This window comes from Leptosomus discolor, chromosome 9 (genome assembly GCF_034619465.1).
Source record: "Leptosomus discolor isolate bLepDis1 chromosome 9, bLepDis1.hap2, whole genome shotgun sequence".
Classification (NCBI taxonomy): Eukaryota; Metazoa; Chordata; class Aves; order Leptosomiformes; family Leptosomidae; genus Leptosomus; species Leptosomus discolor.
Window position 1 is genome coordinate 33,171,662 of NC_141399.1, and position 72,089 is coordinate 33,243,750.

The window sequence follows — 72,089 nt, forward strand, 5'->3', positions numbered from 1 at the left end:
GGCATCTGGCATCTGGACAGGGACAAACCACCACAGTATATTTGCTTCAATTGAAACTAGTAATAGGAAAGCAAATATTTCGTGGCTCTAATCAGAAGCATTAGGGCTCAAAGTCTGAACAACTGTTTACTATTCCACTATTTGATAAAACTTCAGTACCCTAAGGAAACTAATTTAAAAGAAGGACCTGAGATCTAGACAAGCTACTGCAAATCTAAAACTAGTCATCCGAAATGGAAACGAGAGAGAATTTCAGTTTACCTGATAAATCTCTACCTGAACGGTAGTCTTATGATTAATGAACAATCATTAATACAAGAACAAGATAACCACTTCAAATCCGTCAATTCATAACTCACTAGAAATGGAAGGAAAACAGGTTTCAGGGTAATTTTATGTTGTAATGTATGGTACACTGTAATGAAAAAGAAAGTATGCCTAACTACTTCAGCATTATTTAAAGGAAAAAGGGGGGAAAAAAGCAATGAAAGTTGCTAAACTGAGCTTTGATCTCTTTGACAAGCTTTAACTATAGTCTTCAGGGTGTTTGTGGGTAGTTTTATTCTTCATAATGGATACCTTAAATATCACTTAGACTGTTAGGAAGTTAAGTTATCAAGCCCAAATTCAGCACAATATTTAAGCCTCTAATTAAATCCTTCCCTATTCAGCAAAGAAATGTATATACATATTTATGTGCCTGACATTACACAGAATGTATAAAAAAAAGGAATTTTGAAAAAAATTACCTTTAAAGGCAATCAAATTAAATAACAAGAGGAAATAAACACATTTTACTATATTCAAACATGTTTCCATTTCATTAAAGATCTTAAAAATATTTTAGCATTCCCTACAGCTTATTGGACAGAATAAGGCATCCTGTTAAAAATGAAGTGATGATAAAACTTTGGTAGATTAAACATACACAGTAAGTCACCCAAAGAAGAATTCAAGAGGAATAAAAGCTAACAACCTTTTTCTCATATACATCGAAATGAAGAAATCTTTCAAAAAGTCTTTAAGGTCAACACGTATACCCCAAGAGAAGCATTCAGAGAAGCCAAATTCTTTGCATATGGTCCCTGTGGCAGAAAGAGGAGACTATTACACCAGAATCCTTCTCTGTGGAGGACTCAAAGGATCTGTCTGAAACTGAAGTGTCTATAGAAGAGATTCCAGGATATTTTAATGTTATGAATGATAACAAATCATATGGAATAAACGGTATTCATCTAAGACTTCTAAGGGAAGTCAAAAAGCCAAATTACTCATAGTGATGAATAACCATTCACTTAAAACCACCTTGGTATCTGAGCATTGGGGAGGGAAAAACATGGTACCAAATTTTAGAAGGATGCCAGGACAGATGTGAAAAATGACATGTTGGAAATCTGGCATCTGAAGAAACTGTAAGGAAAAAAACTAATGTACATCTTGAGAAAAATAATGTACTTCAAGAGAGTCAACCTGCCTTCTCTTAACAGAAATTGCCCCTTACAAACCTAAAAGAATTCTCCAAAAAGGTCACCTCTATGCAGTTAAAGTGATCCAGTTGATAAAAGTCTATATGTATTTCTAAAAGGATTTCAACAAATTTCTCCATCAAGGCTTTGAAAAAAACTAAGAAGCTATGGCATAAGAGGGAATGCCATGGCTAAATGATGGCTTAAAAGATAGGAAACAAAATGTAGGAATAAATGATCTGCCCTCATGAAGAAGGGAGGTCACTAATGGCATTCTGCAGGGATGTGTATTGTGACTGTTGAACAGTCACAAGATGGAAAAGGGATCAAGCAGTTAGGTAGTTAGGTGATGGAAGTTCAACAACACAAAGTCATTCAAAGGAGTAAGGACAAAGAGCAGCTGTAAAGAACTGCAGAAGGACTTTAAGTTAGAGTAGCTAGGCACTAAAGAGAGACACAACTCAATGAAGAAAAACATGAAGTGATGCATGCTGGATGAGCAGAGCAATCCTAATTTCATGTATAAAACAACAGGCTCTGAGGTGATTATTATTGTTCAGGACCAAGACATTGGGGGTTATTTTAAATAGTCCCATGAAAATATCAGCTCAGTAGCAGCCTGAAAGATAAAGCAAATGTTAATCATTGTGTAAGAAAACAAGATAAAGCACTACAAACAACCACAAGTAAACCATGATTTATTGATATCTTGCATATTGCATCCAGTTCTTATCCTCTAATCTCAAAGAATATACTAGACCTTGAAAAGGTTCAGAGAAGGGAAGCAAGCATGATCAAAGCTATGAAAAGGCTTCCTTATGAGTCATGCTCAAGTAAGCAAAGACTCCTCTGTATCCTTCAGATGCAACAGAAATCTGAGTGGCATGGAGGAGGTGGCGCTGGATCAACTTGTTGATCAGTCACCAGCCCTTCATGTATAAGAACCAGATGTCATGAAATAAACTACCAGGATGCAGGTTCCAACCTAAATTAGTCCACCATTAATGCAACTTCATTAGGATGTGAAACTCCTTGCCAAAGAACACAACTGATGCCAAAAGTTTACATGGGTTCAGTAAGAGTTTGGATGAGTCATGAAAGAGAAATCCTATATTAATTATGCATTACTAGCCACACAGAAACTACATCTGATTTAGTAAGCAATCAACCAAAAATAGTGGAAACCAGGGAAGCCATTAGGTGTCAAAATCAGCTGTCAGGGAAACCTGTCTTTCTCTTCTTCAAGCATCCATTTACAGCCACTCTGGGAGTCGAAATCCTGGGCTATATGAACTTTCGACACAATTCCGAACAATCAGTCTTATGTCGCAGCAAAACAGAGCTGATGAGATTGTCCTGAAATGGATTTGTCCTTAAAGGTGGACCTAGAAACACTTCTTTATCTCCAAGGATATATACCGAAGGACATACTGACAGCTTTTCAGATTGACTTTTGTGTTGACTGTACACCATCTTCTGGTGGCTACTGGACAGAAATCTACTGCATCTTAGTTATCTAATTACTTAGCCTGGAAGGCTGGGAATCAGGCTGGCAGAGCACACACCTGAAGGCACCTGTCTCTACCTATCCACACTGCCTTTGGCAGTGACTAATCCATAAGGGGAATCCCAAACAGAACCTTAGACCTGACACCAACACGAGAAGGTGTAGGAACAAATGAAACTGACACCTCACATTATCAGAGATGTTGTCATCGCCTTTTCGTTTACTAACCACGTCATAAAATGCATTATACTCTTACAATAGATATCTTTATTCTGTTCTTTTTCTATTACATACAGAGGTAGTCTGGGGACTAATGCAAGGTGAAGAAGAGAGAATTTTATAAGGCCTGATGGCAAAGACTAAAGAAAAAGACACATTGTAACAGCCACTTCTATTTTCTTTTAGTAACAATCCATTTGCAGAAAGGCTGGAAAAGAATGTTAGTAAATAAGTTAAACTGCCATAAGTTTTTAGCAACACCTGCATGGTGAGTGGGTAGCTTCTTCTGTGAGACTATTATTTACACTATTTCAGATTCTTTTCTCAGATATATATTGTATGAAATTCATCTCAGGGAAAATACATCCCAGAACACTCATACTGACCTGAGGCTATACTTCATCTTTCCAAAGCGCCTCCATTGAGTTATTTGGCAAAAGATCTTTCTCCTGCGATTTTGAGATTTTTATATGACACTGTTCAACCAAAGTGTTGAGGAAGCTCATAGAAGGAAGATACACAATTTGCAATAACTCTACTCCTAGAATATATATTATCTATTTATCATGTCAGCTGATCCATCAGAAACAATGCAGAATTGCAATGATGCACAACCCCAAGTATGCTGTTCTTGATACTCTTGTTTTCCTAGAAGATAACTAAGAAAGGGCACCAGAATGGTATTTCCTTTTTACCCATACCTTCTCTTCATTTTCCGAAGCTTAAAAGAGACATAGCAATGCAGGTTAAGCATTACAATTAGAACAGGACTATGGGAAGAGAGGAAAGAGCTCTTTTGGTTTTTTTTCAAAAAACTACAGGAGGATATTTTATATTTAAATAATAAAAAGCTAGGAGAGGGCAGGAAATCTGTGGCTACTAAGAAAAAACCTTTCAGAAAGTAGCCTGAAAAAGAAGGCATGGCAGCCTATACAGAGTAAGATTTTAGCTCTTAGCACAGCTGCACCCAGGGCACACTGTTAATTAATTTCCCACATTACTGGTTGGTTTACCTTTCCCTCTCCAGTCTAACATTTAATTTTTGTTGTCAAACAGTTAAAAAAGTCAGCCTTTAACAAACAAAAATTCTTAATCACTTTGGGTCATGTTTCTGTAGTTCTACAAATTATTCTTGCACTCTCTCCTGACCTCAAATACCAAAACAATCCTTCTCATTAGTCTCTTCTATTCATAATACGAATGTTGAACCCTGAAACGGATCATGAAGATAACAAAGAGTAAATTTTTAAAATGCCATTTGTAAACTTAAAATTTCAAGAGAAGTTTGGTTTTGGGATTTGGTTTGGGTTTTTTTCTGCCAGGAATGTTATTCAGAATTCTTGCAAGAAAGTATTTCAAGTTTCCTTTTCAGTAAGGGTAGTCATGATCAGGAAATACATGCAGAAAGAAATAAGGAAATGCTAAGTAGAATATTTAAATTTCACATAGACTATTTCTGTTAATACTTTTATTAAAATCTACTGCATGTGTAGTAATGAAGAGATGTATTAAAGGCTTACCAATAGGATCCACAGAATCATGGAATAATTTAGGTTGGAAGGGACCTCTGGAGCTCATCTAGTTTAGTCTGCCAGCTTGCAGCAGGGCAAAACAGATCAGATTGCTTGGAGTTGCCCAGCTGAATTTTGAGTGTCTCCAAGGACAGAGATTCCACAACCCCTGTGATCCCCTGTTCTAGAGACTGACCATTCACATGGTAAAAAATTTCTTGTGTCTAACTGGAATATCCCTTGCTTCAACTTTTAGCCATTCTGTCTAAGTCTATTCCCTGTACATTTCCAAAAAGAGTCCAGCTCTGCCTCCTCTAGAGCTTCCCATCAAGTAGCTGTAGACAGCAATACGATCACCGCTTCTTCTTCTCTTCCAGATGCTAAACAAACTGATTTCTTTGACTCTCCTGAAGACAGAAAAAAGAGGCCACAATGGCCAAAGAACAGTCCATAGTCAGTATTAAGTGTCACTCATTCAGGATGATCCTTCTGTTTCTACAGACTTAAATACTTAATAAGGCTTTGTAACAGAAAACCAGCTTAGCCCAGCTTGTAAGGAACAGAAAAAAGTTGAAATCAGAAAAAAAAGAACTCTCCCAAAGTTTCATATCTACTATGTTACTATAAGCAAACTTTGTGAGTGGAAGATGCATTCATACTGTCACACCAGAGTGTGAGATTTGGCTAGAGCATCCAACTCAGCTGAAGGAAGCTCTGTTCAAGTGTCCTGGGGGAGGCACTGGGTACTGCCTGTCACCTTGAAGGGGATGGCAGCTGCCAGCACTGAGAACTGAGCCTGCAGTGTGGCACCAGCACTGCAGAGCACTCCCACACCTTCCTGGACAGTTTCCAGCCTCCAGCCCCCAACCTGCCACAGACAGCCTTGTCAGCCAGCTGCACGTAGGCACCCACTTACCAACTAGGGAGCTGTTCCACCACAAGCAGCCAGCAGCCCAATCAGTCAACTGATCCTGCTTTTTTATTCAAGAATCAGCCAATCAGGAGTCAGCTAACAACATTGAACCTGCCAATCACAGTCCACAGAAGCTGTGGGCTGCAGAACCTTCTAGAATTTCCCAGAAGCAACTGAAAGCAGCAGTCTAGTGCTCAGAAGAAGAACATGCAACACAAACACAGAACCAGAAGCAGACAAGTAAGTAAATGAACAAGTTCTAATTAGATATAACTGAAAAATAATTCACAGGGAGGGTGGTCAGGTGCTGGAACAGGGGCTGAGCAAGGCAAGCCCCAAGCAACCTGACCTAACCTTAGCTCTGCCTTAGATGGTTGGATGGATCAGATGGCTACAAACCTCCCTTCTAACCAACTTATATATCATTCTCTGATTTATACCAGTGCGCGCGAACGCATACATTAACAATGTCATGTTAATTGGCGGTCCATATCTGAGCTCAATAACTTAACTGGATGGCTGTGAATAAGGAACATAAGAGAGGCTGTAGTGAATTCAAGCCAGAAGACTGACTTTCCCAGTGGAGGTATACCTTGAAGAGACTATAAGAAAATGCTAAAGCAGGTACAGCACTTCTTCCTGCTACTCTCTCAGGATCCAGCCATTTGTAGCTTCAGGATTTTCTGAACTGACAACTGTTGCTATACATTTAATAAATAACACAGAGGATTTCTCTGAGGATTTGCTATTTTTCCTCTTGAACCCAGTAAGCTCTAAGCAGTGACAGCATTTTGTGACCAGCAGTGCCAGATGTGAACTGCAACCACCTGAAAAGCCATCTCTTTTTGCATACTTTGAACTCTTGCTAGATTTGTTCTCGTTCTTTGATGGGCAATTAATTCCTCTTCACCTGTCAGACACCACTTATCATTTTCTAATTCACTTTTAATCACTCCACTTTTGAGTTTTTTGTCACTCTACACATGTCATTACAGAGTGACAGGACCAAATGAAACTGTGACTGCAGGGTAGATACAGGCCTTGAAAAGATTCAGGCTTAACTTCACAAACCTGTGCTGCAGCTAAGTCTGCTCATGAGGAAAGGTTCAAGTATTAGCTTTCCTGAAAGTCCCAAGACAACTCCTTCTCATCTGTGCACACACTCCAGTCATTCAAGGACCTGGATGGTACTCTTTGTTCCTGATAGATGAGCTGTATCGTCAGGTGTTGTTGGCTTTTGAGTCTGGAACATCTCTGCTGATCTGACAGATGTTGAATAAGATAGAGGACAGCATTAGTTCATGTGGGACCTGGCATATGAGAGCTTTCAGTATGAAAAATAGCTGTCCGTCTCAGACTTGTGAGATACAGCAGAAAAGAAATGCATGAAGACAGGATAATGTCATCCTAATGATTCATGCCATGTTGTGCAGCTGGACCAATTATACTTTATGAATGGCTGATAAGACAGGAAACTGAGATATTTTTCCCTAACATTGTCAATGCTTTGTGTTCTCTATAGTATATTTGGAAAGAAACGATTTTTTCAAATTATTTCTACTAGGTTTTGAATCCCTCCCAAAACTTTTACATAGTCAAGATACACCAAACTCATCCTGGAAAGTGGTCCTCTGGAAGGCAGCCATTCCTTCATCCAGACAGAGCTCCTTCTGTATAGCTCCCAAGTTCAGCCTATACTGGAGATTAGATCAACATTTACCAAATAACGATCTCAAAATCAAAGCATACCAAGATAACATACCACTTTAAAACACTTAGTACACTCGTAATTATTTGTCTAGATGTGTTCTTGTATAAAAATATACCTCAGGGAAAGAAATTGATTATTTTAATATTCAGCATAAGGTCTGAATATTCTGAAAGGAAAAAGGCGGCATGTAGGATACTAACAGCAGGGCAACTAACATACTCAAAATACAAAGGCAGGAAGAAAGAGGGCTAATCTTCAAATTAATATTAATATAAAAAAGGTTGTACTAACTAATACTAAATATGTTATCTTTTTGACAGGTAGTGAGAGATATATCAGGTCTCCCTAAAACAATTACAATTAAAAAAGATGTATTTTTCACTGTTATAAAAGAATCCTTATTCATTCAGTACATGATGAAGGTCCACCAAGAGCCGATGAAAATCATTTGCTCAGCTTCATTGGGTTTTGATTCTGATATGTCAGCTCCTGGAAGTTCCAGCACCCAGCAAAGCGTATGGATAAGGACTCAAGATTTAAATGGGATAATCTATATTTCACACCAAGATATCTTAAAAAAATAATCCGGATAAAGAATGTTCCTACCCTTTTATCTGTAGCATTTTGCCAACTCATTCGTTCTTGTGCCATATTTGAAACAGGGAGATGTTTTGTCAGATAACTCTCAAACTGCATCAGAAGTTTTATCACAGGTTTGAAATAGAAAGTAATGCTGCTGTTAGAATCTATTCTTGCTAACACATAAATCTACAGACATTATTGAGGTTTCCCTTTGCTAACACGTAAATCTATGGACATTATTGAGGTTTCCCTTGCAGTGCATTTCAGCATGTTTTACTAGATTTATGATGAATACATGTAGATGGAAAAACAGATGAGATGATTGAATAGAAGACGTGACAAATGCATTCTCTCTGGCTGCGCTTTGACCTGCTCACCCTATAATGAAAAAGCACTTTTCTCTCTCTATAGTTATAGATATATAGTATATCACTTACCATTCACTGAAAATAATTTTTACTAAAATCTCTGTATGCATGTAAACATGCTCAAAGTTGAGTAGAAAAATATATTAATATTAAAGTGTCTCTTTCTTACATTTCAATTAAATCGTACAGAAAGAGCTCAGTATGTACTTCATTTCATGTTTCTAGATTAATGTTAGATTCTAAAGGAAATTTGCATGTTCTCCAGGCAGAAGTCGTTTTTCTTCAAGATTATTGCAGATTTTTCAATGTTTTTGAAACACAAACGGATAAAATATTTTTATTCCAGAGACACAGCACATAAAGCTAATGGGAATATAGGCATTTGGAGACATTTTGATCCTTCAGGACTAAACAAAAGGGGTTCATAAATCCCATAGCTCCAGCTTATGGCTTTCCTCTAGGGAAAACACAGAGACAAAAAAATTCTCTTGCTCTTCACTCTTTTTGTCACAAAATACAAAGCACATTTGGTTTGAACAGATGGACACTGAATTCAGTGGAAACAATCCATTGATTTCAATAGGAATTGGATCAGGTTTGAGGTCTCAAACTTGCTACTTGAATTGAGCATTAATTTGATATCTCTGGTAACAGGATCACGGGTCAAGGTATGTCTGCCAAATCTCAGATTCCCAAATGGAAGCTGCAAGAAGTATACTGTTTGCAGGTTGCTGATGTAGTTTTAAAACAGCTGTATGATTTATATTGCAGCACACAGGTTAAATTCATATTAGAATGTACAAAATCTGCTCCTTCAGAATTAGCTTTCAGGTTTACATAAACAAAACACTCATATCATAAAGGCAGCTCTTTAACTTATCAGCCCCAACGATATGAAGTCAGTCACTGTAAGTGCATCCGAAGCAAGACACTATTACTTTTCAGATGTTGAGAACTAATATGTATGTCTTCTTGAAGACTTCTTCCTCCACTCCCACCTTCTCTCCCCCCTGAGAAAGTTTAATTGACAGGAAAATAATAAGAAGCCATGCATGTGTTGAGCAGGCAAAATGAAACCAAGAAGGAAGAATCGATTATCTCAAGATTCAAGACTTGATCACAAAAAGCAAGGAATAGAATCATGAACTCCATTCTCCTATAGCAGTTTGTTGCTTTACTTCTTTCTGATGACTATTGTTACTTTTATCAATTTGACATTCCTAATAGTTCCTGGGCAGGTCTGTTTGGAACCAGGAGAATCTATTAAAAAAAAACATCTAAATAAATCATCAATCTGAACAGGACATACTGTTGTACAGGAATCAGGAGGCTCCTATTTGCAAGAATAACATTCTGCAGATGCATTTACAAATGTGGCACAGCTGTTTGGTTTTTTGTTTTGTTTTGGTTTGTTTTTTTTTTTCCACAGAAAACTCCTACTGGAGAATGCAAATATCTTTGGGGAATATGGTATAAATACCACATTGTGAAAAACAGGGTGCTGTATTGAAAAATACTTGAAGCAGTGCCAGAAAATTCATTGACATAAATGGATTGTAATAGGGAAGAAACAAATTCTGGCTGCAGGAGCTGTTTTTAATTAAATGTCTAAGATCTCCTCATTCCCGTCTTGTCCTTGATGCTGTCACTCCCTGGTTCAAAATGCTGCCAACTCAGCAATGCTTGCTTTCTCACAACAAATTGTAGCATTTTTCACATGTTCTTTGCACAGTTGTTTAATGACTGCCAAACTGCAGCTCACCATTAACTAAGACATAATTCTGTTGCACATGAACAGAGTTTTACCTGCTTCATTTGGAGCATGGGGCACCTGCCCTAACAACTGTTTTTGTGGACATAAACATTACTTTAGAAGTCTGGTTAAAGGTAAAAAAGTGCAGAAACCTACCCTGGACCTTTTTGCCCTTGCAAGGTGGGTAAAGAATTTACACTGATTAAAAATAAGAATAAAAATATCATTTCCTGTTATGAAAATGGAGTAGTTAATATGAATAGAGATTCTTTTTCTTACATTGCAAATATTCTATTCACGATATTCAATTTGAGTACAAGTTGCACTATTTGAGGTTCTTTGAATAATTCAGATGCATTCCTTTACTCTTGATTAGTGGATCAGATTCTTCAAAAAGTGAGTATTTATTTTATTTTATGACATGTAGCATTAATAATGTATTACCTTTCTCACAAGGTGCTTTTTAAAGAAAGCAATAAAAATATGCAGGGAGACAAGACTTCTGAATAGATATTAAGGAACCATGGAGCCACTTAAGCTGTCATTTTGAAAACAGTCTATTATAACCGTTATTTCTCAGGGAGGAAAAATACAATCTTGGTAATGCAAAAGGGTGAGTAACCTGAGTTGAACAGATGATGCAACGCCAGAGAATTACAGTACTGCTTTCTGTACAATAAATGACAGCATGTGTTTGAAGAACAGCTTTGAGTATTTTTGTGAAGTAGTACGTGGAATTTCTCTGGACTATCAAACACTGTTTGAAAATTGCAGTGAGAAAAAGCCAAATAAAACTGCTAGGACCAGTAGTAATATTAGTTATGGCAAATGAAAAATAAATCACAGCTGCAAAGTCTGAGGGCTTTAAAGCTTGCATTCAAAGAAGAGGAAAAGTTTTTAAAAATATTTGCTTAATTAGAAACTCTTCTGAAGAGGGGCCATTTCTGCAGACATGTTAAAGAGGTGGCTCCTGGGAGCCACGATTAATCTCAGTGAGCTGTGAGCACTGTTCATTGTCCAGATGTCCTTGACAGCCTGCACAAGCACATGAGAAATGCCCTACTCAGTGAGACTGGAAGTGTGTCCAGCTCTGTTCTGGATCTGATAGGGGCAGCTGGGCATGCTGCTGAGAAGGAGCAAGTGAACTTAATCTATCTTCTGCTGTCCAGGCCTCCCACAATCCTCCAGCCATCACACTTTTTGTGTTAGCAGTGTTAGAAGCTGTACCCTTGTCCATCCCTTTCAGTATCTGCTTATAGATCTGTTCATAAATTTGTCTAATCCCTTATTGACCATGATGTTACTATTTCCCTGTACATCTTCCTGCGACAGATATGTAGGTAAGTATGTAGGTTGCAACTAAGTAAAATGTTGCTATCCCTTGTGAGTAAAATCTTCATGTGTGCTTTATTTTTTTGAAAGTAAGGTTTTCATTCTAGCCTAGAATACGAAGATGTGACATGGACAAGGTTAAAGCTAGTAATAGTAGAATAGCATTTGCATCCCTTTCAGGATTCAGAGAGCCCAAAGGGAAGCATCTGACAGTGTAGGAGGTTGACAGTAAAAGTTACCATGTTAATATAAATTTTAGTGCTAATTTCATTCCCTTACGGAATTCAATTCCTCAAACTTCATGATAGCTTTAGAAATCAGGATGTCCTTTGTTGACAATTTCCATATTGACTGCCTTCCTTGAAGACTCAGTTAGCATAACTGTTTTCTCTTAATTTCACTTGTTGATAATTATATTAAGACTGGGAAGGCTCAATTACTTTTGCTAGCTTAATTTCAAACATCACACTTAAATTACTATAGAACGCAAGCTCCCTTAAGCAGAAATTAAGAGGTAAATTTGTTTTCATTTTTGCTAAAATCTTTTTCTGTTGCTGAAATTGTGGTAGTTGTATGGAAAGACCTATAAAGGAACAAGTTGCCATAGTATCCAAAGATATTACCCAACATTTTCTTGTTCTCCAGCTTTTCTTAACTGTGTTGGTTAAGGATAGAAGTATGTGATGTAATACTGATTTGTACAAATCACCTTAGTCGTAGTTGCTTCAAGACATATCATTTTCCATATTAATAATACTACTATAAATTAACACTTTTCAGGACTAAAAAAGTAATATTTCTACACCATCTACTGTAATAAATACATGGTTTTCTTTTTTTTGTTTTTAACAATCAAGGTTTCAATAACCTTGATTAATCCAGCTTTTTTATTGACCTTTTTTATCAAGCTGGATATTTTACTGGAAAAACAGATTTTAGTATTTTCCCTGTTAGAAATGGCACTGTTAGATTTGTGTGACTGTACAATGTGGATGCTAGCATTCCAAGAGATCTCCAAGTAAAGGAGACTTGGCAATATCGCCTGGATCAGTCCAATATGACCTTCTCACTGAAGTGCTATTTCCCTGAATGTGACCTTCCTTCAGGTGATCAGCTGTTAAACGGAAGTTGAGGGAAAGCTCATATTGGTTTGTTGCAGCCACAGGTTGTTCAGATGTAAGCACTTAGCAATCAGGTAAACTCATAAAAATATGATGCTTCTTCCCAGTTCAGAAGAATTTTCTTTTTTCATGAAGAGACAAGAATATTTCCCAGGTTCTCTCCATTACGGCAGTGCTTCCTGCAGATTTCTTTTGCTCTTGATGTTTCTCCTGCACGAAGAGAAACATTATTTAATGTTTTCATTTGGTTCCTCTATGGTACAGGTGCACATGCCTAAGCACAGTTTGCTCTCTGTTAGCTTTCCGAAAGACTTGTCACAGAAAAGAAAGTGATGTGCCAGCGCAGCATTTAACAAGCGAGTGAAGAAAGGGAAGTGGAAACCCAGCAACTGTACTTACCTTCTTAAATAGATTCTGGTTTACACTATGCACGGCTGTGTTCTTGTGCTAGTTAAGCAAAACTTGTCACAGGAAATAAAAATATTTGCCAATTTGGCTTTAACGCAAAACCTATTTTTTTGTTCTTTTGCATCCATCAAATGTCAGCCCCTCTATACCCCTCTGACAGGAAGCTGGCATGAAAGACAAAACACAACCAGGTGCATCCTGGCAGGCAAACCATTCTGAAGAGGTTAGTAGTCATGCTTGGTGAGAGAAGAATGATTGGCCATGTTTTATTTGATATCCATCAATCACACTAATTTTCATACTCAAAATATAGAATATGATATTTTATGTAAATACTAGGTTTTGGATTCAATTGATTTTAGCCATCTAAAAGGCAGACATGTAATCTCAATTTTCTAGCTTTCCTCCGTTACCAACTGGGCATGTGCAGATTCTGAAATTTTAGAACTGAAGGAATAACTGCAGGTACCTTTTCCTCAATACCCAGCTTAAAGATGCTTTAGACAATTAACTTGGACAAAACACCTCCCTAAAATTAAGGGAGATGTATCTGTCATTGGCTATTGTGTCTAATTAGAAGTGCTCAGAAAGAATTTTTTTTTCCAATATGCAATAGGCAAATGTGCATATGTATTTCTGTGACTGTTTCTATGCAGCTTACTGTCTAGATTCACTTTCATTGTAATTAGATTCAGGTATTCACTTTACATCAGATGTTCCGAATATCACTTTACATCAGATGTTCTGAATAGAGAGAGCATTAACATTCCTGAATTTTTATTACATTTCATATATCCTATGAAACATTTATATGCAAATTCACTCAAATTTTACAGCATAAATCTTCAATTTTAGTGTTTTCTTGGTCCTTTCTGCGTATTTTAGTAGCATATTTTGAGGGAATTTCAGACAAAGCGTTTCCAAAACAGTAGTAGGTTTCAATAACTGCCTTTTGTAGACTGAAGTGACAGCTTTTGGGTTGGAAAATTTGATCTTCCCTTTAATATTCAGTAGTATTACCCTGAAAAAAAATACATTTATGATTCAATAGGCTGAAATCTGATACAAAGCATTTAAAAATCCAAGTAGATTGATTGTTTGTAATCATTGCAAGAGAATGAATTCAGGAACAAAAGGGCTTTCTTACCACGCTTCACTGAAAATTTTACTTTCATATGGATATAGCTGTGCAGTACATTATTTGCAGCATATAAGCTGCAAATATGACCCTTTAGATTATTTTTCTGCATTTAAAATACTTGTTTAGAATTTCAGAGACTTGTTTTCTTTGCCAATTTCCTCAGCATCGTTTTTATGAGCAAGTCAGCTCAGGCAGTCTAATCTTTTTAGATGTCAAGGCCTTGTATTATGTTTCCTATGTTAACAAGCAGGCACCGTGCTAAATGTCTCCACTGCAATTAAAACAAACAAACAGCAACTTGTTATCTGCCAAGACAGGCAGCTTTGACTCTGTGCACATCTACATAATATAATGAATATTTTTAGATTATGTATAGTAATTGGTGTGATGCTTAGTGATGACAGTTGTCTCTTGTACATAGATGAACTTTAAAACCAAATAAAATTAAACTGCAAGTGTGTATATTTATATGTAGACTGATTACATTTCTGTATGTTCTCATTGAACTTTAGTTTTTAAACCATTATGGTCCATTCTGATCTCTCTGGTTAGACTCACTGGAAAGCATTAGTTCTTGCACAGAAACAGCGAGTCCCTTTATATTTTCTAGAAATTAGCCTGTAGGCCTACCTGGTACAAGGACCTTTTTTAGTAGGCCTAAAAATATTCCAGGTGTGTCTTCTTTGCCGTTACAGATCTTGATTATGATGGTTTTAATAGATATTATTACAAAACCTGAAAATTTTACATATCTTCAAAATGTTAACTAATATAATCAGCATTGCACTGCAAGTCTACAGACAACCCAGTGTATCTTAGTATATCCACTAGCTGAAAAAGCTGCTCATTTTACCTGCTTGCCTGTGTCTTTATAGTATTTTTCCTAAAACATTCAAAGTATTCACTCCCCCCCCCCGCTTTAATCACTTCATTTTTCAGTCTGATTTTTAACTTGCCTCTGCTCAGTCAGTCTCCCGAGAACTACACACTGGCTTATTGTAGTTCCATATACCTGTAAATTGAAGCTTGATCTACACAGCAGAGAAGCAAAAATACATCTTTTATAGAACAGCTGACATTTGGAAAGCTTAGATAAGCTTTGGGTACAGTATTTTATCATCTCTGGTAACTAAAAACCAACTCTAAGTACAGGTTAAAAGCAATTTCTCTTAGTTTAATCTCATTATGTTAATCAACTCTTTTACTACATGTTACGTACAGCTGCAGTAGCAATGAATAACTTCAGTGCCTTAGAAAACATTTTTTTCTTTGCACATCCTACTCATCTGCTCTAGAACACATGACAGTTGCTGGCTTAAAGCTATGGGTTGAAGTCTAGTACAGTGCTTCCAGGCACTTCATTTATCTGTCTCTTTGATAGTGTACATACTAACTTTCTTCTTTATAAATAGAGACTTCTCATTCCTAGAGGAGAGAAGGTGTAAGAAGAGGTAGCATCAATTTCACAGTTAAAAGCTATTCAGAAAGCCTGGACCTACAGGTTTAAGTTCCTGCTTTGAATTAAATATGATGAAATAGCTTTCAGATCATAAATGGATTTACTGTTAGAACTTTAGTTTTAAACAGGAAATAAGCACTATCAAAAGACGTCTCAATATCTAAAATAATAAAAATTAAAATGGAAATATATCCTTAATCTCATTGTAGTTATCAGACATGATGTATTTTCATACTGGATCATTAATACAAGGACCAGAACAAAAAGATTACATCTTGGAAAAATACTTGTTATTTGCAAGGGAAGTCCATACGTATCTTCTTAAAACATGACTTTCACCACCACACGGTGGAGGAGAGTTGTCTCGTATTTGCTGTAGAAAGTACCTTCTTGCTCATTTCCTTCTCTGCCTGATACGTTAATACTTCTAAGAAGGAGCAGACTAGCTGCTGTCAATCAAACTACAGCACAGTTCTGAGGCCACACTGGAAGAAACCTAAAGAAAAGGCAAGAATGGTAAATGATCACATGGGCAGCATATCTCCAAAATTGCCTGCTATTGGTAAACACATGTTCTTCTTTAAATAAATCCATATGTATGTTGTAACAAGCAATTACCTCACCACAAATTACCTAGCAGGAGGTCTTGGAGTCCGTCTTACAGGTAAGAGATGTTTTTTGAACACTGCACCAGCCCTCCCTCAGGGGTGCGGCCTTTGGTGAAAATATTGTACTCTGCAGAGCTACACAGCAAATACCTGGGATTCAAGTATTTCCAACATGGACAGAGAAATGCTCCAGGTATTCCTTGTGCCCAAAGGGACGAAAGCAAAAAGAGGACTCCCAGGGAACCCTACTTTTGCAATCCCCTTCCAGTTTTGCACAGTGACACCAATGCTAAAATTATGCACATCTTTAGATACTACATATTTCTGCCTTGCTCTCTTATTCTGGTTTGTCAGAGCTCTGTGAAATTCCACAGCTTCATTGCCTCCTGAGGTTACACCTCAAAATATTACTGAGCCCAGCTTGAGAATTTACCATCCAAACCAGTGAAACCCTCCATCTCCAGACGTTTTTATCCATTTCTTCTTTTCTTAATTCGTAGGCTGAATACATTCTTTAGAATAACAACTAATGTCTCAACAGTTATTGCCAGTGAAGGAATATACTTGTGCGCAGTTTTGATATAAAAATAAATATGATTTTCATGCTTGAAACAGTCCTGCAGACAAGAAAGGTATGCTTGCAAAGCCATACCTGTGTAAAAGACTAAGACACTACTGCCTTAGTGTCAGGACAATTATTAAAAGAGTTGCTTTTTAAATATGGACTTAAGTAATATAGAAAAAAGCATAAAATGTTGCTTCATTAGTTCCTTGTTTGATGGTTATTTCATCGTATCACATTCATGGTGAAAGGATAATCCCTTTAGCTCAACAACAACTTATTAACTATGTTCTCTCAATTAGAAATAGCTTATTTTCTAACAAAACAATACCCATAAACACTCCTGCCTCCAGCTCATAATGATTTTCTCTAAGTGTGTCAGAGGCATAGCAGAAGGAGGGAGCTTGGTATGAAAAGAAGATATTTCTGATAATATAAAGCTAGATTGCTGTACACGTTGTGTGTGAATATTTCTACTGTTTACCAAAAGCCTGCTACGCAGTTGCATGAAGCAACTGCAAATGAAGTTAAATTTTCTTGACTTTCTGACAGTTTGGGGCTTCACAAAGGAATGAGATTTGGAAAGCTGGAAATGGAGAGAAGTGTAGCTGGAGAAATCCTTTAAAAACCATTATATTTCAGAAACACAAAGAAAACAGTGCAAAGGAGAAAACTGCTTTTGTAGATCTAGTTTATTAATAAGCGTTGTAATTAACAAGACAACATGCTGTACAGAAAACTGAAATAGAACTACTGAAAATTTACTGGACTTTAAATGCTGCTGGACTGTAGTATATGATGTCCAACTGCATGATTTGTAAAGTGTGGTTAGGGCTGTTTCAATACACAGACATACACTGCTCACTCTCAGATCCTGTAGTATGCCATAGAGCAGGGAGATTTCCCAGAAATACAAACTCAAATATTTACAAGAAATTGTCAATCTCTTTCTTCACTAGGGATAACATAAGTTATACACAATTTTCCTATGTATACCAAATAATATCTTTGCCTTCAACTTTGTGTCTGCACAATCCAATCCCTTCCTTTTAATTTACCCAGTTAAATAATGGTATTAAACTGCAGTGCAATCATTTAATTGACAATCATTCATTAAGGATTGGTCTTAAAGCTGCAAAAGCAAAACTTGAGCAAACAAATTCAAGTTTGAAAAACTCAGACTTCATAAGCCTGAATCAAACAACCTTGAGATAATCAACCATTACTGACTAGAAATTACCTAGGTCTACTGTCTTTGGCTTGACCATGCTGGAAGCAGGGTAATAATGGTAGCTTGGGACTGGTCAGGTTCCACACCGGATTACAGCTTGCTCAGAACACAGCAGAGCAAACTTTCACTTCTCTTACAAAGAAACCCATGCAGATCTATACACACTGGGGTCATAGATACAGAGTGGCTACTCTCCTCCAGCCCTATACCAAGCAAAAAGACCTGGCTGGATTCAGAACCACATAACTAATGTTATGTCAAGCTAGCTGTTATGCTAACATCCATAAGCCCTCAGGTCCTATTAGCATGGGCTCATTGCCATGATAATTAACTAAATGACCTGCATCCAGCCAGCTCACAGCCCAGAGAGAGCAGGTGCTCAGTAGTCTCTGTCTGGCCAAGCAGACATGCCTAATTATTCTTTCTTCGGCATCAAGTTACACTTCAGAATACAGCAAAGTTTAGGAAAACAAAGAAACAGCATATTTTCAAACAGTTCGACTTCAGTCCTTTTTTTTTAAGGTTTTTTTTGGGGGTGTTTTTGTTTGGTTTTTTTTTTTTTTTATAACTGACTGCTTTACAGTATGGAAAGAAGTACCTTTCTTTCTGCCACCACTACCCGTAACTTTGATGAAATACTGGGAAGTGCAACAAGCATTTATTGAGTTTGGCGGCAGGGGCGAGTAATCTAGGCTAGACTGTGTGACACGTTACTTTGAAGGCAAAGGTTTTCTTTTATTGTTACACTGTATGAAACAAATCTAATCATGTAACTACTGTATATTGTATATAGGATTGTTTCCTCCACAAATTCACACAAGAAAGATAAAATAAGTTAAATGACTAAAAAAAAATTACACAAAAATATACAGTCTATGTACTAGATAAATTACTTATATATATGACAAGATGTGTAAAGAGTCTCTAGTAACGTTATTCCTCTGGATACTGACGAGCCACTCAGAAAAATGTTGCCTCATATGCATAGTTTTATCTGTTAGATACGTAATATACAAAAATGAGGGAACCATTTCACTTCTGATACAATGTGTATTTGTAATTAATTGTTCTGTATCTTGTTGACAGAATTTTAGAATCTCACAACACAATTTCGTGGTTATAACAACACTTCCTATAATCAGATTTGTCTTTACATTGCTTTTTGTTTAAGCAATTTTTCGTTGTTGTTTGGTTTTGGTGTTCTGTTTGTTTTTTGTTTGTTTTCAAGAGAAAGGGGGTTGGTTAATTGCTTCTATACCCTAGGAGAAAAAAACAACGAAACAAACAAAACTCACACCAACCAAAACCCTAAACATTCAAATGTGAAGTTTGTTGTGGTTTTTTCCCTACCTATGAAAAAACACTAATTCTGGTTCCACCTTTTCCTATGAAAATCCTAAAATAGTAGAAATGAATTTTTTGCCAGGAAATTTCAGTTACGATTTTCATCCAGAAAGGAAATGTTGCAGGTAAAAAAAAAAAAAAAAAAAAAAAAAAAAAAAGTTTTCCAATGCTGCTGCCAATTCTGTAAACATTTAATATGTCAACCTTCTGTAACAAAAAATAAAGACCTCTGCTTGCAACAGAAAGCATTAGCTGTCAGCATTATTCTAAATTTGCACAATTAATATGTTTGGTAAATCTGTGTAAACTACAGATAAGCTTTTTTTGCGTATCCCTGAAAAGGACTGATGAATTTTCTCATTGTGATGTCTCCAAAGCAAGCAACAAAGGGCTTTGTATATATTAGGTATGAATTAATTTGTCAAATTTTCAGTTGTCCTGAAATTGGAAATGAGTTGTGTCAGCTATTGTGTGTCAGTACCCAAAGGATTATTATTTTTTTTCCAGGATTCACATGCAACTGGAAGCCAGTGTGCCACATCTTTTCTAAATGTTATTGAAAACTACATTTAAAGAAAAAAGAAAAGAAAAGAAGTACATCATTAGATATTCTGATGTCCATTAATTAAATCCTATCAGTAGGTTAAGAATGAAGCTTCTTGTATTTTGCACATAAAATCTAAATGTGATTTGAATAGATTTACAGTGGGGACAGCGATATATAAAGCTACTTATACCTGCTGGGCACATAAGAGAAGCTCTTTTAGCATTGATTGGAAACCCTCAACAACTTGAACTTCTGTAAATTTTACAAGCAGCTAATATTACAGCATTTTTACACACAATTTTGTTTATAAATTACAGATTTAAGTTACAATATGACATCCACATAGAATTCTATCCATAGGAAATATTCACACACTGTCTTTTTTCCCCTCCATACAAGTTCGATTGTCTTACTAAATGTAGCAATAAAACTAAACAAAGTTATGCAGTTTTTTAAAGAAAAAAATCCTTGGTATGTACATACTGTAAATGATGAAATGGCTAAACAGCAACAAAATACTAGAAGGAAAATGTGTTTTTTCATCTAAGAAAGGAACCTCCTTTTCATCCACTGTAGAAGTTACCAGGTTTTTTCTGCCCCTATTAAGAATACATCCTCCAGTAGAGAGAGAACACTGAAAAAAATCTCTTACCTTTAAAGAGAATCATCTTGAGAATTTATTAAAATAATATGACTGGGGTGTGTTTGTGATTACATTTATCCAGCTTTCTTTACCTAGATTCTTCTTTCTTTGCTGAGAACTGTCATTCTCTAATAAACTAAGACACAGTGACAAGTGCTCATTCATCCAATAGGTTTGTGGTGAAGTAACTAATATCGTAGCTAACTTTTTACTGATTACTTACAATAGGTGAATATAGCTGTTAAAAAAAGCCATATACATCACTATAATATTCTTTTTAAACATCAGTAGCTTGCAGCCGCAACATCACATCAGCCAAAAAACTACCCCATTTCCTACTGTTTTCAGCAGTGCCCATGTAATTTTCAACTAACAGGAACAGTAGCCAAAGCAAGTTCTGCAAGATGAAAAAAAATTTAAAAACATTAGAAATAGATTTACGGCTCGAAAAGCCTAATATGTATCATATTGTTTCTTGCATTATTTTAGAAAGGAAAATCTTGGAAATTAAAAAAAAGTTATTTATAATATTTTTTCCAGTTTTGATCTTGCATACTCTATCATTGTAGTGTTGTTTATTTCACCTCTTGCATTCTTTCAACGCATAAATACCTGTAGATTGAGCCAATAAAAACTAAAACCAAAAGCAGTTGTCACATCTTTAAGTAAATTTTCCTTCTTAATTATATAAAACATAAATTTTGGTGGAAAGATATACCATTCTTCTTAAGAATTAGATTTTAGGATCTTAATTGTTCTGTTACGCAAGGTATTCAAATAAGGTTGCGCACTTGATCTCTATTGCTAAGTAAAATGGAAGATGAAATCTATGAATATGCTATAAATTATAACAACAAAGAAAAATTTGAGTAAGCTATATTTAGACTGTAATATTCCCCAAACTGTACTAAGAAATTGTTTTCAACAGAGAGGCAGAACTGCTGGCAGATATTTGCATTATATGGCCCATATAAGAAAATTAACAGGATATTGTGGTTTTCTTTTGATTGTTTCTGGGTTGTGGGGTTTTTTCCTCATTTTGTGGATTTTACTGAGAATTATGGTAAATTTATTTTAAGTCCTAAGGATTTAGCTTTTCAATTTCAAATTTAGGAGTCTATATACATAAATATTCACAAGCCTAGTAAGTTCGTATAAGAACAGTGTTAGGCTGTGATAATATACAGTCACACTTAAAGCCTGAAATAACGGATTTGTCAGATATGCATTTATAGCTGGTGCTCATGTATAAACGTAGTGCTACTCCCAGACACCGGTGACTGGTGGGACGCAGCGAAGTTTGCCAGAGGAATGACTTTGACGGGATCTTTGCTGGCGCAATGTCTTTCACAGGTGTTGTAGAACTGGGGCCTGGCCCCACCCTGGCCTTTGTCAGAGTCATCCTTTGGAAGTGGCCTCCCAAGAGTGTGTCGTCCCTCAGGCCTGGCTCCTCGGCCCCAGCCTTGCTGGAAGCCAAACGATGGCAAAGGGGTGTTGGACTGCTGATACTGCGTCAAAGAAGGTGGCATCCAGCAGTTGTCAGAATGGCCCAGGATGAGACACTCCTGTGTGCAGGTTTCAGAGGCTTCGGCCAGGGCTTTCTGGAGATTTATTTCGATAGCTGGGAGGATAGAAAAAAAGACATTATCAGAGATCCGAAAACTGAGTGCACAGGGAATCAAGGTTAACAAAGCAATCCTGGTTCTACAGTAATGGCCACAGTTTGGAAAGAAAATACCTCCAGGTATACAACTTAAGCAAAGGTTTAGACATTTGCAAGTTTGGAGCTCACCATTGTCATTGGCTATCATCAAAAAAAAGTTCATGAACTTCCGTGAACAGATGATTCCATCATTACAGCTATGTAACTAAAGCCCTTATACATTCTTACAATGACCTTTTCACTTTTTGAACTTGTAATTTGTGTAATGAAGCTAAAAACTTTATAATAAGTTAATAACTTAATTCTATATATTTGCATAAAACTACTTGTTGGAAAAAATATAACTATTAAAATTAGGATTTTTTTTTTAATGTTCTCTTAAAAATGGATTTTTTTATTGTTTTGCTTTGCTTAAGGCAAATCAAAATTAATTTGGACACATAGCCAAAGACAGTACATTGGCTTCAAAGATGCACTCAAGAGCTTTAAGAATGAAAGACAGCATAACAGCTATTTTAAAGAGAATTGATTTCTCCATGCATTCGATACTGGAAACCTTGAAAAATCAAAGGGTAATGGCAAAAGAAGCTGTAACCTCTGTAGTTTACCAGTAATCGAACCAGATTTCTTCAGTAGATGCAAGGCTTGTGCCCTTGAAAAAGGATTATAGAAATTATAATTTGTTCAAAGGCAATGTAAACTGCAGTTTCATTTAAACTGTGGCTTTACCATGTTGTGTAAATTCAAACTCATAGAATTAAACTTCTACAAATCATTCCTTGAAATAGTTTTCATATTATATGTGTTAATTTTATATTCTCTTGCTGTCTGCATGGTTTAAACACATCAGGAGCAAAGAAGAGTATCTGATTAGGTATTTCACTATGTTGTCTTCACAAAACTTTCCAATGAAAGATACATACGTACTTTTAATATCTGTCTTCATGAAAATAACATTTAAAATTGAATTCTGGCTTATAACCACTGGAGAAGGTATGCCACTAGGAACTGCTTATAGCAATACAAGTTCTGAGTAGGAGCCTCTTGTCCTCTGAGCTTTGTGTTTAAACACATGCTGCATTTCTGTTTTAATATACTTTGCATGTTGAAAACTGTGTAAAGTTACAAAGCACAAAAACATATTTCCATGCTACATCTCAACACAAACGAATTAAGTTTTTCCTTCAGGCACTGAAATATATAATTCTGCTTTCCAAAATACAGGATACATCTTTTTTCAAATCTTTCAAATACAGGATACATCTTTTTTCAAATCTCAAACCACGTTTAAGTAGACAACTGGTTGCTTGTTGTATCATGAATGCTATGTTCTTGATTGGTTCTCCTTAAGCACATTGTATGAGTAACGTGTCAGTTAGAAAAATGATTGTTTATAAATGTTATTTTGCCCTATTACTGGCATTTCAACATGTCTTCAGTCATTTTGTCTTAGTATTTTTCAGTGTAATCCTGACAAAGCTTTGGCACCTTGCTGTTGAAATACTAATCCAGTTTTGATGGGCAGTAGAAGACATACATATGGAAATAATTCAGCAGAGAAAATAGTTCCTGCAAAAAAAAGTTACTACTGATAGATTAGTCTAATCTTCCTGTGTCCTACTATTTGCTATTAGAGACACAAATTCAAGTATATACAAGTCTTGTTAAGCTCTTTAGTTATCCAGGTTTCCTTCACTTCTGATCAAGATAATTCATTGAAATCAGGTACAACCTTGACAGAGTGTTGACTTATCCTTGTTTCATACAGAAACTGATCTTTTTTGTATTTATTTAAAGAACATTTTTGATGCCCAGTACCTCAGTGTTTTTATCTCAAGGCTTTCTAATAGGTCTTAAAATGATATTAATTCGGTTAAACTAAAAACCACACAATTACTTATTTGGAAATAACACACATTTCTAGCTCTTCACAGCAAGCGGTTACAATACTTATATTGCACTATTCCTCTCAAAATTCAGTAAGAGAGTAAACAAAGCTAAACCATCAAAAGAAGCATTTGGCAATAAAAACTTAACATTTAAGCTTTAGACAAGGCAACTGCAGAAATAAAAAGTCACTTATAAAACATTCTCTACACCATCTCGACAGATCAGTAGGACAGCAATTTTGTTGCATGTGTTGCCAGACTACCTGTAGACTTTGAACATGTTACCATGCTAAGAATAAGAACGTTGTCAGAATGACAATCTTGTTTATTCTGTTAATAAACAGACATTTTTATTGGAGTTTTAGTTTTATCAAAAACATTAACGAAAAAAAAAAACCCTCAACTTTCGAACAATCCTGGGCACAATCATAATTTATGAATACAAATTATTTTGGCTTTGAGTTGGTGGTTTTTTATGCAACAGTCTGCCAGTGCAGGATTGTTGAGAACATACACATTTTATAGCAGTCATAATCTTTCGTTCAATGTTGGTATTTGGTGCATGTAATCTTGATTGTCAGAATCTGGTTTTTGTAGCTGCTTATGATTAATAACATCTAAAATATACAGTTCTCCTTAACTTTGAAAAGACCCCTTTCTACTGAGCACCTTTGCAGTGTTGCAGAACAGGAAGTAAACAGTATTTAGAAAATACAAGTACCTTTCCGTATGATGTCTGACTCCAATTTTTTCCAAAAGTGACAGCCAAGTTTTGTTTTATAATATATTCATTAAAATAATGAAAATAAAATAAGAATTTAAAACGATCAGTGATAGCCTTAACCTCTATACTAACTTAAAAAGGAGTACAATTTTCTTTAAACACAGGGGTTTTTTTAACACAGTTTTCACAGAATCACAGAATGTTAGGGGTTGGAAGGGACCTCTGGAGATCATCTGCTAGAGCAGGACCACCTAGAGCACATCACACAAGAACACGTCCAGGCGGGTTTTGAATGTCGCCAGAGAAGGAGACTCCACAACCTCTCTGGGCAGCCTGTTCCAGGGCTCTGTCACCCTCCCAGTGAAAAAGTTTTTCCTTATGTTCATGTTGAACCTCCTTTGCTCCAGCTTGTACCCGTTGCCTCTTGTCCTATCATTGGCCATCACTGAGAAGAGCCCGGCTCCATCCTCCTGATACTCGCCCTTTATGTATTTACAAACATTAATGAGGTCACCCCTCAGTGTCCTCTTCTCCAAGCTAAAGAGACCCAGCTCCCTCAGCCTTTCATCATAAGGGAAATGCTCCACCCCCTTAATCATCTTTGTGGCTCTGTGCTGGACTCTTTCAAGCAGTTCCCTGTCCTTCTTGACCTGAGGGGCCCAGAACTGATTCCAGACTATTCCAGATGCGGTCTCAACTCAACAGTTTTGTGCTATTTTTAATCTGAATCACCTGTGTATAGGCCATAGCATTAGTGCAACCCTGAGGCAGTCTTTAAGAGATTGGGTATGCTGTATAAAACCAAATTAACTAAGGGTGTTACAATCAATAGAGTGTGAGGCAGGCAAGCTCCCCAATATCTGCATTTAAAGGAAACTTGGAAAAATCTCATTCACAGATGTGCTGCAGTAAATAGTACCAGCAAGCATAATTGGGATGCAAAACAGTTTCAGTTTGGTATAAATGAAAAATAAATAAAACCAGCAGTGTGAAATACTATGTTTTTAGCACAATGAAGTAAAAATTACTGTTGGAGCATAATTCATCTGTTTTTAAATGACCCTAGCACAAGATTTTCTGCATGAATATTCACTAGGCATTATCTTTTTTGCCTGCTCTTCCAGGCCGTGAAATGTAGCTTCTTTCTGCTAGTTCAATTCATCCTTTATTTTCCCAACATATCATAATTATCCTGCTTCTTTAGCACCTGAAATCCTTCTAAATAGCTACTTGGCACTGGCATTGCACTGTCTTCTAAACTATGCTTTACTTATCAAAAATACATTTTTAACAATTCCCTATTTTACCAGAGAGCTTTATGTCAGCAACGTATTATACTAATGGTGTCAACTTAGAATAGAATGCAGCTAATTTCAAGTATTCTGTTAGACTTAACATGCAAAAAGGTCATTGTAACTCGCACTGAGATGTTGTCCTCGGCACTCTGTCTGGCTTTCCCTCCAGCACTTGCTGCCTACATTAAACAAAGGATTCTCTGGCTGGCTCAGCGAAGCATCCCAAAGGACCATCTGAGGAGAAATTCAAGCCACGCAGCTGGGTGAGCGTGAAGTTCAGTGCTCAAGTGGCCATTTATCAGAGGCTGTGTAAATTGACCATGGCATTTCCTAGCTGCTACTCTTTAAGCTTCCTTCTATCTTGCAACTTTGCAAGTCATCGCTAAATGTGGGTGAAAACAAAATTTTCTGAGCCCTTCTCTCTCATTTGAAAGTGGTAATGTAGGCAATTATTCTGTATCACATCTGTGATATCTGCCTCTACCAATCAAGTAAAAGAAGGTTCCTGCTGTCTCTGAATATATTCAGAAGAAATGATGGTTTTCACTACTGAAATTCAGTGTCTAGTAACATCTCACATGAGATATGACAGGTTTATAAATGGAAACAGAAGTGTACATATCCCCCATGTATTATGAATAAACAATGCATTCCATCGAACTCTTACCAGTCTACCTAATTTCTTATTTCACTTGGTAAAAAAACCCTTAATTTTATATATTTTTTCATACTACATGGAGACTCTTCAACCATGACATACAAGTAATATGAAAGAGAATAGATCACACTCATGCACATGTGAGTTAACCACTTTGATTTGAACTCCAGGCTGTTTTAGGAATGAAACTATTTTTTAAATTGTCTGCCTCAGAACTACGAACATTTTTAAAGAACGCATCTGTCAGGTCTTATGAAATGTTTAGATCAGAACTGTCAAATATAACTAAAAGCACAATAGTTAAAAGACTTCCTTCATTGTTCCACATTCTTTACCATTTATAGGTCAAAGCAGTTTTCAGTAGGAATATTTACTTTCATTTAAGAAAACATGGAATTCCAACCTTGCCAGGTAGCTATCCTCCAGTCAAAACTATCGTAAAAATATACCTTTTTTTTTTCTCTTTTTTTTTTTTTTTTTTTTTTTGTTAAATACTTTGGTTATAAATATGTGTAAGGTTTTCTAGATAATAAATAAAAATGTTGGTTTTTATCTTTGCTTTTGGGCAGTTGAAGAACTTTACAATGCTACTCTCCCTCCCAGTCTACAAAATACGTGGCACAGTACTGCCTACTTTGGCATTTCCAGCTTAATATTATGTTCCAGTTTCCAGAATATTTCTCACAGAGAATTCTCAAAGGAAAACAGGCTGTTAGTACAACTGTGTAATCAGCAGTCTCAGAATGCTGAAAAGTAAAATCAGAGAATCATTTATGTTGGAAAAGGTCTTCAAGATCATTGAAGCATATACTTGGTGTACACATGACACACTTTCTTTTCTCCCCCTGTGCCCTTCCCTCCACCCCCAAAAGGGAGATGAACTACTAAGACAACATCAAGAGGGCTGGGGTTCCTTTCTCAGTCTGCCATATAAGTCATCACTCTCATCACAGAATGACAAAAAGACTTAGGCTAGAAGGGACTTTTGAAGAAGTCTGGTCTAAGCTTCTGCTCAAAGCAGGATATCTTGGTTAAAACAGAAAAGAACATTTTTTTTCCAAAAGTTTAGGCCAAACTTTCAGAATTGCACATATCACTTTAAAAAAAAAAAATCTGATTGAATCCTATTGTATGAGTCAAAAAGGAGATATACATTTCTAAGAGTTGAACAACCAAGAACATGAGCTCCTGGAGAAGCCTTAAAACACGTCCGCCTTTAACCATATTTGTAATAAAGACCAAAAGACATTTGTAAATGTATTCATTAGCAAAGTACTCAGGTTGATTAGAAGTTCAAAAACTGTCAGACTGCACTGGTCCAATGCAGGCTCAGGGGCTTATACATTGTGCAAAGAAAATGTAAAAAACAATTTAAAAACCCCAACCCCAACCCCCCAATTTAAAGCACAGAATACAGAGTGCTTGAATTTTAAAGCCATGTAGCTGAAGTTCTAATGAAAAGGCAGTATTGAATTTGACACATTTTGGATGCAAACCATCCAGTGTTACATTTAGAGCACTCTTGTTTCATAATAAAGCAAGCAACAATTAGCAAGCAGTTAAGCAAATTGCCCATAATTATGCCATTGCTGAGCTATTTTTCATATTTTCACAACACAGCACATATATGAATACATGGCTTGCAGTGCCAATGCTATTCTGTCAGCATCCAGAAGTGCCTCTCATTTGCTGAAGCGTTTCGTATTAAACAGCTCCCATCGCACTTTCAGTGCTCTCTGCTCAGCAGGAACCCACCAGAGTGATGAAGATGACAGCCTTATACTACTCATCTCAGCCAATAGCTCCTAAGGAATGGGTTGTGTCCCCCCCACTTTTTGCCCATGTGTATTTACTAAATGTGGTACTAAATCTAAGCAGGAATTCAAGCATAATATAGGGAAATTATAGTCCAGAATTACCCTGGTGACCAAAAGTGGCCGCTTGGGTAACATCATTTAGCAGTCTCCACTATATGAGGAGAACAGAAATGACATTAACAATAAAAAAAGGGAGGGGATAATAGTTGTTAGTGTAAACTGGGTTACTTTAATAAGGTCAGGAGGAAGCAGCTTGAATGTAAAAACCCTAAATAACTGCTGCTGTAATATACTCTACTTCTTTTGGTTTAATAATAAAATGCCTTTGGGAGAAGTTTCCTATGAATATTTTATTTCCTGTATATGTCTCAATAAATTAAAAACCTAAAAGAGTTACTTAAGTTCTAGCCTACTTCGTCAAAGAACAAGTAGGACACACCACTTCCTTTAGTCTTCAGCTGTATGTACAGAGCTTGCCTTGCCTGTGAGAAATTATACTTGGAGGAAGACTGATCCTCCAGATGTTCTAACTGAGGAATCAAGAGGCATCCAGGAAATCACACATTTTCATGTGCTACCTAGGCTTGCCAGATTGTAATGGATATCTTGCAAGAATAAGCTCTGCTTCCATTCCAGTAAACACAGTTTATATCCTAACAGCTATGGTTTTAATTTGAATTTAATCCTAGAAACTGCCATGCGTTAGGCTTATTAAAAAATCCCAATGGTATGAGGTGTGAGAATTTTGCACCTGGCTTCAATTAGTCAAGCAAACCTTATCGAAGATGGCTGGGGAAAGTTGATGAGGAAGAAGACAGGCAATGGAGAAAGTATCAGGGCAAAAGAGACAGTCTATGGTAATTCCTGTACAATTAACTACACTTGTGAAGCGAGGTGAATCTTTCCTTCACAAATAATAGCCATATAAATAAAGCACGTTAATCTTTCATTAAGTCATCTCTTAATGTTATTCTGACTAGAATTTCAATCTTGTATTAATCAAAACCAAGGAATGGTCTAAAAACAATGCTTCTGTAAAAAGTTCAGTTTCAGTAATTGCTGTTTTCCACAAGAGATTTCATTAAAAAAAAAAAAAAACAAAAACAAAAAAACCCCACACACTTCAAGCCCTCAAACCGCCCGCAACCTCTTCTATTTCAGCCTAATGAACACAGGCATGGCAGTGTTGTAGAATACACAGCACTGACCCTTATTGCTTCGACAGTCCAACTGCATTTATCCTTAATGTCCATGTTCTGTTGCTAATTATGGCAAAACAAATATGGTAATTTGCAAAGGACGCATGTTTCTTAGCCTATCAAGTGTACATTGAGCTATCAATGAGAATTTTAACCATAATGTGCAAAGTATAATGACCATCTAAAATGAATAGCCTAAAATCTAGTATATTGATTACAATACTGGGTAATACAATATGCTTTATTTAATATTTAATTAACCGCTTCACATTTGTACTGAAGCTTCTTAATTATTAATAACTGTTCATTATTTAACACAGAATATAAATTTAAATTCAAATCACTTAAACAAGGTGAATTACATAGTGAAAACCCATTTATACTCCAGCAATAACCTTCAACCTGGAAACATGGTAAAGAGTGAAATTTGCATTTCTTCCCCCATACCTGAGAAGACTATGCATTTTAGGTGATATATATTAAGCTCTTCTATTGATGTAAAGTTTCTGTAATAAACCAAACATCCTACAAAAATATGCTGGATGAAAAAGGGCTCGAGCTGTCACTTTTCAGCTGGTGCCTGAAAGAGGAAACATTTTCCATATGAGTTTTCGGTAGGGCACTGGTAACACAGTAAACTGTCTCTCTTGATGTGTAGAACTTAATTTTAAGCTTCTTAAGATACAACTCTTATTTGCAGTAAGGGAGACAAGAGTCTATCGAAAGTTGCAGATACCCAGCAGTTACCACCCTGGAACGACTGCTTCTTCAAATAACATCTGTATCTTAAAGTGGTGGGCTGAGCCCAGTCAGAAGCTCAGCACCACACAGCCGCTGGCTCACTCCCATCCCCTCAGCGGTACTGAGAGCACTGAAAACCTTTTCCCTTCTCTGGGAGATGAGCTGTGCTCATCAATGCTATCTGTCACAGTGACCAGGAAAACAGAGCATAGTAATGTTAGTGTATCTGCAAGGATCGTTAGGGAGTCTGAAGCAATAAGTACAATGCTACTTTCACTAATACTCTGACATGATGATGTTTCTAAAGCCTTATTGTTCACACATGTGTATACACATATAAAACCTAGTTCTACGCTTTCTTAAACATCCTTAAACATTATTTGAAGTAGAAGATGTTTCTCTTAAATGTGCAAGTGGAAGTCAGCCCTTAATGCTAGACAAGCTCTGCTCTGTTGCTTCTTTGTGAATTAACACTCTTTGGCTATCTCCACCTAAAAAGTTACTTTTACTGTCTAACTGTCCGTGCTAAACAATATTAGAATAAAGTTCAAAAATACCACAAAATACAATCAACAAGATAAAAACTGGAATAGAAACAACTGATTATATAGTTTCTCATTATCATAATAAAGGCATATTTTTAAAGTGATCTAGTCAAACATGTTAAAATAGAATGGGGGCTAATTGACAGAAAAATCACTTGTATTAACAAGCTAAGTATGTACACTCTGAAATACCATTTACATGCCCTTTTAGTCATTGTTATTCAAATACATCATTAGGAATGTATATGAGGATCGATTTCCACCAATTAAACAGATGTGTATTTGCTTAAATTAATTTATTTCTTTAATCCAGAGGCAGTTCAACATAGTACCTTTTTTAATTTAATTCAGCGTTGAGGATAATCTTTTGCACATGAGTTTACTGGGGAATTTAGGAGCGTATCAATACTATTTTAAGAGGCACTGAACATGTTGAAAGGATAAAATAAAGTGAGAAAATATATTACATCATGGAATATACAGCCACTACTATAGTTTCCCCACAAAACCAGGGAAAAATACAGTAAAAGAGCTCAAGGTTTTTCTGTACAGAAAGGCGGTTTTTCTGAAACTATAAAGTGAATAGTCTTCAAAATGCAGCTTTGTATAGCTAATCGTTAGAAAAATTAATTTAGCAGTTAATTTCTACTGATAATTCTTAACATCTGTTCACTCTCTTCTTCAAACCTAGCTAAAGAGGTTCTTGAGTTTCATTCACACCTCCATTTAAATATATACATATAGTTTTAAAAAGAAGAAAATTCTTGCAGACAATACCTACAGTGCAAGTATACAGAATATAATATTATATGCAGTTTTTAATGTTTAAGTTTTAAATAAAATTGTGTGTGTGTGAAGGAGAGGCAGTTTATTGATTTTACTCCAGATCACTAAGTACCTCGAAAGGGTGAAGATCCATAAAGAGAACTAAGAATCACTGAATCTACATAAACTCATTTGATGTGGAAACAGCAGAAAATACATTTCTTAAGATTAGGCTGTGGACATTGTATTCAAAAAATCAATTACGTTTTGTGGTTCTTTGGCTAGAGAACAAAGATCTGGGCTTGGAGACAGGAAAAAGGATAAACTTCAAAAAGATAAGAAAGAAACAGAATTTCTAGGTGGAATAACGTCAGTAGCATTTACTCTTGACAACAGACCTACATGAAAGTACTCGTATACTTTCATACTACTCTAATAATGAATTTTAACACTTCTGACAATAAGCAGATCAGGTGAGTCATCCGCAGCAGAATGCAGAGTACAGACAGGGTAATGAAGACGGGGACAAGCAGAACTTAATTATGTTTGAGTTACCTCACATAGGGCAACTCCTTCAAGGGATAGGTGTGGGATAAATGACCTACATTTCTGCCTCAAATATCTGTACCCTTTATTCACTTCAGTAAGAGTTTCTTGATGTATCTACATGCCAAACAGGGCTCTGTTTTCTTTTTATTGACTTTACAATAAAAATAAACAAAATTTTGATCTAAAGTAGAATACTAAGAAATTCTTTTAAATCAAGTACTTGAACAACTGTGGGCAATTGTTCATGATTCAGACACTTTAATGACATGTTAATTTTCAAAAGGAAACCATAAAAAACCCCAATGCTAAGTAAGCTGGTAAATATATCTTTCCTGTGATAACTTAAGAGCTAGACAATAAAAGATGTTTTGAAATTGTGTTTTCATCATATATACACAAACAAATTTAATGTCAAAGGCCACTACAGCAGCAAACAAAATAAATCTACAACAGCCTAAGAATATATAATGGCTTTTATGCTGTGACTCCAATTGCATTTCAAGAAAAAAAGGGCATTTTTCTTTTATTAGAATATAAACAAAAAAATGTTTTTTTTTGATGAATACCCTGACTTTATTTATTTTGCAAATGCTTCTGAACATATTTACAATATTCACCTATGCTAATATCTAAGTAATACACTATGCTTATTTGAGTGCTAGCAGGTATTACATTTGACTGGACCATCAACAATATTAAATCTAGTTATTCCGGTTGAATAGGTAAGCAAAGCTTGAAGGTTTTTTTGACAAAACAATTTTCCTTCAAAATATAGTTTCAAAGCTCAAGTGTTTTTTGACAGTGTGGATTCAAACGACATTTGGGGGTATAAAGTTCAGAAACTAACAGTTTCCATTTTCTCTATTAATTTTATCTTCATTTGGATTTTAAACATGAGGAATCTTAATATTACAACATTATGCAGAAGTTACGTTACTGAAAGGAAATGTTCTAATTTCTCCAAAGCTTTTCCTCAAATTTTCCATTTCAAAATAAATTTCAAGTTCAGATTATGATTCTGAAAAAGAACGCTGCTTACATTTCACAGCACCTACAACATGGTCTAACATAATTCACAACCATTTCCCTTTTCTAAAATCCCTGCAACTCCCTTACCATTACTGTGGAAGAACAAGCCTTGTGCTCCACCTAAAAACTTGAAAATCCAGAATTATGAGTAATTAGGAGAACTATTGCAGGGCCAAGAGTACACATTTAATTCCCCTAAAGTGTTCAGTAGCATGTCAATTCTAATTCTGTTGTGCTTATTAGATTCCTTAATGACAATCTACAACCTCGCGGAAGGATGGACTGGAGTAAAACATTGACATTTTGTATCTCCACAGGACAAAATGATTCCCCTCCTGCAGCTTTTGTTTTCCCAAGAGGATGTACTTCTCTATATGGCTGCAGCTCAGGTGGGTTTTCTCTTGGAAAACCCTCTGAACCACAGACTCCTTCATGACTAGACAACATTTTCTAACCAATTTTTCACAGCAGTTTTCTGTCATTACCAATTTGTCAATCTGCCACAGACTACCCTCAGTGGAACCACATAGCTACTCATCCCTTTGACAAAGACCCCTCAAAAGTGTGACTACATGGAAAGGGTCATGTTTGATTAACAACTTTGTGATTGCTGCAAAAATGAAATTTGAAAGGTAATAATTACATTTGTAATTACTCAGGTCTAAATCTCTTATGTTTCCTATTCCCTCTATTTCTGGGCAGCTGGAGCAATGACTCATTAATAATAATAAAGTCATTTAACCCTGCAGGCACATTACAAGGAGAAAGTTGTCATTTGTCACCAACGCAAATAGAACAATCACTGAAGGATACAGAAAGACCACTATTTCATATTTATTGCAAATGATAAAAGGGACATCTTACACTCTTTCTCACCATGACATCCCAATCTGCTTTTTAATTATCAGCAAACATAAGGGGACAGCATACAACATACGAGAGACTACTAATAATATATTGTCCTGCGGTGACATTTCCATAATCACCTTAAATCTACCCTATACATATGTACTAGTTAAAGCTTTCAGCTCATGAAATCATACCCCCTAGTAAGGAATGAATTATCCTTTGCAGATTGAGCACACAAAAGCAGCTCTTTCCCAGATTTTGAGGGTCTGATAGCTGACGTATATATTGCTATTACTTTAAGTGATAAGGTTTGGCATGCTGTTGCACTTACGGTTAAATACAGTATGACTTAAAAATAAGTACATTTGTACATTTACAGTCTTAGGCTAGGAACTTTACAGTTGTAATTCTCACCGGCAATAATTTAGCCATGGAGTTCTGTAAGTCACTTAATTTTCCAGAGCTATTCAGTATTGTTCTGTACTTTGCTACTACAAGAACTCTGTAAAGCACACTATATTAGATGAAACAAATACCCTTATTCATAGCGAACTCAAGTAAGTAACTCAAAATTTACTGGATTTTAAAAAAGAATTACTACTATAACTGTCTGTCTATGAAATAAACTTCTGAGGAAGAGAACAGACTATTATTTCCATAAATTATTTATTCAGGAGACATGAAACCTTGAGGAAAAAATACGGAGAGAAGTTTCTACTATGGTATTAGTATGAAAACAAATGAAAAGAAGTTTAATGTTGTGGTGGGTTGACCCTGGACAAAATACCAGGTGCCCATCAAAGCCACCCTATCACTCCCCCTCCTTAACTGGACAGGGGAGAGGAAAAAAAAAAAAATAACAACAGGCTTGTGGGGTTGAGATAAGGACAGGGAGATCACTCAGCATTTACCGTCACAGGCAAAACAGACTCGATTAAAGGAAAATGTAATTTATTACCAATTAACTCAGAGAGGAGTAATGAGAAATAAAACCAAATCTTAAAACACCTTCCCCCCACCCCTCCCTTCTTTCCTGGGCTTAACTTTGATTCTGATTTTCCTCCCTCCTCCCCCCCCAGAGGCACAAAGGGGAAAACAGGGAATGGGGGTTGGGGTCAGTTCACCACACTGTTGTTTTCTGCTGCTTCTTCCTCCTCAGGGGAGGGATTCCTCACACGTTTCCCCTGCTCCAATGTGGGGTCCCCCTCACGGGAGAAAGTCCTCCATGTCTTCTCCAGTGTGAGTCTTCCCACGGGTTCAATCCTTCATGAACTGCTCCAACGTGGGTCTCCTCCATGGTGTGCAGTCCTTCAGGAACCGACTGCTCCAGCGTGAGTCCCCCTTATGGGGTCTCTGGGAGCAAACCTGCTCCAGCGTGGGCTTCTCTCTCTCCACGGGCCACAGGTCCTGCCAGGAGCCTGCTCCAGTGCAGGCTTCCCACGGGGTCACAGCTTCCTTCAGGTATCCACCTACTCCAGCGTGGGGGCCCTCCACAGGGTGTAGGCAGTCATCTGCTCCACCGCCCATGGGCTGCAGGGGCACAGCCTGCCTCACCATGGTCTTCACCACAGGCCGCAGGGGAATCACTGCTCCGGCGCCTGGAGCATCTCCTCCCCCTCCTTCTTCACTGACCTCGGTGTCTGCAGGATGTTGCTCTCACACATTCTCACTCCTCTCACTCGCTGCAATTACTGCTGCACAACAACTTTTTCACTCTCTTAAATACGTTATCACAGAGGCAAAAAACGCTGTCGCTGATGGGCTCGGCCTTGGCCAGCGGCGGGTCCATCTCAAAGCCGGCTGGCATTGGCTGTATCCGACATAGGGGAAACTTCTAGCAACTTCATACAGAAGCCACCCCTGTAATCCCCTGCTACCAAAACCTTGCCACGCAGACCCGTTACAAACGTAAATAAAAGTCACTATAATCTGAGTACCAACTCTATCAAGCTAGAACTTCAAATTCTTCTTTCCTTTGCTTTATCATCAGCACTTATCTAACCATCAAATCTGGTAGAAAGACCAGAGAAAAATTTAACAATATGAAGTTATAAACTGTTATTGTGTGTGGTAGAAAGAAGGTAAGCCAACTTCCTTAAATCTGTTTATATTTTTCACATGTACCACAATAGACTACATAAAGACATGCTTTAAAAAAGTTAAATAAGTAGTGTTAAGAAATAAGACACATCAGGAAAGAGTAAAATGCACAGAGTAAAATGCATATTTTCACTCTTAAGATAGTGACAACATAGAAAAGCTTATACATGGAGTGAAATGTTTTGTCAAATTGAAAAATGGAAATAATACGAACACTACAATTTTCACATCAATTTGAGGTAAAATGTTTTGAATTACAGTCATTTTAATCTTGTTTTATAAAGAAAATTACTTCAAATGGGTGATAATTTAAACCAGCATAATCCAAACTTCATTGTGCTCCAGTCAGGCATAGAAGTGTGGCTCTGAGTGATTTGGAGCAATCTTTGTACATTAGCTCTGAGCCTCATTCAGAATAGACATTTGAAAGAAGAAAAAGGATGACTGACTAGAGTTTCCATCATTTACCTATGAGTTCAAAACTACTTACTGTGATGGCTATGACCTCATAATTGTGCCTTTATAGGCATTGCTAGCACCTTCAGAAATGTTGGCACCATTCTGATGAGGCAATACTTTCACCTTTATCATCTCTTTAAACATTCAGTTGTGACTGGTTTCTGTACTGGGAAGTTTTGCTGTTTGACTGGAATTGTCTTATATCACTTCACACAGGCCTTTTCCAACTATTAAAAAGTTTTTGGCATCAAGGAGTTTTGCTGACAGGATAGAAATATATATATATGTAATAAACTTTCCCCTTTTCCTTTGCCGAAAGAAAAAAAATTACCTCTCAGAAAATAGACTATTTAGTTTTAATTCTCAGTTTCCCTTGAACAAACTCCAACAGTGATTTTCAGATTTTCTTCAATATTCTTTTCTGTTCTCCTAAGTAATTTTCAGTTAAAATATAAAAATATTCTAATTTTAGCTAGTAGCATTAGTAAAATTGTAGTTTTCTTCTCTAAACCAGATGATCATCTCAGCACTGGGACAACTGACACATGATGGGAATAATTTAGGCCAGATCAACATTTGACACAAGTCTTTACAGAACAGGATTTCTTACAGCATACATCATTTTAAAAAGACAGTGTTAGGGAACAGTCGTAGTTATGATTATTCTGGAAGATTTTATGGTCAGCAATATCAGCCAAGAGAACAGGAGCGAGCAACTTCTGACAGTAATCTTCTCAGCCAGTTTCAATAGCTGTCAGGACAGGTTCTGTGTCTGCAACCATGAGGATTATGATGATGCTTGGAAACAGGGTAGTGCATGTCTTATTATTATTATTGTTCTATTATTATTATTATTATTAATATTATTATTATTAAATCATCATCTATTTTAAGAAATTATTTTGAGCACAACAAATATAAAACTGTGGGGTATAAAGTTAAACTTCATGAGGTATCCAACTGTTCAGGAAATTAAACTTCATTACTTCAAAGACAGAAATGTTTTAAAATAGGAATAAAAAAATTGGTTGATCTTTAAAGTATGCTTTTATAAACTTAATTACATAAATATCTTCTTATAACCACACACTGTCTATGTGTCTATATTGATGATTCTGAAGAGAGAGAGAGATTTGTGAGGAGCTTCAATTTCAGAGTAGGTGTTAAGTTTTGATTCAGTCCTATTTGAATAACAAGATGTCCTAGCATAAAACAATATTTTCTGGATTTATCCATGAGTATAAAACGAGTAGGCATGAGTATACCTAGATGAATAACAGCCTAATGTATATTACTAAATGAGGTTAAATACTACCATTCACATTTGTCAAGGAACTTATTACTTTCTTTAGTATGTAAGCCTCAATCAGCCATTTCTCTATTGCATACGACAGAGGGTCCCTTAGAAACAGATTTAAGAAACACTCCGTTCTTGTAAAGTCACTGAAGCTCAGCATCCAGCTCTTTTGAAAGTTGAAGTTTCAAACTAGTTTGGAAATCCTGGACATAGCAGGCTTACTTAAAGTTAACCAAATAAGACGAAATCACAACAGTTCTTGATAGGAATGGAAGTTCATATACTCCCCTAATCTCTAGTTTATAAGAGCAAATCCACAAAAGCCCATCATTTATATTTATTTTTTCATAAGCTCTACAGAAAGGATATTTTAAGTCTGGGGTAAGTGCTACTCTGGCAGATGCATAGAGAAAGCTCTTGCCATGTTTAGCACACAGATTTCTTTTTAGGAGTACAAACCTGAATTTCTGAGGCTGATGTTCCTTAAGCTTCAGTGGAGCACATTTGACAACCATCTTTTCTACAGCTAGTGTGGATGGCAAGAGGAGTTCATACTTGGTCTATATTCCAAAAGGCTGCTTTAAAATCTTTCTATGATTTTTAAATAACTACAGGAAATCAAAGGACCTAAATGAAAAGCTACCAGTCAATTGCTGACTAAGTGTTCACCAGCTTGTTATTGAACCTATTTTATCTATTTATTCCTTAATTCATGCATAGTCTCCTACAGATGTCATTAATATGCTCAAAGTTAATTTATTATCCTCTATTGCTTCTATTCAAGCTCATGTTAACAGAATAAATTCATCAAAAATGATCAGACTTGAAAAGGCAGATTTGGGCTCAGACAGAGAATAATTTATCATGTCTGGGAAAAAGCCTCCCACCAACAAGGCTGCTGGAATGCTGGGAGACAAAATTGTAATGACCACAAAACTTCTGCAGAAAAGGACATTAAAGTCTCAAGGGGAAAACAAACAAACAAAAAACCTCCAGAGTCTAACTCCAAAATTATATAGGTCCTTGACACTGACTCTTCTTTTATTTTCACACTCAGGTCCTTTCTCTCACCCTCTGCTGCCTTGAGGCAGAAGCAATCATTAAGGCTCTGCTCACCATCATTTACATACCACAGAGCCTAGAGCTATGGAGGGGCACCAGCACACAAGTACAGGGGGTGACAGTGACATTCAAAGATGTACAGAAAAGGTACTGATACTCAGAGGGCCACAAACTGTTAATCAACAGATCCATGTAGCAAAGAGTTTCACTGTAATGCTGCACAATGTTAACACTAATTTATTTTATTTACAATTTGTTGTAATTATCCCTTGTATAACAGTAATTAATAGATTTTGAGCAATCTAAGTATTATACCACATTTTCTATGTATCTACAAATTATCTGAATTCCAGGAACAGCTGGATATAACAGCATCTATAACACATTTCAGATGCTATTACAATGGGGAAATTTTTTTTTTTTTTTTTTTTTTTCCATTGTAAGTTCATTATACAGTAGAACTGGAAAGCATTGTGATACTGTCACGAATGTTGTACCACTGTAATTGTAATATGGGTTGTGGAGATTTATTTTGAAGCCTGGAGACACTTGATTAATCATCTCATTAATTTCCCCTCCCCTATACTAGAAGCTGGTGTATACTGGACATGTCCGCCTCCCTAAGGGACTGTTACTCTATTTATGCACTACTTCATATACTCATATTCTAATTCGGTACATACCAGTGCCATTCCCTGCTTGTAGTCTTATTACACTGAGTAATTATGCAACTTCAAGACTTGAGTAACTAAATTTCCCCAGGGAAGGGGGGGGGTGGGGGTGGGGTGGAAAGAAACCCAACACTGAGTACTCCAGACCCGCCCAAGAAATACAAAACTCACCAGGCTCTGCCTAGATATTTTACAAAGGATCTTAAATGTAAGTATAATCATAAACATCAGTGTTCAAATATGTGTAAATATGTAGGCTTATCTGGCTGACTCAATCAGAACATACATCCTGGCTCGCTTTCACTGCTTCCTTCTATCATATTCCAGAACTCAATAGAATTGTGATTCCAATTGCACTGCTTTCAACATTTGTTATTTCTGATTCAAGACCTATACTTACTTTATTATAATTAATGCCTTGAATCTAAGAAATTCAGTGAGGTGAATATGCCACATATTTCACACTGAAGAACCACTATATTAAAAAAGAGTTAACATTTCCCAGTGAAGCACTGAAAAGTTAGGAAGTGCAAATTCTGCAATATTAATTGAGGTCCCTTGTGTAAATGTGTTTTGATGCAAACTTTTAATTAAATTATCATATACTACTTTTCTCATAGGACCCTTGGGCCCAATTCAGAGAGTAAGTAGTTATTCAATACTTCTCTTTATCTACTCTAATCAGCATGTGGCCATACACCTTTTTAATTAATACTTTCAAAGCTGTGTGTTGAATGCAGATTTATTAATTTCCTTGTATTTTTGTTGCTTTTTTTTTTCCACAGCACAATCAAAAGCTTCATGACCATCAATAATATCCCAGTTGCATTATTTGCTTTATTGAAGCCATTTACATGTGGGAAACTGAGGCATAAAGGCATTAAGAAAAATTACGCAGTTTCCATTATTTCTAGGTGCCCAACTTGAGATAGCTTAAATCATATTATTGCACACTTGAGCATTTGATATTATACCAAGCTTTCAAAGCATATCTGTGGTAGTAGTGAACGATGCCTTTGGCACCCAAAGAAACCTGAGGGGCACAACATATTAGCAAAGATTCAGTTTTCTCCCTCCACCAAAATGTACAACAAAAAATAGACATATTAATGACTTACCTTGCACAGTCATTACTAAAGCTAACCAAAGACATAACCAAGACATATCTTAAAATTTATCATTAACTCTATTTTAATAAAATTTAATGATTTCATAAAATTTTACATGGTAAACCAATTTCTAGAAATTCCTCAAAGTGCTTCTCAGAAATAAACTTTAATTCATTTGTAAAATAGGTAGTTGCAGCTAGTCTCATTGTAAAATCTTTATGATTTTGCATGTAAATTAAATGTAGATTAGGACATATGTAATTAAAAATAGACACATACATCAGTATTTTCTCAGAACTACTGTGTTATTACCGCTATCTGATGAGTATTTTATTTTGAAGATTTTTTTCCTGTATGTTTCTGACATGGGTTGTAACACTTCCTTCCTAACCACTACAGCCAGGCTACAGTTTCTATGCAGTGAAGTTAAACACTTATTTCCTAAGGGAACAAGCCAAATACAAAGACAGCTAATGAAGAGAGGGAAGCAGAGTTATGCAGAAGAAAGTATAAAATACTTTTGATAGAAGAAAGTCTGCTCTTCCTTTCTAGTTCCAATACAATCATCATCTGTGGAAGAGTAAATCCTACAAATTGTTATCATATAGACAGCAGAAAGTTAGGGATTAATTCAGAAGGGCTATGTACAGCTACATACAGTAACACAGAGGTCTATTCTGCTGTCAGCACAATATGCTCAGCTCAGTTATACCCAAGTCAGCTCACGCACAACTACCATTAAGGCTACAGGAACGGGGAGCTCAGGGTAGCAACTGTGCAGGTTTTCTGTGACATGCATTTGAGCTATATCTATGCTACTGCAATGCAACACTCGAATTTTCTTGGATAAGCTTGCATTACTTTTTGCTAGAAAAACTATGTTGCAGATGCAGAGGAACTAAGAAGCATATAAAAATGGGTTAGAGCTTGCCATTTCATGTTAGTAAAGATTATATCAATATAATTATGTAACAGTGCGTAAATGGGCTGGAGGACAGCTACAAAGGAGGAGGGAGACAAAGGTGCATCTAACTCTTACCACATAACAAAAGAGATTCACATTTGGCCCCTATACTTATGCTAACTTGAAGAATCAAAGTTCTGAACAGTCATATTCTTGTAATCCAAAGAAAAGAAAAAAAAAAGGCAGATATGACTATCTCTCCTTCCATGAAAGAAAAAAGAAAAGTGAGGAAAGCAAGATGTACTCGTGTTCTGGTCTATCAGGTTTTAATGCCAGATTTTTTGTTACAAGGTTTCCTCTTCACAAGCAACAATTTGCTGGTCACCTCAGAAGTCTGCTCACAAAACTGTATTTTCTAATTAGAGCCTTAAGTGCCCACTAGAAAGGCCATGTGTCCAAAGAATTTTAGATACAACTGGGCTTCAGAAATTCCACAGGTTCACAGTAAGCATCATGAATGTAAGCTTCTCTCTTCCTCCAGCAAAAACCTGTTACAGAATCTTCACAACTTAAACATAGCTAAAGTTAGGGCTCATAATTTTTGCTGGTCCTGCCAAGTAGCCTGGAACAGGAATACACACATGTAGACACGCCAGAAAAAAAAGAAAATAAGTATTAAAAAAAAAAAAAAATGCCCAGAGGACATAATTTCAAGTATATATTCAAATCAAAGGTAACAGTTGCTGTATTCCAGTCAAATAACAGGATGTTACAAGAAACTCTTGAAAAAGAATGTAAGTATCTGATGCAACCTAAGAGTACAAGCAACTGTGAAATGATACATTAAAGGAAAAATTAGCTGTTCTAATAACTGCCTTTCAGTCTGTCCATTGACCCTGTATGATACCAGAATTTGACACATTCATATACTGCTAAACATATGATCCATTACTTTCTCCTCTGAAATATATACCATTTTATGTCACTCACCAGTCATGCATTGTTCATTATGGATCCAATTTTTCTGACTTATTTTATGCACAGCTCATCATATATTACCAAAAATGGATGAAGGGAAACATTTGGCTTGCTGAAGAGGAGGCACAGAAAAGTATTGCCTAAATTCAGATTTTAAAATGATCCTGAAAGCTTGAATGGGATTGTGTGAGCTGTTAAGAACATGTTACTTTCTGTAAATTATTGGCCTAGGGTTCTTCAGCTCCTGAAGAATCATCTTCTTTTATATTAGTTACTGCTTTAGCTTGCCCATCAAAAAGAAATAAAGAAAGGAACAAAAAAACCACAGGGCACCTAAAATGTATCTAGTATGAGGCAAAAAGTTGCATCAACCTCCTTTAAGCAAAGGCTTCGTCTTTTTATTGCTTCCACTTAATAACAAAGCTAAGTAATACACTGAGAAATCTTCATCATATTCTCAACAGACAAGCTTTTATGAACCTGATAATACTAAAGTATTACCTTACTAAATGGTACACCATTACCATAATACCACATCAAATCTATTACATTAGCATGTTATTTCCATGCTGAATGATCAACATAAAATCACTGATCATGCTAAATGGCTAGTGAAGTAGATCTTCTTAGAGAACATACTTGATTTTTTAACCAACTTTTCTAAAATTTGGTCTAAATCTCAGATTCTGAAACATATATGAATTCAAGTGCTTCTGCACATGAATCCCAGTGGCAGTTCATGCCAATCATTGTGAGGAACTTCTGTCATAAAACATTGTGAATAACTCACAAATTATGTTGGGAAAGAAAAAAAAGGTGAAAGAATCAAAAAATTCCTTGAAATCAGTGTTTTGAATTTGGCATGGGTTTTCTTTTAGTACAGACAGCTGAGATGATTAACACAAAGTTGGTTTAGATATGTACATCATGCTATAATTTTAAGATCTGTAAGGATCGCTGGAGATGCTGGTGACAAGATGCAAGAAGAATGCATAAAGGAATAAAAATAAACCCATGGGAAGTGATTGGGATGTTTCACCTAGCTACATTTTACTGATTTGTTATAGTGAGTAAGCCTGCAATATGCAAGTGAAAAACTGAGTAATCAGGAGTCTATTTAAAGTGAAGCCTTTACATAATACTTTTCACAAATCCAGCAGAATTGATAAATAATTATTTTAACTTCATTTTTATTACTAAGGAAGATGAAATGTTATTTTAAGAGGTTAATGATTATAGAATGTACAGCAATACAAAAAAGTTAAGTTGTACACAGAATGAAAATATTTCAGTTCACACAAGATTCAATATTTATCTAATTTATTGCTCATTTCTTCTTTCCCTTTCTTTCCCCTGCCTCCCTCCCTCCCAAATGCCCTATGCAGAACTGGGCCCTTCTGTTTAGTCAGTAGCAAATTACACCTTCTCAGAGGCAGTTTTTCATCCCAAGGCAATTTGGTAATCTTGCACTGATTAATTAAACTAGGGTCTCTAAACAAACTGTTAACAAACTCCTATATCCACAGCTTGCATATCTAATCCAGATAACAGGATAAGCAATGTGATTGTCAAAGTTCATGAAGAAATGAAAACAAGAACACTATGTATTCATTCTTCTTCGTAGAGCTCCAACAAAGAATAAGTTGTACTTCTAGGTAGAAAATCTAATCTGCATTTAAATAGAATTTCTCCGAATAATAAACAAAAGCCTGAAGCAACACTTTTACAGCAAGTCTTGCTGCTAGTTCACAGCCTAATCCTTCTATCTCTATCTGTAATCCCTTCTACCCTTGTATATTCATTTCCTTACCAGTTTATCAAGGCATCTTGGCAATTTGAGCTCACAGTAACAACAGTAACTTTGCACTTCGCTTGTTTCTTCAAAGCTGAGCCTAAAACTGTTAAAACTTCAGATGGTCAGCAACTCAGGGCAGTCAGATAGAATCACCTTTACTAAAACAAAGGGAAGTTATTAACCCAGAGTGAGAGGAACAACAGATTGAAGGGATGTGCTTTGCACATGAAACACTAAATATAACAGAATGGCTTCCAGGGTATGGCTCAGCTTTCACGAAAATCTCAGATACATTTGAAGTTGATCTAAACAGCTGCCCACGTAGATCCTATGGAGAAATACACATCTTCCATGTGATCCAAAATAACCAGAATGCCACAGCAGATGCCATTGAAGTCACCAAGCACATGGTGATTAACATGGTTAACAGCTAGCCAAATGGCTAGCAATGGTGGAAATCAGCCTTTTGGGAACCTGAGCATGAGCTACATTTTCATTCTCTTTTGCTGACCATGACTTTGCTTCTCTTTCAGGCTGTAAGGTAGCACCTGTGTCCACTTGAAGAAATCTAAACGAGTGGCAGCATAGAACTCCCCAAATGAGAGATTTAGGTTTAGAATAGGAGGATGCTAAATGCTAGAGATTAATTTTAAAAATGTTTTGAAATAGAGAGAAGTTCAATTTTCAGATTCTACCCTGCTACTCAAGCAGAGTACTTTATTTTTCTGTTTGAAGGCAACAAGATCTGATTCAACTGAAGGTACCCACCTTTTCTACTGCTTTCTCTCCAAAAGTAGTATTTACATGTTTCAGTGCAGAAAATAAAAGATAACCTGAAAAAAGAGGGCTCTGTCCCAAATGTAAAAACAATTAAGGAAGTCATTATTAAATGAAAGGTGCCTCAGAGGAAAGGACAGAAGGATAGAATTAGCATTCTAGATGAGATTTACCAAATTCTCAGATATAAAGAAAGCTATTACTACATGAGCAATAACAAATTTAATTCAGACAGCTCTACTTTCATAAAGGTCACCTCTAATTAGACAAAAGGCCGCTAGAGTTTGTCTACCTGATTCTCACTTTAGTCCTAATACTGATGGACCATCAGCACCCTATCCTTTACAATATTTTCTTATTTTACAGCCCAACAAATTTGACCTATAACTCTACTGCATTATTAGATGTTGTTCTAAGCTGATTTGCTCTTTAAAGGAGACTTGCCTGCCTTTGAACCAATATAGTTTGCAGGCACAGTGATCATCTTGTTTACAGGACTCAACAATATAGAATTTTTTTTTTTTGAAAACAAAGTTATTACTCACAATTTGTGAAAGACTTTTTTTTTGCATTTCAAGAAAGAGAGACAACTTAGGAACTGGTTCTTCTCCAGCCTGACTGTAGCATTCATTCACATTCAGGAAAGAAAACCAACAATACTAAGGAGTCTGTAAAAGGACTTGATAAGCTTCTTTGGTAAGCAGGAAAAAGCCCCAAACTATTACTCTTTCAAGGAAACATTCTCTTATGAAACAAAGCTGTGTGACAATAAATATTTCTTATATTTTAAGTAGAAGGCTCTTACTCTTCAAGGTAGGAGATAGCCACTGCATAAATTGGGTAAGTGTTAAACTAAAGGAGAAAAAGTTTCTAGGCGGGAAAGAAATGGAATAAAAGAAAAAAACCTTTCCACTTTACAACTAATGATAGAAAATTAAAGGAAGAAAACTACATATATAAATCATTCATTATTGATGGATTAATTATATTTATTAGAGACAAAATAATGCACTTTGCATCACTACAATGCCATGTATCCAGAAACTATAAACTGTTTTGCACAATATATAGGGAACATTATAGCTATAGTCACAGTCTTAAAGTTTCACCAGTCCACTGAAAGACATGTAGGCATCCAGAGGGAAAACAAAATCCCATGTAAAAGGCAATCAAATCAGAGCAAAAATAATTAAAACACTATTTTAGTTACATGTACAGTCAACTATGGAAATTATTATTGTAAGAACTATTTCAAAAGGTCAGGTTTCCTTGCCTAGCTGGTAGACATGGGGATACTATAGAGAACTTACTCAAACCTTTTTGTGCACCCAGTTTAAAAGCTAAGTACAGGACAAAGCTTGGCTTCCCTGATGGGCAAAAAAGCACAGTGAAATGAAAGAAACACTTTAGGTATTCCCTCATTTCTCATCTGGTGAGGGTTCTCCTAGTCAGAGAATTAGCAACTTATATCTCAAAGTCCTTAGAGAATAATAGGTAGGGTTAGCAGAAAAGGCTGACATTTTCTCTTCTTTCTTTTTTTTGCAGAAAGTGCATTTTTGCACTACATTTGCGATGTTGTGGCAACAAAGACATCCAATGACTCACAAGAACTGCCATGTCTCTTAAACCTAAGCAACCAGATGACTTTCAGAAAATCAAATTCAAAGATCAAGCATTTAGAGAACATTTTATAGAGCTGCATTCACCTGTACCTTTATGATTTTTGCATCTTCAAGTTTAATTTTTTGAAGCTTTTTAATCTCAATCCACACAGGCAGAAGCTTCTTTTCAAGAAGAAAGTCTTTCCGGATTCTCTGAAAGCTGAGATCCTGACCAAGTAGCATGAAAACAAAAGGGGGAAACTACTAAATAGAACAGAGAATCAGCAATTCGGAGAAGTTACGAAATTGTGAGTACAAAAGCTTTTGGCCTATATGTAAAAATATTTAAATTCTCCAAATTATAATCTCTTAGAAAACAAAATTACCCACATAATATTCTATTTGAACAATGTCTTCTGTAGGTATTTAGTTATTTTTACTGAAAAAAATTCACAATATTATCAGTTTCTCCTTAAGGAGTCATACAATACAAATGATGGCATTCATAAAGTCAATTAGAAGTCAAAAGTAAATAAGTGTTGAACTGAAGTAATTAAACTATGCAATATAAATGATTAATCCATTAGAGTTCACAGCAAAGGTAAGACGCTGATCTTGCATGTACAGTGCCCCTAATGGAGAGTAAGTCTAAAAATCCCTCTAATTAGGTAGAATTAAGTAGTTACCTCTCTTAATTGGAAGGAAAACAGAATTCAAACCTGAAGAGGAAAAGCTCATGTTTAATACAAGAACTTGGCTTTCCCTTCCCTCTGGCTGTGTCACTTCCATGTGCGGTCCCACGCACCTGCATTTGATCTCTTCCTGTTGCCACACGCCCGGCTGGCCCAGCCATGCTTTGTCCAGCAGAGAATGGCTCAATGCTCAGAGCTCTTACTGCTGCCTCTCCTCCAGCCAGAGGAATGGGTTATTGCTGTGGGTGTGGTACCAGCTCTTCCCATCCTTACTTCAAGGAACTGAACATGCTGATTTCTTACCAAGTTACTGACAGTTTAGCCAGAAGGCTGAGATGGAAATAAAAAGGTGTAATCTGTGACTACTGGGCCAGTGGCCACTCCAATAAAACAAGTATTTTGCTGTATTTCTTAGAATAGATATTAGCAAACCTGCATCTCCCCTTCATGCATTTTACCTTGCGTGACTGTGGTATTTGCTATAGAGTCAAAGATCAGGGGAGAGAACTCTGGACCCAGGTAACAGGAAAAAGAGCAGGCTGTAGAAAACAGTACTACCCCAGGACCCATGCCCAAATTATTAGCATTCCTCCATGTTAGCATTTTCCTAGTGGGGAAGGAGCAGGGGGTAATCAGAATTTTAGACTTACAGCAAAAGAAAGAGGTTCTCATTTTTGAGGAACACAGCTAAAAATTAGCAGTCACCTCTGATCACTTTTTTTTTATTATTTTAGTTTGTTGTTAACATAAATCACACTTCCCCTACAATCTTCCTGGTACACATGTGGATGCCATAGCAACTATCACAACGTACAAATCCTATGCTCATAAAACACACAACTGAGTGATGAAAGAATTGCTATCTGTAAATCCACAGATCTGCAATCACCCCTTAGCCATGGCTTAATAGTATAAGTAATTGTAGTATGGCTTTTTTTATATAGAAATCCAGCAATAACAACAACAGAAAATCAAATATTGCTTTTCCATTTGAGCTGTATCAAGATATCCAGCACTACAACTCTCTTAAGAAACTGAGTAATTAATTACATTACCTTCAATGTTAGTGAATAATTGTCAGGAAGCAGACTTAAAACTTGGATTGTGTTTTAATTTATGTTATTTAGGGGCAGAAGTGAGGCTTTCAGGTCACTTAATACAATATAAATTGGACTGTGAACGCTAAAAGAAAAGTAGATTTAATATAGAGGTAGTTTTAAGCGGAACAGATACTTACAAGAATTGATGGAAAACAATCTAACCAACCTGGCAATCAGAGTAAACATAAGAATGGGAGGAGGAACAAGGGGCAGAGGAGAGCAGGACTACTCTGAACCCTGGTAGCCCATAACCATATGCCTGAGTTACCTGGGATAAACCAGGGTCTAAGGTGCTAAAATACCTTTCTGTCCTAACTTTTGAGACCCATTTCATATCCTTTTGAACAGACTTGGTCACAAGAAGCACATACCTTAGAAGATTTTGTAATGAATATAAGCTCATTTTTAAAAACATGTACTTCCGGTTTAAGTCAGGTGAGAGAAAGTATATAGCAACAAGCTATATTCAGAACTATTCTTGTTTTGCCTGAATCGCCTTTTTTCCTCCATCCAAACTAATTAAAAAATGTTCAGAAGAATGAGATTTCCTCAGCTTTCTTACCATAGGCAGGGATTTGTTTCTGGGTTACAGGATTGCAGAGGTATTATTCAGATAATAAAAAAGAAGGCCAGAGATTTGTAAACAATGGAAAAACAGCTTAACCATTTGATCTGCGCTTCCTAGCGGTCACTATTACAGAGCTTATTTTGTATTCTATTCCTTTCTTCCAGAAATATCAGGAAAAAAAAAATAGTTCATCTTATCCTTGAAAAACATTTTAGTTCTTTTTAACAAAACTTAAAGAGTTTCTGACCATCTATATGCTTAGATCTGTATTCCATAGGACTCAACAATTCCCGAACAGCTGAAGACCTGAAGAAGCATCCCTTGGCCATATATTCCCTTTAATGATTCCCAGATGAGGTAGTTTACAATACTCCACCGAACTCCTGACTTTCATTTACAAAGCTTGGAAAAGAACTCATAGTCAATGCTATATGCGATTATGCTCGCAAAAGGATACCCATTTGATTGAGTCTAGTCCTTTATTCTCCAAATTTGAACAGAGTAGGAGCAGCTTTCCCTTCTCTTTCTTCTCAGTATTGCAGTTTTTTTTTGTTTTCAGTGCAAGTCATACACTATTTAGCTAGAAATTAACTAAAAGAAAAATATTGTCTTAGTAGTAGGAATGTAGGAATACATAGATTACATATAGAAGTAGGTGGAAAGGCACAGAATTAATTTTCAAAGGGCTGGTAAAATTGCATCTGAAATATCTCAAAGTACAGAACCTCTGTGCATTTAAATACCACTGTGATTAGTGCTTTCAGAAAACAGAAGAGCCCCTTAAACTTATCTTTTCCTGTTTGAAATTTTTTTGCGTGTGTTACAGGCTGACTTATTCAACTCAGCTTATATAAACACCAGTTGCTGCTTGCAAATGTGTATGTAAGGTACGCCAGCAGTAAATCTACTGTGCATTCACCTGTAAGCCATTGGCAATTACAGAAGCAATAACTAAAGTAACAGTATTTTATTATTGCAGGGCCAGAGTAATGAAAATTATCGAGAGTCTAATTAATGTTTTTGCTATCATGTGCATGACAACTGCCATTCATCAAAGTGTATCAACAGTAATATATAAGTACATGGTAGATCCCGAGTGATTACTGGTTTGAGATGAACCTGTCTGGACCTGAGCTGTTGCCAAACAGATCTGCCATGCCCTGGCACACTCCCCCTCCACCCAGAGTGGTCAACTGCATAGGGTACAGCAGCTACAATAAAACAGTCAGCCCTCCTGTTTGCTGCCCAGTCACACAAAAAATAGCATAAAGTACCAATACAGTGAACTGTGAGCAAACAAACCAGATAGCATCCATCATAAAGAGTTACCTGGCATGTCAGAGGGATGGTTACTGCATTAACCAGCAACTGCAGTGAGTCATGATCATCGTTGCACTAGGGTATCACAGCTGTGTTCTCATGTCGGTGTAGCACTCACAGCCATGGACTAAATTGAAATTGGTATTGGAAATGGTGACTTAGATGTATCTAGCATGAACTAGCCATACAAAAGCATAAATGGCTGTTGGTTTTTTTTCCACTTATGTGAGGGATAATGCCAAACCCATCTGTGTTCATTATCTTGAAAATTCTTCAGTCCTTCCATTTGGCCAAAGCAGAATATGACTTTGCAGCATTTGACTTGCTCTATATTTCTGGGTACCTTCATAAAAAAACCCAAACAAAACCAAACCAAACCTGCATGTACAATTGTAGCCCAAAGAGAATCAAATTATTTTAAGCAAAAATTTTTGAGAACTACCATTAACATGAGATGTTAAAATGTTAGTAACAAGTTCAAAAAGTACACACAAATGCACATGTACATATTCTTTTGTTATTGCGTAACTCGAATTTTCAGGGACCCTGAGAAATTCGGGAACCCTAGGGTAACAAGTCTGGATGACCAAGAATATATCAAGGCAATGTTGAACCATGCTTTGCAAAAGGTAAGACATGGTTCAAAATAATGGTAATCTGTTACTGAGGAAAAATACATCGTGATGGACAGTTCACAGATAACCAAGTCACGAGAAAATATATGGTCCACAAGATAAACAGGTTATCTAAGCAAATACAATTTGATGGATGTCCAGAGAATGGATACCTTAGCCAATTAAAAACAATGACAACAACAACAAAAAACCCCAAACAACAAAGCAAAACCCTTTTGTGTGCATTAAACCAAGTACAGGAATCACACAATGGAAAGGTGGAAAGTCAGAGTTGACCATAACTAATAGCGCAAGTGAAACCACATCTAAATTGCTTAAGTGATACTGCAACAAACCTTAATGAGCTGTACACATTCCCCTTTTCTTCAGAGTCGGGTGAAACAGAATTAATTATTCTGATAGCCTGTACTGCACTGTTTCTTTATATATAAACTATTGTCTTAATATCATTAAAAGGAACTGTATCTTAGGATCTTTTTAAGGTTACTTGTGTTGTATTTGATTGGTCTGGTTATTTTTGAGGACTGGCTGCTAAGGCTGGATGCAACACCACAAAATGAGAACACTAGTAAAAATATGAGCTGCTTTCATTGAAGTCATAATACCTTATTATATATGAAAATACATTCTGCTATGTCAGAGTTTGCCAAATGTAATAATTAGGTGCCATACCCCTATAAAAATATAAGCAATATGACAACCACTAACAAAGAAAGAATTGAAGACTAAGTGAAAAATAATGAATCAATGGAACAGAGATTCAACAGAGGAATCCCAAATTCTACTCTAAATACACCTCTGATGGAATTTGCCTAAGGTCTTAGATCACTCGTAGATGAGACTTTCCATTTTCTGAATGGTAAAGTTTGGACATTTTGAAAAGATCTGAGTTAGTTCTAATTAATACTATGACATGAACAGCAAATTCACATGTTTGGCCTGAACTTTAAGACACTCATTGCAATCTCCTTGAAGACATGACATTATGAGAACCCCTCACAAATTAGCTCACATAACAGAAAATAAAATTGAGTTTACCCTTAAGTAAGACAGAGTTCACGGTCTTCAGGTTCTGAATGTATAAATTGGAGCTGAAAAGAGGCCAAATTGCTTTAACATTTAACCAATTTGGATCAGATGGACTGAAGTCTACAGTCACAATGAAGCAAGTGAAATATACAGGAAACTTAATTCTCCCATTTTGTTCTACTGAAAAATGAGTTTCTGGTAAAGCAGAGTTAATCACAGTGAGGAAATGACACGTCACATTCACGGCACAGCTGTGCTGCTGCTAATTTATGAACTCCGTGACTCTCTTCTGCGTGTACCAAATCAAAGGCTGATGCCCAGAGTATTTCAGGTTTGTATATGATTTTGCTTTGATGGCCAGCTTGTACAGCATATCCTTATAAGTCAGATACCTATTATACTTACCATTTTGAAAGTTTGGGAACCAACATGTTAGGATAACTGAATTAGGTATTATTTCATGGCTAAAGTTCGGTGGGGATCCCTTTTGCCTTTTTTTTTTTTTTTTTTTTTGAGTGACTTCAAAAGTAATAAAAATTGCTCTTCCTAGCAAAAAGCACACCAAGAAATGCCATCTAGAGGACAAGAATAATTTTTGATCGATTCAGGACATGCTTTGCCTTAATAATGCTTTTATTTTACATTTGCTGTCTAGGAAGGTGCTTACTGAAGAATGGAAAGGGACACTGCTGAACAAAAAAGGTTCCTGAGAAGTTATTTCACACAGATGAATCTATGCAATGGAGGTCTATTTGCTACTTCATGTACTGGCTAATGAGAAAAGATGTTCCAACTCTTAAATCCAATTCCACTTCAGCTGACCTACAGTTCTACTCATACAGAGGTAGATGGGAAAAGGTAACAATTTCCACCTGACCCAAAGTTTCAAGACAGTAATAAATTTCAAAGCATTATTCTTCTGTAGGCTGAGTAATCAGAGTATATCTGAGAAATGGAACAATACATATATTTCTGCTGATCTGTCCACTCCAGTCTGATGAAAATAGGTGCAGAAATTCAGATTATCAAGAAATCTTGTGGCCTGGGAATGACAGTTACATGATCTAAAAGGCTAAATTTCATTTTTAATGAGAATCAGTAGGTAGCTTATTTTCCAAGCAGTACCATCCCAGTTTCTGCTTGAGGAAAACTAAAACCATTCTTCAACATGGTGGCAAACACTTTAAAAGAAATCATTTGAACACAAAAGGTGTAACAATAATCACATAAAATTACATCTGGCCTATAGTGGACATGCTGCGACTTAGATGGTACCTTAATAAGCAGGAGGAAGAATAATCATGTTTTTTTAAGATGTAAACTAATCTTGAAGAAACTGAAATTGTTGCCGCTGTACGTGGTGGGCTTAAACAGTATTTAAGTGGCTATTATTCTACTTTGGAAATCTGTTCTGCTATGTGTTCTACTGAATTAGATCAAGAATAAATTTGGATGAAGTTAAAGTTCCAGCTTTATCAGTGAGAGTGAAACAGAGATCACACTCAAGTCAGAGGAATAAAAAGAATGATTAAATGAGGTCTATGTGCTTTTTGTAACATGTACAGCTGGAGGCTCTTTTATGTGAATCAAGTTCCAAGCTACCTTGTAAGAATACATTAAATATAAAATAGCACCCAGAAAAGACATGAGGGCAGAATTTTTATCCTGAAAGTTTCTGCTTTTGTGGTAAATTACAGATAATGCTCATCAGCAGTACTTAAGCCCAATTCTCTTCCAAGAGCTTGACAGTGGCAGCCGGGAATGTGGTGACAGTCTGGCTTCTTCAAGTGGTAAAGAGGTAGCCTAGAAATACCCAAGTGACAGGAAGATAGTCTTAAAGGTACAATGACTGTAGGGACAAATCTCTATATGCAGAAGCCACCTACCACATGTAATGTAATAAAGACAACCCTCAACACAGAGAAGACACTAAATTGTACATTCTAATCTCAGACACTGACTTTACAGATTGATATTTGTAAATTTACATATACCAGTACCTGCTGTCACTGCATCCAACCTAATACTATGTGTGTGCACTGATGGAAGAGAAGGTATTCCACCTTTATTAGGGTGAATATATTTGGTAAGCAATCCTTATTTTTTTATTGGTGTCCAATTTTATCCTGATGCCTACGCACTTACGAAGCAAAAACCCCAGAGATGTAGTTAGGTTTTATACTTCTGATGGGAGTACTTGCCGATATTTTTCAGCCAATACGTCAAATATTTTTCAGCCAGATGTCTTTAACAGACATTTAATATTAATTTCATGACACTATACTTGCTACATAACAGAGCCATGAACCACCTGGATGTCTCAAATCTCTTCTCTCTCCCTCTTTCCACTAATTTGTTTTCTCACTACAGAGATATAATCTCTTCAAGGATGTAGCTGTAGCAAAGTTGCCAGTAAAGGCAACTTTGGGTGAGGGAGAGCCACCTCTTCTGCTCTTATTTCAGTGGGCTGTAGTAGCACAAGTATCCTCCTCCCCTACCCGTTCTTTTCTCAGCCTCCCATCCACCTTATCCATGGAGTTCCTCTGCTGTGTGCCCCACTGGTAGGAAGAGGAACATGCTTGAACCTAGGAAAAGGAAAGGGGACATGGCCACCCCCCGGTCTCATCCATTTTCCACTGACAGGTGAGTTGGGAGTTAGACCAGATTCTGCACTCTGGTGTAAAGGAGGCACAAAGATACTGCTGTTATGCCTGTGCCTACCACCTCTAGTACGGTTGAGCATTTTGAAAGTATCACATGCGTAAGAATAGCCAACAGAGGATGTTTAAAACTGTGATTAATATATTATTGTATTGATATATTATTGCCTACCATCATCAGATAGTAGAGACAAACTTCAGCCTACTGACTTCCAGATTGAAAATCTTGATTTGGCTAATAGCTGGGAAACTCATATCTCATAATGACTTCTGCTGAAGCAGTGAAGTAGAGAGTTTGCTGGTTGAACAGATGCATAATACCATGCATGTCCATACCCTTATTTTCAGGCAATTGTTAATATCTGCTGATAGACAGCCAACACAATATTAAATCCAAGAATTTTATACAAATATACACAATATATACTGGTTTATATTTTTAAGGGAAGAAAAATAATTTTAAAATCAGTTATACTTTTTCCATTTTTCACTGAGATACAGTATGTATTAGCAAACTGGTTAGAGTTGGGTTTATAGTGAAGAGGAAAATTTTCAGAAACAAAGCCCTGATGATGGGTGACAGATGGTTTCAAGAGCTACTGCATCTTACTTAGTATGTTTTACTGACAAATGTACAGTCTGAGTGCTTATAAGTTAAACTACTGTATCAACTAGCACAGTGACAACTTCATTCTTATTAACATGAAATTTGGGGAGTCTATTTATAATTCAGGTTAAAATGAATAAAAGATTCCATGTAATTGCAAAGTGGTCAAAACTATCATCATGGATCACAGCATTTAAAACTTTTGATGAACAACAAGTTATGATGTCTTTTCAGTGAAAATAAAACTCCTGTGTGTTATTACTTTACACAGATTTGGTGCTTTATTTAAAAAGGGAAGGTAAAGGGTTGTTAAAGCACTAGCAGCCTGAATTTTTATCATGACAATTGAGAATTTTCAGTGTCCAAGTCAATTCAAACGAAAAGCAAATTTACTTTCAAAAGGTATTATACAAGAGTAACTTTCAATTTGTAAGCCAGTGTGAACCCATTATTACTTACAAAGCATGACAGCATTTTCTTTAACCCTTCAGTGCACTAAAGAATTGGTAACTTTTAATACATTATCTGTCTCTGGATCTAAGGTAGGATGTTACCATGACTCCATTTTGGAGATCTAGACCTATGGAAACAGCATCCTACCTTACGTTGCTGGGTCCAGGAGTCACTTACCTAACGTTTTGCAGAGAAAGGGACAGTGATATCAAATGAGGATTGTTTTCCCATTTGCTGTGGACTGACAGCTCACATCACCAGCTGTGAAACTGGGCTACGAGCTTGATGAAATGAGGATGGAGAATTCTTTCCATATATAAAGCAAGAAGAAAGATGTACCACGTAGCACTTCCTGCCGATCCTAACTTCAGCCATGCTCCTTCCCAGCAGGAAAAAAAACGTAAGAGACTCCTCATTATTTCATGTTTTCCTTATCTTAATTCAATTTGTGAGAGACTGCACCTTTTTGCATAGAGGTGCAGCACTTCTTGAAATTTTTTGCCACCTCCTGATCTCCTACATATAACTACCTCAGTGCAAAAGACTCCCATGTATGGAAATTAAGCTTACGGTCTCCTTCTAGATCTTTTGATGCATTTTTGTGGCACCTAAATAAGACTGCATACAATATAAATACAGAAGATACACTCCAATATTAAGCTATTTACTTTTGAACAATAATAAAACATCAAATTATTCATCTGCTATGTTTTTAGATTACTTCACTATTACTTACAATTTATTACTAACTATGGATTGAGGGGGAGAGTAAAGTAGATGCTAAAAGGGGAGTACTTACAAAACAGTTCCATTTGTCACTTTTTTTAAACTTCATGAACTTGAAGGCAATTTCCAAAAGAATTTTCTCCCTTACAAGTTAAATCCTTTTTCTCCTCCTCCTGTTCCACTGCTGTTAACAAAAAGCAGCTCATAAATCAAACTTTAATCAAGCTGAAAATCCCAATTTTATTTCTTCACTTCCCTAGGGGGTCAGGGCATTTTGCAGAATCTTTTATTTTCTGAACTTCTCCACTTCAGAACTTTTGCTTGCTGCTTTCTTTCTCTCCTAATAAAATTACTTTCATTTAGGATTACCACCCTCTTCTCCTTCCTGACATTGCACTTGCTTCTTCAGCCTCCTGTGATTGAAAGTATTTAAAGCCCTGCAACTTAATTGGAAGAAACATGACTGTAAGGGATTAGCAACCTCTCAATTCAATATATAGAATTATGTTTACACAGCCAAGGAAAGATTAATCTGCTATTTTTCTGGTGTTTTCCTAGCTTTAGACTTCAAATCTTTATAAACTAACTCTAAGACTATAGTCAAGCAGGACAAATGACAGAAGCACAGGACATTGTGACTAACTACTCGTACTGTTAACAGTGATTACACTGAATTCACTCCCTAGAACATTCCTGTAATATATACAATTCTTCTTTCTTTAAAATTCCACGCTATACATTTGAAAAATGACAGCCTGATATAAAGTTTAGCTGATACAGCTGATTTCATGAATCTTGAACAATTCCTGGATTACTTTATCTTGGAATGAAACATGACTTTTCCTTTTTAATCCACAGTTAACAGACAACAAAACATTGATTTGGGACAGAGAGGTTCCGCTTTAAAATCTGGACTAAATTAGAAAATTTTTAATCCCCATTCTGTGTTATTATTTTAAAATATAGTTTACAATGTTAGATTTGAGGCACCTCAAAGCCTCTTTAAAGGTTATTTATGAATAGAACAAGGGCAAGAATGAATAAAACTGAGCAAGCTGTCTTTGGATAGCATGATACAAGAAACTCAATCAGAGTAAGCAAATGAAAGGAATGTTTTCTATGAGACTATCTCATGAGCTTTCCAGAATGACTAAGATTTTCTTTAAGATGATAAGCCAAGTTTTATACTGCAGTTTAGGGAATCACTTCCCAAGAACGAATAGAATTAAGCCTATGGCATTTAGTAAAAATCAATGTTGAAAGACAAGAAAGCCCCACAGCTAACACTTATAAAAATCTGCTGCTTTTTCTTCATTCTGTTACCTAGCTGTTTTCTTTTATTATATGATGGAGATAGCTCTGAGCTGCAAGACGTGAGTAAAAGAGAAAACTTCTTCAAACAGTGAAACTTCCCAATTCAATCTGTAGTAAACCCAGGCATTCCAGATACGGAATTTAATTTCTTTTAAACTTACTTCACTACTAAACAAAAAAGATAAAAGCCCTATAAGTGAGTAAAGAGAAAGTTTTACACAGGAGGCACCTTCCTTATTTCTTTTAAACAAGGAGCTATTTTCCTCCAAATAACAGTTCTGAGTAAAGCAATCAAACTGATATATCTGCAAAAAAATTTGCTGAATCAAAGTCCCATTCCAAGTACATATTGTAATAGCACAGAATCTGCGACACAAAGCTCAGGATTGGATTTCCTGTCACACAGGAGTGGAAACGTCTGGATCCTCAGGGCTACATGAAGGAATGAATACTTTTGGAATGGTTCGCTTTAAATGCTGTAACTGTATAGACTGCTTACATGAATATCAAAGTAGAATATAAGCAATTCATGTAAATCAGAGCTAAAATCTACTGAAGTGCTACTTGGACCATATGCATGGTTTTAGAAGTGATATATTGCGGACTGCCTGCTATTCTGTTTCTAAAAGTCTAAAGCCTCTCCAGGTAGCTGCTGTGTTCTGATGATGTGTATGATGAACAGTTTAATATTTTTGGATTTTGCTGACTATCACTTTTCTATTGACAATTTATAATACTGTGGGCGTTTTGAGCACTACAGTAAAAGTAATAAGCATTGATCGTCAAGAAATCTTCCAGCTCTTTTAAGCCCAGATCATCTTGCTAGTATAAGAAAAGGAAAAGCCTACAGCAAGGTCACAATCTACAGATGTTAACATACCACTAGATTGTGTCTCCAGAAATGTTTCTTCTGGTGTACAAAAGTCAGTGTAACCAATTTGCATGAAAAGTCTTTACATCTGATTTAAATAGACTAAATGATTTGGTTCAGTCAGTAAAATGAACAAAAACCACTGAACTCATTATTAATGCATTTTCATTTCTTTCTTTGGTTTTGGTCTCACTGTTCAAATAGACTTTCAATAAAGTAACTTCAACTGTGACAAATAATGGATTAATTCTTTGGAACTGCTATCAATTCAGCATTGAATGTCATGAGTTTACCCTTCTCCAGAAGTTTTAACTGCTTTTATAAAATTTTGTTATGCACTTAATGGGACTTCAGATAAAATTAATTCTCAAAGTAATTATCCATATTAAGAAGTTGACTACCGCTGCTGCAAATAAAAATGTTGAATACATCTGTGTGCTGCATTTTAGGTGTTATCTACCTATCCAGTCATCCTGTGAACAAGACTGCACACTTCAAATATGATTCAATGAACTGTGTAGATAGCACACTCCATCACTTTCAAAAGTACAGGTAGGAGAATAGGGATTTGCATGAATGTGCTGATGCTTTGGAGAAATGGGGGTTACTTTAATGTGTCCTTCACACAGCAGATGGTACGTGAAATCTGTTTCATGGTGGGTGAGCTTTGTAAAGGCTTGTTAAGATTTGTTGCCTACTGCTTTAGCCACAAAATAAAGATATATACCCACACCAAAGCACCAAAAAAATCAGTTGTAATAGTACCACCTCACAGAATAATCCAGGTTTTTTCTTAAATTAAAGAAATAGTTTCAGGTAAATCATGGGTTTTGACATGACAGTAAGAAAATTTTTCACTCAAAGAATGAAACTATGTTCATACTTCTCTGAAGCCACACTTTCCAATAAAAGAGAAAACATAAAAAGTAGGAATGAATTTACAATATTCAGTAGAATTTAAAACACACATTGTCACAATACTTTATTGGATGCACATGCACAAGAAGTTTGATACTTCTTTTTTAAGGTGTTTTTTTTTTTTACTGTAACAGAGTAGAACCTTGAGGCAACACTATTCTAAATTGTTTACTTACCCTTACCCAATTTTTAGTGTCTTATCAAGTTTCTAATCCAAAGCAATAATTTACCTGACAATTCATGACGACTTCTTTTATATTAATCTGTCAGAGACTTTAATCTTTTAATATTCCAAGGTATTAATCCAACAGGTTCTAGTGTATCTGTTATTCAATCAACAAACTGAGGAAAACCCAAAGAAGCAAGATGGGAAAATGCACAGAAAAAAAAAATCATAGAAAATCCCAGAAAAATCACAGAAGCTACGCCATCATAATTTAGTTTTTAGAATTCTTTTCACATCGATGGGAGGTTTTAGATCTTTTGAAACATTTTCTCAACAAGTTTTCTTATTTTGAAATGATCCCAGAATCTTTTCTAGTATTTTGTAAAAACTAGATACAGCAGCTGCTACCTTCTTTCCACCACTGTTTATTTAGATGCAAATTACAGACTTTTGTTAACGTGTTCCTTAAAAATTCATAGATCAATATAGTCTATGCTTGATGATTTTTTACACTTCTTTGACATGCTCTGGCACCTCCATTTTTGGCTCAGTTTCTAATGGCACTGAAAGAATGCAAGTAAATAATCCTGATTTTTCACCATCTCATGATTCTCAGTGATGCTTTCTGTATTCTGACAGACTTGCTGTTTCTTTTACAGTCTTCATATTTCTGATTGATCTAGTACATGACGTGTTTTCCATTGGCTGTTAATGCCCTGTCTAGTTGTTCCACACTTTCTTATTTGGCTTGTACATTTTTTTTTATTGACTTCATTAGATTAAATTACCATTTTCTGGCAGAAAGAAACTTATTTGAGACTCTACTATAGAGACCTCTGAGCTTATATAAAAATACACATTCTGATATATGACATTTCCTCTTTTCCAAGAAAGAAGATCTAAATACAACATACACATTTTACAGTACTATCTAATAATGGAAATAAACACACAGAATACTTCAGAAGGTACACTGAGGTATAAGTCCTTTTCTAGTTCATAGCTTGAAACTTCCAAATTAAATGGCTTGCAAAGACTCACGAAAGGAAAGCTGAAGGTAGTAGATAGGTTTTCACATTCCCTTCTGCTGTACACACTTGATCATTGTCTAAACTTCCCCAAGCTCACTGAAAAGACTCACTGAGCTACTGCTGCAGCTGACTGGAAGATAGAGGAAAAGGTAAAAGACCAGCTAATGATCGTAATGAAGTAGAGGAACAAAGCTGGCAGCCTTAACGGCTTCTAAATCTGCTCACTTATAATTTCAACCCCTTATTATGGTATTTCTAACTATTTCTATTCAGAGCAGTAGTTAATTAACAACTTGTTGTTTACAATACTATAAATATTTCAGAAAACTGTAATACCATGCAAGATCCTTGAAGCCTTAGCCATGATTTAAAGATGCTGACCATGCAAAATAATTTGTTTGTTGACTACAGCAGTTACGTTATGATTCAGCTAAGGCTTTAAAACTGGGTATCAATACTCTTATTATTACACATATAATATACAGATATGTATATATTAGTCACACAATAATTCTACTTTAAAAGTTCCACTTCTGAGAACATAAAACATTTTGAAAAAGTATTTTTATCTACTGGTCATACCATCACTACATATTATCAGCACTTTTCCAAAAACATCACAGAAAGTCTAAGTCAGATCATAGAAACCCCACAAAGTATTTCCATGTATAATAACATCTTTTCCATATCCTGACCCATACAAAAGCAATGATTACCAGACACAGCTACTAAAGAATCAAATACATTGATGAAATAATTCTGTAAAAGTTTACTTCAAATGAAAATGCTACAGAACCAGAGGCAGCAATATACAAAAGCCTGCATTCCTCATAATTTTCTCTGACAAGGAAAAAAAAAATAATCTGAAACCACATATTTTACTCATTTAAAATATGGAAGAAAAATAGTTTGTCTCTCATTAGTGACTTTTCTCCTCTTTGACCTTATTTTCCCAGTGAAGATATAGGATTTCTGTTTTAACCATCTCAGCTTTCATCATACAAGATTTCAAAGAGCTACACTTTGGAAATTTGGCTTGTGCATCATGGCAGGTCTGGCATGTGAGGAAATCAGCTACATGGTGGATTTCCCCCCCCCCCCCCATTCCTGTTCAAAAATACACAGCACAATTTCCATCCCATCATTTCAGCTAAGAAGAAAATCTGACAATTTATTACAGTCCTCCTGTGCCAGATAATAGTCCAATTGATGGTATGTGACAGAGCAGCTTAACTTCAAGAGCCAGCGCTTTTTCATATAACTGCTGTCACTTTTGCTTTTCTCAGCTTCACCTCAGTAACTGATTTTTTTTTTTTTTTGCTGCTCTTTTAATTTTGATATGTCTTGTTTCCACAGGAGGTTGCCAAGAAAGTGAATAAAAAATAGGTTGATACAAAATACTTTGTATATGGTGCATAATTTTCCATCTAATGTATCCACAGAGAAGAAGAGTGTGCAGATATTTACCACAGGTCTGGTGTATACAAACAAATGCTTTAAGTGTTCACTTGGAAAACTGCTGATCTGTCTACACATCTACACTGAGAAACCCTGTTAATTAGTTTAGACCAAGGTCTATATTGCTGTATGGCAAGGTCATTCTGCTACTGTACCTAAAATTGCCCACGCAAAACTAGTTTGGCTGAGTTACTGTGAAGTCACAATTAAGCATTTACAGTAAAGAAATATATTAGTGTAAATAAGGTGGAAATGACAAACAGAAGACTAAGGAGTTTTGAAAGTTTTGGGCCACTTTAGTACATGATAAGCACTCCATTTCTGTACTCTGTGTTCTATCAGTTCAAGATCTTTCATAATTTTGCAAATTGTTGAATGTATTTATAATTTATAATACACATATATCTCAATGTCAAAGAATTCTCCCTCAGAGAATGACCTTAACCTCAGTATATAAGAACATGTGCACTGGGTCATGCCAAAAGACCATTTCCGCCAGCATTGCGACTCTGGCAATGACCAAGCAGATGGCTATACTGTCCCAGCCTCCTGTAATTTGCAGCTCAGGAACTGTCTGAAGCAGTGGAGGAGTGGTGTTCATGAGAATTGGAAATGCACTGCAAATGAGTTTTCAGGTTCATTTACTATTCTTATAGAACTCTACATATATACCTACCCACACACACTGTTTTAAATGCATAATCACTAATACCTACAGGTTTTTTTCCTCTAGTGAAAATTCTCCTTTAGGGATGCCTGCCTCAATTGTAAAAGAAACCAGTGAGACACAACTGATGTAATTATACTTTAGAAGTAATGCAGTGTTTTTAATTTATCCGTTTGTAAAATAAATAACGCTAATAATAACAATTAATTGTAGAACACAAAGAAGCTCAGACCTCGTCCTAACAAGACTGTACTTAACTGGAGATTCCACAGACACGGGATGAAATTAAATCTGAGTTATGGGTTAATGCATATACTCAGGCTTTTAACATGGTTAAGGTATTTACCTCCACAAGGGCCCAAGAAGTAATACATAGTGATACTCAATTTCAACATCAGATATTAGTGTCTCTTAGGTGTGAATAAAACAAAAGTTAATTAACTTCTCTCAAGGTTATATAGGGGCTCCTTGCCGGAAACTGAAATTAAGATTTTTGATTATTAGCTGTTTGTTTTAAAGAACGTACAGAAATTTTTTTTACAGCTGCTTTTTTTTCTTATATAAACACTTTTTTAAACAGGCAACAAGAGTTAGAATACTTCACTGATGCTTGCTTCTTCCTATAAAGTATCAGAACCACCTGATGTTTGAATCTCATGTTACTGAATCATACTGAAATCTATTATTACATTGTAACCTTAATGGCTAACCACTTTTGAAGAGTTCTATGAAACATGCCACATTCCCTGCATATTTGAAAGAAGTAACAAGAGCACTTCTTTGTAATACCTAAAACTTCATTTTTCTTTTTTTTCTTTTTTTTCTTTTTTTTGAACAACAGAAAGGAGTTTTCTTTTAGAATTGTGTATTTTCTTATAATGCTCCCTGGCTGCAAGTCTTCTCAAACACAGACGCATTTAAACAATCAAACTGTGACTTGCTAGCGGTAACACATAATAAAACAACAATCTGATTGCACTTCAGAGATAATGTTTGCATCTTGTCTCCCCATCCACTCCTATCTCTTCTCTGCCACTCACAAAGAATAGTTTGGGATAGCTGCTAGGCCAGACAAAGCTACTCAATACTTAGTAACTATTTAGACACTGGAAAATAAAAGTTGAATGTTGTGCATTCTATTATTTGTCTATTATAAGCATCTTCAAAGAGTTTGGTTTTAATTATGTATTTATACACCACAATAACATGGGAATAAAGCTTCACTGTTAAAACATACATAAGTGTGTCTCATCTTTCAACACAGCATTTATTAAGTTAATACATGATTTAATACAGTACAGAGAGCAACAACAAAATTCAAAAGCATTAGTATTTTTACTGAATCTGAGCCCCCTAAGTGGAAAGTACCTTAAAATTAAAAGCTTTTCATCCTTAGCTCCTCTAGTAGTCACAATTATTTCACTAGGTTTGCCTGAGAGTTCAATCCAGAATCTACTGAAAGTCAGTGGAAGGGCTTTTGTTGAATTAAATGAACAAAGTGAAAAGCACTAAACTTACTGGATCAATTAAGTCACGCTGCAATTTTTATATGGTTGAACAAGAGGAGTAGCTAAGTCTGTCAACCCAGATCACCCGTGGATCTTGCTTTGAGGTTCCTGCCCACACCATGCACATGATAACTCATTTCCAAAATCTCTTTTGGACTGGAAATAATAGATCTCCCACTAGATGGAACCTGGGACTACTCTGAGCTAGTATGGCAGAGGCTGCATCAGGCATCACTCCTCCCAGCTCAGACCTCCAAAGAACCACCCTCAAATGCCATCTGCATGCCACACCCACCTTAGTGTCCTGCTATAAAAATAAATATACAGTTCTCTGTGAATCACGCTGAGCATATTATTAAAATACTAATGCCTAAATGATCCATATAAAAATTGAATATTTCAGAATTACATTAAGCCAGATGCATGACCTTGTGACAGTGTGCCTTATATAGTATCCCAGCCTTACCAGGACTAGACGTACTCCTGTGAAAATCTCCTTGGCCACTTTCAGGAATGTAACAGCTTTGTGCTTCTGACTTAGAGCCCTGAAAAACCCTGGTCAAAATAAAAAAGTTCCCAAGCCTTCATTAAGGTTCTATAATGAGAGCTGAAATGGTCCTATAGAATACAAAGCAGAAAGGATTATGCATGCTACATCCAGTGGGTAAGAGACTCTGGGGACATAAGCACTTAAGGAGCAAATGCCCCAAGCAAGGGACAGCTGTGAGAGCCTTGTGGACACATGTACCAGACTGCCCTACAAAATGGGGGTCATATGGATGTGTACATATCCAAAGTTAAACAGGCAGAAAATCACTCCCAAAACTGGATTAAAACAAAATCGACTTCAAAATAAAAAAAAAAACCAAGGTAGGCATAGCCACTGATGCACACATAAGAACAGAGCTCAGCAGAATTTCTTACATGCAACCATGTGAAGAAAGAAAAAGTATATTCTACTCAATTTTTAAAATGTGAAGACAGATTTCATCATTTCCCCCCCTGCCCCCAGTAAAATATCTTGACCTGTCATCAATAATTGGAAAAGATAGAGAGACATACAGGCAACTGATGCTTTTTTTTTTTAATAGGTTGGAATTATAGTGATTAATAATATTTTAGAGTCATAGACGCTTATACATCCAGAATTTTTTTAGCATTTATGAGAGTTTTAAAAATGAGAGTTTCTGGATCAGCATCTGTTGTGATAGATGATACGTCCATATATTTGTAGATCTCCTTCCAGCCTACTGGTTTCAAGGTAAGCTGTTCTCCTACGCAGTGTCACTGATCCATAGCAACTATGATCCAAATTTAACACTTCCCAAAAATACGAAGTATTATTTATTGAATTCATACAACCATATACTCTTCTACGAGCTGACATTTTGAGTTACACTTTTCAAGTGACCATTAGATAAACTAAATTTGTACAGTAGGAGCTGCTCAGTTTGAAAATCCTGAGCCACGATGGTCACAGTTAGGAACTATTAACTACTGTACTGTATCACAGGACTCTCCAAAGACTGGAGGCTTTGCATATCATATGTGCTGCGAAGGTGTCCTAGAAGAAGCGGCTATGTAGTCTTTTGATTTTTTATTTTTTTTTTAAAAAAAGTTTGATAATTCTTTTATAAAGAAGAGATGTAGGGCAGAAGAAGCATGAGAGAGAGTGTGTGTACACAAGCATGCACCATTAGTATTTCTTCCAGTTAACCAAAATAAAATCATGTCACTTCTAGACAAGAAAACACAATCCTATCATTTCATTACTTACACGACCGTTATTCTGCAATTCTCCAAGTATACATGAATTAAACACAGTATTTTCACCAAAATTAATAGCCCAGTTTATGACATTATCTACCTGTCAAAGACATACTGACCTTCATTAACAATAATAACACTTCTGAATAGATGCAAAATGCTAGCATTTGGGGAATAACTTCGGACATCTGCTTATTCCTTTCAAATTTATCTTAATCTAAACAAGGTCAAATTTTTTGCTGTCGCAATTAAAGATGTGAAACAAAGAAAGGCTGAAATCTTCAGTAGATTATAAAATAATATTCCATAGATTTTCTGATACTTTCTTAATTAAAGTAGCACAGGTTACTCAAACTGAGTTAATGGCTCCTTAGCATTTGCATTTCTATCAACTAATTCTGAGCAGGTGATAATTTGTCAGTAAATGTTCACTGCTGCCTAAAGCTTGACTGAAAATCTCATCACAGCAATTTGTCAGATCATGGAGCAACCCTCCATCTCCCAAGGCAGCCAGATGATCAAAAAACTTCAAGGGGACAAGTTTTACTCCTAGAACTCCTTGACTGGAGTCAAGAGGAATGGCCAGCACAGATCAAAGCAGTCATCCATCTAATCCCAAATCCTGTCTTGAACAGTGACATTTTGCAGGAAAAAAACCCCAAACTCTTCATTTAGGAGACAAATCTACCCTGTGAAAAGTGTCCTTTTTACCACATGTGCCACAAGACCATTTATGCAAGAAAGCATGAAGATTTGTAATCCTTTCAATACTCTGACACATTTTTAAATACTAATCATTTCATGTAGAGTGTTATTTTATTCTTATTAATGTTCAGTTCAGGATACCATATGGCAATGAGCAATGCAGATTAATCATTAGTCCCAAGAGAAAAACAATCTCCTTGTGCTGGTTTTGAACAGGCCAGCTTTCCATCCCTGTGCCCTTTCACCTTAGAACATGAGGAGTTTAGAAAATACAAATCTATCCTCTCCACACTTTTCATGATCTCATATCACAGATTTACCATATCTGCTCTCCAAAATTCTCACCCTTCTATTAGGAGAGTTCAATGAACAACAATGAAGACTTGATTAGGTTGCTGAAAAATAAACTGGGGATTGCTTTCTTCAGATGTGTACTAGGTTAAAAGTTAGGTGAGAATCACCACCTTGTAATTTTAATCGATGGCAGGGACATAAGGAGAAAAAACATGACAGGCAGTAGGTGGGAGAATAGACCACCAAATAGCTGGAGAGCTGTCCTACATCTGGAAACCCCATCCAGTTATTTGTACCTTCTGCACAATCTTACAATTTGTTTCTTTGGTTCTACCCTATAATAAATTTTGACATCAAAACTGCTTCATGAGGTTCAGAAAGATTCTGAAGTACTCAAATACAACATTAATGGGGAATAAAAAAATAAAGGATAAAGAAATTAGGCCTGTAGTGTTGTAGTGAGTGAGAGCTGTACTATAAAAATAAACAAAACTTAGAAAAGGTGGAGAGACATACAGGCAACTGATGCTTTTTTTTTTTTTTAATAGGTTGGAATTATAGTGATTAAAAATAAAAACTACAGGTTTCTAGTCACTTCCTTGCTTCTTACCTGACTGGTTATTTGTGTCAGCCCTTTGGCATCACAGCAAATATTACAGTTTTGTACAGTGCCTGATATGTCTTGGAGGCTATTATCAATAATATATAATCCAGCTAGACTTGCAAATTATTTTTTTACTTTTATTATATCTGCTCAGGCAAGTTTGACAGACTAAAATATTCACTTAAATGATGCCTCAATTTACCAGAATATATTGCAGGGTAGCGTATGCCATAACTTACATTAATACTTTAAGTTAGGCTTCCTAAAGTAGGAAAGGTATTTAACTAAAACACCAAATCTCACTTCATTCATCATAACTTGTAAACACTTGTTAGGAAGTTTATACCTAAAGTAGTGTTAGGTGTGGGATTTGCTTGTTGGCTTCTATATGGCTCATTAAGTACCCTTTTTTCTTTTCACTGATGCAGGTGATTTGGCCTGTGTCATAACTAAGGACAGTGTTAACAGCTCTGCAGGAGACAAATTTCAGTGAAGCTCAGTCATGCTACAAGACCTGAATAAGGTATTCTGTGAAGTCAGTAGATACTATTCTTTTATAAATAAGAAAACAGAAACACCCACAGACAGCAATATTATTACTGCAGTACATGTACACACTGACCTTGCTAGATACTAGCCTTTTAGCCAACTAGATACTGGCCATTTTAGGTTCTGAGTATTTTTGTGGGAAAACGATCATTCCTTAGCTTATTCATACACTCCTGAAACAGTGGCTTGGAACTGCACAAATTTGTACTACTACATGAAGTCCTACAAATGATAAAGAACTGGATTATGTGTAAATGTAGTTGTCAAATATACATAAGTGACTCTGATACATGATATTTTCTAAATTAATATGAGAGAATATATATGTAGATTGATTAACCTAAAGGGGCTACCCAATAGGAAAATATAGAGATAGAGACAATCCTAACAGACAACAGAGTGAGCCAAAGCAACCTCGGGGGGAGGGGGGGAAGAGATCAATTGCAGTATGAATACATCTGTTACGAGCAGAGGAATTAACAGGAAAAAAAAAGGGACATAAAAACTACTAACTCCAGTCAGTTAGAAAGATTTATGCCTAACGTCACAAGTGGCTTAAAGGACCGACGTGCCATATGTAGGTTTTGAAAATCATCTGAAGAAACACTGCTGTGAAGGTACAGATTCGTCACATAATGACAATGTAAGGTTGGACATGTATGTGCACATTGTCCTAGCATGCCAAGCCATTTGCTAGGAATGTCATTCCATTCACTGTGCTCATAGTGTAGTGTCAACTGGTTAAGAAAAGCAATACTGTTGTTTTAGGGGAAAGTACGGAAAAGACTAATAAACAATAAAATTCAAAAGTGAATAAACTAAGGCATTTGGTTTTCCCATGTCCTTATGGACTTCAGAGCAACAGGCAGCCTCACTGATGTAGGAGTTAACAGCATGGATTTTATGCCATGCAAGCATACTAGTATGAAAGCCAAATGGAGAGTGTCACAATGGAGACTGTTCCCATTGGATTTTTTCTCATCCAAAAGGACAATTCCCTAGAAAAATGGAGTAACTTTTAGCTCCTTCACTTCTCCTGAGTACTCTGCAGCCTGACTGGAATGATGACTTGGATCCTAAGAGGGTTCTCATTAGTAATTGTTCACTAAGTGTCACTGTTACCCTTTCATCGCAACGAAAGAAACAGCCTGAGAAGTCTATATAAATACTTACAGATCAGTCCTCATAACTATTTGACAATGAGTTTTTGCTACAGGTAAGAACAAACATGCATTCCATAGAACTGCTTCCAAGCAGTATTTCCAGCTATACTGGTCCGGACAGAATGCTTACATGCTACACAATAGGATTTGCTCTATCTACCCTCTTTTTCTTTAGACTATTACATGTTTATGTATCCTGTAAATTACCTGAGTAAAGAAAGTATACATTACTACAGTTTTGCTTTGCAAAAATCACTGCAGAAAAAAAGTCTGACTACATATCATGTCAGCTTTTTCTTTACAGAAAAAAGTGATAGGTGCACTGCTTATACAAGTATCATGACAACCACATCAAATAAACTTCATTTTTCATGGAGTAAACTGACAGTGACATTTAATATGGGGAACAGGGGACAGATTTTCAAATCTACAGAAATCTTTGACAGCTTAGATACAAAAACAGGCTAGGATACCATAGACATGTCAGGGCAGAATAAAATCTAGCTTTTTCATAAACAATAGACAGGATTTTACAACTTACATATTTATACGCTCATTCAACTACTCTACAGCAAAGGGTATAATGATTATATTTTCTCAAGTCAATCAATAATTCACATTCATCACATCCAGCTACTCTGCTTTAAAAGGGGTGTTGAATATCCTAGAAGTTCAGGTGCAAAATTTCTCATAGTTTGCCTTTAAAACATGCAAGCCATGCTCTTCATGGAAATAGAATTTGGATGTGAAGCAGTAAGAGAAGCTTATGAATTTCAGAACTTCCTACAGGTTATGCTTTATTCAGTAAGATTTTGAAATTTTAACTAAAAATTTCTAGTTCTTCTGTTTCCAAAGATAGACTTTCTTCTGCACAAGAATTCATGGCTGCCTGTTTGTTCACAACCACATGAAACAGTAAGACACTTATCAAGGCGTGAACAGCCCCTATTTATCTGAATAGAATGTTAACATCCAAATCCAATTTTCACAGATTAAATGTTAATAGGTGTATGGATAGTTTGTTCAAAACAAAAATTAGCTACTACTCTATTATATAATACTTTTAATTCAGGATATAACATCACTGAAAACATAACTATATTAAAGTCTGGCTAACTACAGTTTCAAAATAACTATGAAAGGCGTGTATGGAGGCAGTATAGATTTCAGTTTTGTGACACATAGCTTGTCCCTGAAAAGCTGACATAGGATGTAATCACACCATAGATTTGCTTCAGAAGTAGTTAACACATCCAGCCCAGCCCATCATTCTTGCCATTCATTTTGCTGGCCCTCCAAACTGCACCAGAACAGCTATTTGCAGGTCTTTGTTAAGTCAAATGAAACATCAGAAGTATGTACTGTTACTGAGTACTTCTAGCACATCATTTTTTTCCTTTCTTGTGTGTGTGAAATACCCGCATTCAAAGCAGCTGCTGGACCTTAGAAGCAAGCATCAGGTTTCACTGAAAGCATGGTGGAATAAACCAACTCGGTAGTCACTAAGTTTCAGAGGGGCAAGATACTGACAAGGAGCTGACGAGAAGGACCCTGCCTCTGACCCTTACAGTTTTTGACTCCTGTAACCTGCTGAGCCAGGTCAACCAGGACTCTTTAAGATTACGTATATACACAGGACTTTAATTTATTCCTGAATTTACCTTCATTATCAGAAAATTACAAATCACAAAGTGGGTATTATTTTCCTGCTCTATGCAGGAAATTCTACTGTAGATTTTTGGACTGCTCTCGTGAATCAGGTAATCAAAATGTTCCCATACCACACTCCTAGGAACACTGCAAGATTCTATTTTATTGTATTTGCATGTACATTTCAAAGGTTTGTTTTTTTCCCAAGGAAAGAAATTCAGATATAGTTTGAATTATTCAGAGAAACAAGTCAGAAAGGCAGTGCTCTGTATAGTGCGTAAAAACATGGGTATTGTAATTCTACAAAAAAAAAAAAAAAAAAAAAAGCACTTGAAATACTTGCTGTCTAAAAGAGGCTTCAAACATACAGAAATAAATCTTTTATTGTTCAACTCTTATGTGATGAGTTTCTCTTCCTCACAGAGGGAAGAAACCTATAAGATATTACTTTCCTTGTAAAGACACAGAGGTATATGATAAATGGGATGACTTCGAGAGTATAAGTTTACCCGCAACTTTGCATGGCAGAATGATAACTGATTTTATAGATAAAGGAAAAGTGGTAGAACTAATCTATCTGAACCTGAAGTATTTGACACATACAGGAAACTATTAGTTAATCTGCAGAAAGTGGTAGTAAAAGAATTGTAAAGATAGATAAGGAACTGCTTAAAGGGTATGCAGCAAAGATATTGCAAAAGAAAAAGGAACAAGTGGGCTGGAAGCCTCTTA